At 33.8% G+C, this 54,140-nt stretch overlaps 1 protein-coding gene and 1 long non-coding RNA gene across 2 annotated transcripts; one reads left to right on the forward strand and one right to left on the reverse strand.

Annotated features, from left to right (window-relative positions):
• Positions 1-2,805: 2,805 nt before the first annotated feature.
• LOC143238962 (developmentally-regulated GTP-binding protein 2-like) lies at positions 2,806-41,176 on the reverse strand. The gene is given in 11 exon segments (XM_076479641.1): positions 2,806-2,945; positions 7,383-7,557; positions 17,933-18,023; positions 18,274-18,346; positions 26,195-26,285; positions 26,753-26,813; positions 36,658-36,747; positions 38,709-38,780; positions 39,548-39,633; positions 41,026-41,058; positions 41,061-41,176. Coding segments are annotated over 11 exon segments (909 nt in total). The 5' UTR covers positions 41,089-41,176; the 3' UTR covers positions 2,806-2,836.
• Positions 41,177-44,084: 2,908 nt separating this feature from the next.
• Positions 44,085-46,106, forward strand: LOC143239500 (uncharacterized). The gene is made up of 3 exons (XR_013021215.1): positions 44,085-44,241; positions 45,151-45,323; positions 46,087-46,106. It is a non-coding gene; the product is annotated as an uncharacterized LOC143239500 (long non-coding RNA).
• The last annotated feature ends 8,034 nt before the right edge of the window (positions 46,107-54,140 follow it).

The raw sequence follows: 54,140 nt of genomic DNA on the forward strand, positions 1-54,140 counted from the left end.
TTACATTGCACAACAGATAAATAAAACTTCTGTCTCATTACATATGATACAAAACACAACAAGAGGTCGTGTCAACTTATATACGATACAAAACACCCACTAAAACTTGTGTCACATTACACATGATACAAAACAGACAACTAAAACTTGTGTCACATTATACATGATACAAAACAGACAACTAAAACTTGTGTCACATTATACATGATACAAAACAGACAACTAAAACTTGTGTCACATTACACATGATACAACACAGACAATTAAAACTTATGTCACATTACATATGATACAAAACATACAAAAAACTCGTGTCACATTACATATGATACAGAACAGACAACCAAAACTAGTGTCATTTGACACATGATACAAGACACAACTAACTCTCTGCGTCATATTACATATGGCACACAACAGAGAACGAAAATGTGTCACATTAAATATGATACATAAGAGATAATTAAAACTTGTGTCACTTTAGAAATGATACAAAACAGACAAGTAAAACCTGTGTCACTTTAGGAATGATATAAAACAGACAAGTAAAACATGCATCACTTTAGAAATGATACAAAACAGACAAGTAAAACCTGTGTCACTTTAGGAATGATATAAAACAGACAAAGTAAAACATGTGTCATTTTAGGAATGATACAAAACAGACAAGTAAAACCTGTGTCACTTTAGGAATGATATAAAACAGACAAGTAAAACATGCATCACTTTAGAAATGATACAAAACAGACAAGTAAAACCTGTGTCACTTTAGGAATGATATAAAACAGACAAGTAAAACCTGTGTCACTTTAGAAATGATACAAAACAGACAAGTAAAACCTGTGTCACTTTAGGAATGATATAAAACAGACAAGTAAAACTTGTGTCATTTTAGGAATGATACAAAACAGACAAGTAAAACCTGTGTCACTTTAGGAATGATATAAAACAGACAAGTAAAACATGCATCACTTTAGAAATGATACAAAACAGACAAGTAAAACCTGTGTCACTTTAGGAATGATATAAAACAGACAAGTAAAACCTGTGTCACTTTAGGAATGATACAAAACAGACAAGTAAAACTTGTGTCATTTTAGGAATGATACAAAACAGACAAGTAAAAATTGTGTCACATTACATATGATAAAAACAAATAAAACTTCTATCATATGGCATATCATGCATAACAGATCAATAAAACTTCTGTCACATTACATATGATACCAAACACAACAAAAGGTCATGTCAAATTACATATGATACACAACAAGCAATAGAACTTGTTTCATATTACACGATACAAAAGAGACAACTAAAGCTCGTGTCAGATTACATATGATACCAAACAAACTAAATTAGTGTCACATTAGATATGATACACAGCAGACAACTAAAACCTCAGTCACATTATATGATATAAAACAGACAAAACTTGTGTCAACTTACATACGATACAAACAAACAAAACTTGTGTTACATAACATATGATACAAAACTAAAACTTCTGTCACATTATGCATGATTGAAAACAGAAAAATAAAACTTGTCATGTGCGACACAAAACATACAAATAAAACTTGTCACATTGCACATGATACACAACAGACAAGTAAAACTTGTGACACATTACATATGATACCAAACACAATTAAACCTTGTGTCACATTACATATGATACACAACAGACAACTAAAACTTCTGTTATTAATGTATGATAAAAAAATAGACAAATAAAACAACAGATAAATAAAACTTCTGTCACATTACATATGATAAAACAAATAAACCTTCTCACATTACATATGATACAAAACCACGAAAAAAAAGTCGTTGTCACATTACACACGAATCCCAACAAGCAATAACACTTGTTTCAAAACATGCAACTAAAACTTATGTCACATTACATATGATACTAAACTAAACTTGTGTCACATTAGATATAATACACAGGAGACAACTAAAACCTGAGTCACATTACATATGATATAAAGACACAAAACTCGTGTCAACTTACATAAGATACAAAACACAACTAAAACTTGTGTGGCATTATAGATGATACAAAGAAACAATTAAAACTTGTGTCACATTACACATCATACACAACAGACAACTAAAACCTGTGAGATGACAAATGATACAAAACAAACAAAACTTTTATCACATTATATATGATACAAAACTGACAAATAAAACTTGTCAAATGATTTGATGCAAAACTCAACAAAAACTGGTGTCACATTACATATGATACAAAACATACAAAAAACTCATGCCACATTACATATGATACAGAATAAACAACAAAAACTACTGTCATATGAAATATGATACACAACAGAGACAAAAATTGGTGTCACAGTACATATGATACAAAACAGACAAATAAAACTTCTGTCGTATGACATATGATACAAAACAGACAAAACTTCTGTCACATTACATATGATACAGAACAGCCAAATAAGACTCGTGTCACATTACATATGATACACAACAGCCAAATAAAACTTGCTTCATGTCACGTGATGATACAAAACAAAGAACTACAACTTGCGCCACATCACGTGATGATGCAAAACACGCAACTAAAACTTGTGTCACATTACATACGGTACAAAACAGACAAATAAAACACGTGTCTCATTACGTATGATACAAAACAGAGAAATAAAACTTATATCACATTACATATAATACATATCAGATATTTAAAACTTGTGTCACATAACACAGTACACAACAGACAACTAAACATTGTCACATTACACATGATACACCACAGACAACTAAAACTTGTGTCACATTACACAAGATCATGGTGTCTCTGTTAGTTTTCTATATACTTACGTCCTCTTTTCTTGGTATAGATTCTAATTAGAGCAAGATTTTCCCAAAGATGTTCAAGTAAGCAGTCTAAGTTGAGCTTCATGTTACAGCTAAAACAGAAAAAACATTTTAAGTTTCTCTCCAAAAAGAAAGCTAATCCTTCAAAATGTCATTGTACACTGTCTGCTGTCTAATCCTACATGTTTTCATATCGTTGTACACTGTCTGCTGTCTAATCATACATGTTTTCATGTCATTCTACAGTGTCTGCTGTCTAATCCTACATGTTTTCATGTCATTCTACAGTGTCTGCTGTCTAATCCTACATGTTTTCATGTCATTGTACACTGTCTGCTCTCTAATCCTACATGTTTTCATATCATTGTACACTGTCTGCTGTCTAATCCTACATGTTTTCATGTCATTCTACAGTGTCTGCTGTCTAATCCTACATGTTTTCATGTCATTCTACAGTGTCTGCTGTCTAATCCTACATGTTTTCATGTCATTCTACAGTGTCTGCTGTCTAATTTTACATGTTTTCATGTCATTCTACAGTGTCTGCTGTCTAATTTTACATATTATCATGTCATAGTACACTACTATCCAGTGTGTTGTACAGTGATAGTACACAACTATCCAGTGTTGTGTAGTAACAGTACACTACTATCCAGTGTGTTGTACAGTGCTCATACACTACCATCCAGTGTGTTGTACAGTGATCGTACACTACCATCCAGTGTGTTGTACAGTGATCGTACACTACCATCCAGTGTGTTGTACAGTACCATCCAGAGTGTTGTACAGTGATCGTACACTACCATCCAGTGTGTTGTACAGTGATAGTACACTACTATCCAGTGTGTTGTACAGTGATCGTACAGTACCATCCAGTGTGTTGTACAGTGATAGTACACTACCATCCAGTGTTGTGTAGTAACAGTACACTACCATCCAGAGTGTTGTACAGTGATCGTAAACCACCATCCAGTGTGTTGTACAGTGCTCATACACTACTATCCAGTGTTGTTTAGTAACAGTACACTACTATCAAGTGTGTTGTGGAGTGCTCATACACTACTATCCAGTGTGTTGTACAGTGCTCATACACTACTATCCAGTGTGTTGTACAGTGCTCATACACTACTATCCAGTGTTGTGTAGTAACAGTACACTACTATCCAGTGTGTTGTACAGTGGTTGTACACTACCATCCAGTGTGTTGTACAGTGATCGTACAGTACCATCCAGAGTGTTGTACAGTGATAGTACACTACTATCCAGTGTGTCGTACAGTGATCGTACAGTACCATCCAGTGTGTTGTACAGTGATAGTACACTACTATCCAGTGTGTCGTACAGTGATCGTACAGTACCATCCAGTGTGTTGTACAGTGATAGTACACTACCATCCAGTGTTGTGTAGTAACAGTACACTACCATCCAGTGTTGTTTAGTAACAGTACACTACTATCAAGTGTGTTGTGGAGTGCTCATACACTACTATCCAGTGTGTTGTACAGTGCTCATACACTACTATCCAGTGTTGTGTAGTAACAGTACACTACTATCCAGTGTGTTGTACAGTGGTTGTACACTACCATCCAGTGTGTTGTACAGTGATCGTACAGTACCATCCAGAGTGTTGTACAGTGATCGTACACTACCATCCAGTGTGTTGTAGAGTGATCGTACAGTACCATCCAGAGTGTTGTACAGTGATCGTACAGTACCATCCAGAGTGTTGTACAGTGATCGTACACTACCATCCAGTGTGTTGTACAATGATCGTACAGTACCATCCAGAGTGTTGTACAGTGATCGTACACTACCATCCAGTGTGTTGTACAGTGATCGTACACTACTATCCAGTGTGTTGTACAGTGATCGTACACTACCATCCAGAGTGTTGTACAGTGATCGTACACTACCATCCAGTGTGTTGTACAGTGATAGTACACTACTATCCAGTGTGTTGTACAGTGATCGTACACTACAATCCAGTGTGTTGTACAGTGATCGTACACTACCATCCAGTGTGTTGTACAGTGATCGTACACTACCATCCAGAGTGTTGTACAGTGATGCATTACACCACCATCCAGTGTGTTGTACAGTGCTCATACACTACTATCCAGTGTGTTGTACAGTGCTCATACACTACTATCCAGTGTTGTGTAGTAACAGTACACTACTATCAAGTGTGTTGTACAGTGCTCATACACTACTATCCAGTGTTGTGTAGTAACAGTACACTACTATCAAGTGTTGTACAGTGCTCATACACTACTATCCAGTGTGTTGTAGAGTGCTCATACACTACTATCCAGTGTGTTGTACAGTGCTCATACACTACCATCCAGTGTGTTGTACAGTGATCGTACACTACCATCCAGTGTGTTGTACAGTGATCGTACACTACCATCCAGAGTGTTGTACAGTGATCGTACACTACCATCCAGAGTGTTGTACAGTGATCGTACACTACCATCCAGAGTGTTGTACAGTGATCGTACACTACCATCCAGAGTGTTGTACAGTGATCGTACACTACCATCCAGTGTGTTGTACAGTGATAGTGCACTACTATCCAGTGTGTTGTACAGTGATCGTACACTACAATCCAGTGTGTTGTACAGTGATCGTACACTACCATCCAGTGTGTTGTACAGTGATCGTACACTACCATCCAGAGTGTTGTACAGTGATCGTACACCACCATCCAGTGTGTTGTACAGTGCTCATACACTACTATCCAGTGTGTTGTACAGTGCTCATACACTACTATCCAGTGTTGTGTAGTAACAGTACACTACTATCAAGTGTGTTGTACAGTGCTCATACACTACTATCCAGTGTTGTGTAGTAACAGTACACTACTATCAAGTGTTGTACAGTGCTCATACACTACTATCCAGTGTGTTGTAGAGTGCTCATACACTACTATCCAGTGTGTTGTACAGTGCTCATACACTACCATCCAGTGTGTTGTACAGTGATCGTACACTACCATCCAGTGTGTTGTACAGTACCATCCAGAGTGTTGTACAGTGATCGTACACTACCATCCAGTGTGTTGTACAGTGATAGTACACTACTATCCAGTGTGTTGTACAGTGATCGTAAACCACCATCCAGTGTGTTGTACAGTGCTCATACACTACTATCCAGTGTTGTTTAGTAACAGTACACTACTATCAAGTGTGTTGTGGAGTGCTCATACACTACTATCCAGTGTGTTGTACAGTGCTCCTACACTACTATCCAGTGTGTTGTACAGTGCTCATACACTACTATCCAGTGTTGTGTAGTAACAGTACACTACTATCCAGTGTGTTGTACAGTGGTTGTACACTACCATCCAGTGTGTTGTACAGTGATCGTACAGTACCATCCAGAGTGTTGTACAGTGATAGTACACTACTATCCAGTGTGTCGTACAGTGATCGTACAGTACCATCCAGTGTGTTGTACAGTGATAGTACACTACCATCCAGTGTTGTGTAGTAACAGTACACTACCATCCAGAGTGTTGTACAGTGATCGTAAACCACCATCCAGTGTGTTGTACAGTGCTCATACACTACTATCCAGTGTTGTTTAGTAACAGTACACTACTATCAAGTGTGTTGTGGAGTGCTCATACACTACTATCCAGTGTGTTGTACAGTGCTCATACACTACTATCCAGTGTTATGTAGTAACAGTACACTACTATCCAGTGTGTTGTACAGTGATCGTACACTACAATCCAGTGTGTTGTACAGTGATCGTACACTACAATCCAGTGTGTTGTACAGTGATCGTACACTACCATCCAGTGTGTTGTACAGTGATCGTACACTACCATCCAGAGTGTTGTACAGTGATCGTACACCACCATCCAGTGTGTTGTACAGTGCTCATACACTACTATCCAGTGTGTTGTACAGTGCTCATACACTACTATCCAGTGTTGTGTAGTAACAGTACACTACTATCAAGTGTGTTGTACAGTGCTCATACACTACTATCCAGTGTTGTGTAGTAACAGTACACTACTATCAAGTGTTGTAGAGTGCTCATACACTACTATCCAGTGTGTTGTAGAGTGCTCATACACTACTATCCAGTGTGTTGTACAGTGCTCATACACTACCATCCAGTGTGTTGTACAGTGATCGTACACTACCATCCAGTGTGTTGTACAGTGATCGTACACTACCATCCAGAGTGTTGTACAGTGATCGTACACTACCATCCAGAGTGTTGTACAGTGATCGTACACTACCATCCAGAGTGTTGTACAGTGATCGTACACTACCATCCAGAGTGTTGTACAGTGATAGTACACTACCATCCAGTGTGTTGTACAGTGATAGTACACTATATCCAGTGTGTTGTACAACGCTTAACTGTTGTAGTTCACAGTGATGTAGTAAACCATGTCAACCAATAGTTTATAGATACACACCTTTTTTCTTTTCCCTCCTATATCTTTGGTTTTAAGGTTTAGAATCCCCCTTTAGACTTGGATTTAGTCTTGAGAATGATAAATACACACTTACCTCACTACAACAGTGTGAGGTTGTCTAGCAAGCCTGTCCACTTCTTCAATTGACACCTGATCAATCTTGTTCAAGACATACAAGCAGGGTAAGTACACACGATTTCGAGCAATTACGTCAATGAATTCATCTGGACTGCAGTCTTCTCTGAACAGGACTTCTGCATTAAATATCTCTGATAACACATTTGTGGTAAGGAAATAATTTACTTACAGGAAAAATACACTATTACCCCATTATATGGTAATATATTATTTAACATTGTAATTACATATACAAATTATTAATAACTATATTATTTAACACAATACAAACATATAAAAATTATTAATAACTATACTATTTAATGCTATAACCAGATATGATAATTATTAATATCTATACTATTTAACACTATAACCAGAAATGATAATTATTAATAACTATATTATTTAACACTATAACCAGATATGATAATTATTAATAACTATATTATTTAACACTATACCTAGTTATGACAATTACTAATAACTATATTATTTAACATTATACCTAGATATGATAATTATTAATAACTATAATATTTAACACTGTACCATCATATGAAAATTAATAACTATATTATTTAACACTATAACCCGATATGATAATTGTTAATAACTATATTATTTAACACTATACCTAGATATGATAATTGTTAATAACTATATTATTTAACACTATACCTAGATATGATAATTGTTAATAACTATATTATTTAACACTATACCTAGATATGATAATTGTTAATAACTATATTATTTAACACTATAACCAGATATGATAATTATTAATAACTATATTATTTAACACTATACTATCATATGAAAATTAATAACTATATTATTTAACACTGTAACCAGATATGATAATTGTTAATAACTATATTATTTAACACTATAACCAGATATGATAATTGTTAATAACTATATTATTTAACACTATAACCAGATAGGATAATTATTAATAACTATATTATTTAACACTATACCTAGATATGATAATTGTTAATAACTATATTATTTAATACTATAAAGGTTTAGTATTAACTAATACTGTAATGGTTTATGTTTAGTGTTAACTAATAGTGTAATGTTTTATATTCAGGTTTAGTATTAACTAATATTGTAATGGTTTTTGTTTAGTGTTAACTAATAGTGTAATGTTTTATATTCAGGTTTAGTATTAACTAATACTGTAATGGTTTATGTTTAGTGTTAACTAATAGTGTATTGTTTTATATTGATGTTTAGTATTAACTAATACTGTAATGGTTTATGTTTAGTGTTAACTAATACAACATTACAGTATTAGTCAACACTAAATCTGAACATTACAGTATTTGTTAATACTAAACCTGAATATAAAACATTACAGTATTAGTTAACACAAAACCTGAATATAAAACATTACAGTATTAGTTAACACTAAACCTGAACATAAAACACTACAGTATTAGTTAACACTAAACCTGAATATAAAACATTACAGTATTAGTTAACACTAAACCTGAATATAAAACATTACAGTATTAGTTAACACTAAACCTGAATATAAAACATTACAGTATTAGTTAACACTAAACCTGAATATAAAACATTACAGTATTAGTTAACACTAAACCTGAATATAAAACATTACAGTATTAGTTAACACTAAACCTGAATATAAAACATTACAGTATTAGTTGACACTAAACCTGAATATAAAACATTACAGTATTAGTTAACACTAAACCTGAATATAAAACATTACAGTATTAGTTAATCCCAATGACGTTTTGTTACACTTTGTTTTTTTTTCTGAGCTTCAATGAAGGAAGCACAACAACAATATATTGGAGCAAGTAATGTAGGACAAACACCACCAATAACAAGATACTGTACTAAAGTAGGACAAACACCACCAATAACAAGATACTATGCTAATGTAGTACAAACAACAAGATACTATACAAATGCAGTACAAACAACAAGATACTTACTAAAGTAGGACAAACAACAAGATACTGCACTAATGTAGGACAAACAATATCAAGATACTGAAATAAGGTAGTGTAAACAATATCAAGATACTGTACTAAGGTAGTGTAAACAATATCAAGATACTGTACTAAGGTAGTGTAAACAATATCAAGATACTGTACTAATGTAGTTTAAACAACATCAAGATAGTGTACTAAGGTAGTGTAAACAATATCAAGATACTGTACTAATGTAGTGTAAAATATATCAAGATACTGTACTAAGGTAGTGTAAACAATATCAAGATACTGTACTAAGGTAGTGTAAAATATATCAAGATACTGTACTAATGTAGTGTAAACAGTATCAAGATACTGTGCTAAGGTAGTGTAAACAATATCAAGATACTGTACTAATGTAGTGTAAAATATATCAAAATGCTGTACTAAGGTAGTGTAAACAATATCAAGATACTGTACCAAGGTAGTGTAAACAATATCAAGACACTGTGCTAAGGTAGTGTAAAATATATCAAGATACTGTACTAAGGTAGTGTAAACAATATCAAGATACTGTACTAATGTAGTGTAAAATATATTAAGATACTGTACTAAGGTAGTGTAAACAATATCAAGATACTGTACTAAGGTAGTGTAAAATATATCAAGATACTGTACTAATGTAGTGTAAACAGTATCAAGATACTGTGCTAAGGTAGTGTAAACAATATCAAGATACTGTACTAATGTAGTGTAAAATATATCAAAATGCTGTACTAAGGTAGTGTAAACAATATCAAGATACTGTACCAAGGTAGTGTAAACAATATCAAGACACTGTGCTAAGGTAGTGTAAAATATATCAAGATACTGTACTAAGGTAGTGTAAACAATATCAAGATACTGTACTACTGTAGGACAAACAACAAGATACTGTACTACTGTAGGACAAACCACAACAACAAAAATACTGTAATAATGTCAGACAAACAACAAAAAAATACTATACTCGTGTACAACAAACCACAACAACAAATACTATAATCATGTATGATAAACCACAACAACAAATACTATACTCATGTGTGATAAACCACAACAACAAATACTATACTCATGTGTGATAAACCACAACAACAAATACTATACTCATGTACGATAAACCACAACAACATATACTATACTCATGTATGATAAACCACAACAACAAATACTATACTCATGTATGATAAACTACAACAACAAATACTATACTCATGTATGATAAACCACAACAACAAATACTATACTCATGTATGATAAACCACAACAACAAATACTATACTCATGTATGATAAACCACAACAACAAATACCATACTTATGTATGACAAACCACAACAACAAAAAATAATGTTTTCATTTACGACAAACCACAACAACAAAAAATACTGTTTTCATTTACGACAAACCACAACAACAAAAAATACTGTTTTCATTTAATTTACAACAAACCACAACAAGAAAAAATACTATACTCATGTACAACAAAACACAACAAGAAACAATACTATACTCGTTTATGACAAACCACAACAACAAAAAATACTATACTAATGTAGGACAAACCATAACAAAAAAATACTCATGTATGACAAACCACAACAAGAAAAAATACTCATGTATGACAAACCACAACAAGAAAAAATAATCATGTATGGCAAACCACAACAAGAAAAAATACTCATGTATGGCAAACCACAACAAGAAAAAATACTAATGCATGACAATCCACAACAAAAAAACATACTTAACTAATGTAGTACAAATAACAACAAGAAAATATAATATATTCATGTATGACAAACCACAACAAGATACTGCAGTAACGTAGAATAAACCACAACATCAAGATACTGCACTAATGTAGGTTGGTTGGTTGGTTGATTTAGTGTTTTACGACACAAAGTAGCTAGGCTGTCTGCACCAAACGTCCAGTAAAAAGTTAAAAGTAAATTCAGTAAAATTCATAAAAGGAAATTAACGTAAAACAAAACAAAGTTTAAAAAAACATAAATAGCATAAAACCAATGTTTACATCTAGTCTACAATGTTAAGAGAAAAACGACAGTAATACAAGTTTGTAAAGGACTTTCTGTAGCATGACTGTACAAAAACCACTGTCAGTCACCTGAGGTTGGCCTTTCCAGTCTTGGTGTCAAGTTACTTAATGTTACGGTCAGTTTCTAATTTCAAATTGAACTAGATGAATTGTGATTTTTAAAAGGGAGCCACATTAAAAAGGCGTAATGTATAAATTATAAACTTAAATGGTATTATAAAGATTAATGGCCTTTAAAAAACTAAAAACATTTTCAAGGTGGACAGTGTTACCATCACCAATAACACTGTCTAACATCATGGACAAACCTTGGAACAGAACATGTTTAAAATGGGGCCGTTGTTGTGAATTATAACGATGACAAGAAAGTAAAATGTGGCTTATTGTGATCTGAGTGTTGCACAATCTGCACACTGGTGCATCAGTTCCAGGTAAAAGAAAACGATGAGTTAAAAAACTGTGACCAATGCGTAGCCTAGTTAGAACAACTTCCTCTTTCCAATCCTTACGGTAACAAGACGGCCAAAGTCCAATATAAAGTTTTATTTAGAAAAGCTTGTTTTCGCGTTGCTCACTCCAAGTCGACTGTCAGCTGGCACTGATCCAAGCCTTAAATACAGGACCATACTCTATATATGGGACAGGCACAGCGATGATAGTGACAGAACAGATAGACTTAGCTGCAGTGCAGGCAAGCTCATTCCTGCAAATACCAACATGACTCAGTATCCAGAAAAACTGGATAGAAGTAGGTGTTAAAGAGAAATGGGCCAGTTGGTTTTGAATATCAGCAAGAACAGAGTGTGAACCAATGTGAAGCGATTCCAGGGCCAGTAGAGAACTAAGCGAGTCAGAATAAATCGTGCAGTTTGAGTACTGTTTAGCTTCTATGTGATCCAGGACAAGAGAAATAGCATACACTTCAGCAGTGAACACAGAAGCTGAAGAGGGGATTCTGCGAGCAACCACCGAACCACAACAAACCATGGCAAAGCCCACACAGTCACCTGATTTCAAGCCATCTGTATAAATAGTAATGGAAGGATGGTTTGAAAGATGTTCAGCAAATAGCAGACAGTATTTCCAATCAGGAGTGTTTACTTTTCTCAGATGACTTAAAGATAGGTCACATTTGGGGACTGTATGAAGCCATGGTGGGATGAGCTGACCAGTGGATACAGCAATGTTATCCAAGGACAGACCCAATTCTTCTAACTGTGCCTGGATACGAAGGCCAAAAGGAGCAATGGCAGACCATCTTGTCTGAAAGAGCACGGCCCATCAAGAAAGAAAAATACAACCACAGGTGGGATGATTTGGTAAGGAATGAAGTTTCAAAGCATATAGTAAAGACAGTTGCAAATGGGGTAGGTGCAAAGAAGCTTCATGAGACTCTATGTATAAGCTCTAAACTGGGGAAGTGCAGAAAGCCCCAGTGCAGAGCCGGAGTCCTCGATAACGAATAGGGTCTAGCATCTTTAAGGCCGATGGTCTGGCAGAGCCTTAGACCAGTGATCCATAGTTACGTTTCGATCGAATAAGAGCACAATATATCCTTAATATAGGACGTCAATCCGCTCCCCAAGTGGTGGAAGAGAGGACATGGAAGATGTTCAGTGCTTTTGTACATTTGACCCACAGCTGCTTGATGTGTGGTATAAAGGTTAGCTTACAGTCAAATATAAGCCCCAAGAATTCAGAGACCACAGGCAGCACAATTTCACCAATACAGAGTTCAGGATCAGGGTGAATACCCATTGGTGGCAAAAGTGCATGCAAATAGTTTTAGAGAGAGAGAAAGTAAAGCCATTTTCTGTGATCCACTTCAGTAAACAATTGAGGGCAGTTGTAGCTGCTAATCAATATACCTCATGTTCGACAACTGACATGAGATGTAAAAGTGGTTGACAGAGCGCATTTGCAACAGTGAGAGAGAGTTGTTCAGTGATGGCATAAATTTTTATACTGAAAAGTGTGACACTCAGAACACAGCCCTGAGGGACTCCAAGTTCCTGTAGAAAAGAACAGGAGAGTGTCGAGCCCACATGAACTCTAAATCTCCTGTCCATTAAAAAAATTTTTAATAAAAATGGTCAAATGGCCATGTAACCCATGTTGTATCATAAGCCTTCTCAATGTCAAAGAATATTGATACAAGATGTTCTCATTTGAGAAAGGCTTCTCTGATTGATGTTTTAATTTGAATCAGGTGGTACATGGTAGAGCGTTGTCATTGGAACCCACATTGAGTGGGCGAGAGGAGGTTGTTCGATTCAAGGAACCAAACAAGATGAGCATTAACCATCCTCTCTAAGGTCTTACAGAGACAACTCGTCAAAGCAATTGGATGGTAGTTTGAAGGAATCTTGGGATCCTTCTCAGGCTAAGAGAAAGGTATGACAATAGCCCAGTGCCAGGTATCAGGAAAAACATTTTCCTGCCAGATCCAGTTAAAAATAATCAGAAAAATAGCAATAGAAACAGGAGATAGATGGTGCAGCATCTCATAGTGTATATCATCAGGTCTGACTTATGTACTGCCAGACTGATGAAGGGCCACTTTGAGTTCAACCAGTGTGAGGGGACAATTATAGTCATAGAGACAATCAGCTCAAAAGGAAAGAGGTGATCGCTCTACCCGAGTCTTGATGGCGAAGAATGCAGAGGATGAAGCAGAAGTGCTAGATATCTGGGAAAAGCTTTCACCCAGAGTGTCTGCAATACTTCAGGTATCAGCTACTTCCTGGCCATCAGAGAGCAAGATTGAGAGAACAGAATTATATTGTCCACTGACCTTTCTTGTCCCAAATGACTTTGGAACTGGTAGTAGAAGATATGCTGGTTGTGAACTTAATTCAAGATTCCTTCTGGATTTGACATCTTACCCATCGAGCATGTGCACAGGCCCGCTGGAAAGTGGTGAGGTTCGAAGTGTGGAATATCTATGGAGAGTATCTCAGACTCATTTTTTATCCTTCCGTGCCATGTGGCAGGCAGGATTCCACTATGGACGAGGATATAGTGGAAAAGGTGTTGAGGTTTTAGAAATACATTAAGCAGTTGCTTGTATAATACTGTGAGTTACTGCTGCCACACACACAGACATCTACTGATGGCTTACAGACAATGGCAGGATCCAATTCTGCAAGAGCAGTGAAAGAGGGCCAGTTTGCCTGATCCAGCTTCCACCAGGGCACATGGGTCAGGTGGCTTCGACCACAGCCAGTCTCTCTCAAGATTATAGGAAAATGATCACTGCCTTGTGGATTATTGTGAACCCTCCATGAAAAATGGGAAAATAATGAAGGGGAGCAAATTGAGAGATCAGTAGCAGTAAAGAACTGACTAGGCAAATAGAAATGAGTACAAGAACGAGTATTGAAAAGAGAAAGATTATGATCAGAGAGTATATGCTCTAGAGAGCAAACCCTCCTGTCAATATCAGCACTTACTCAGAGGGAATGATGTCCATTAAAGTCCCCCAGAATTAAAAATGGAGACAGCAACTGTTCAATGAGAGAATCAAGGTCTGATTTATCATATGTCTCTCCAAGTGACAGGTAGAGAGAAAAAACAGTGATGGTATAACCCAAGGAAATATGGATGGCTACGGCCTCCAAGGGTGTGTCAAGTGGCAAAGACAGTGATCATATGCTGATCAACCAACAGTGCCACCCCTCCATGCACTCGTCCATCACACAGCATGTTATCTCTGTAGAAAGAAAACTGCCGAAAGAAGACTGTATCGACAGGTTTCAGAAATGTTTCCTGTAAAGACAAACAGGATGGTATTAAACAATCAGTGTTTTGATGCCATCCAGATTAGAACGTAAACCTTGACAGTTCCATTGTATCACGGTGGCCATTTTTATTTACGTGTAGGCAAATTGGACAGAGATCCCTTCTGTTTATGACCATGTCTTTTTACCTTACTTTCCTTATTCGAGGGAGATCTATCAACCTCCATGTATCCTGCCCTGGTTTGATTGGGCAGGACTTTGTTGTTGATAGGGGATTCCAGAGACTGAGGATGAGCGCAAATGATTGTTTTGCATCTTGGGGTGAGAGAGGAAGATGGATCTGAAGAAATACCTGTACCTGGAACTAAAGCATGTGGATCTTGGGGTTTGGTGGAATGGGTATATGGGACAGAGATAGGTGTCGAAATTGACTCATCAACATTTGTAACCATGAAGGTCAAAAGACTTTTCATTTGTTTGGAGAATGATTCTTTAGGAGACACAGAGAGATCTGTCTGCACTCCCATAATAGCAGTGGAATGAAGTGCAGCAGCATATCTCCGAGATGAAGTGGTAGACAGCAACATTCGAGCCTCAGGATAAGTAATGTTATGAATCGTTTTCAAATGCTGCACCTCTTTTCCTTCCAACCATTTAGGGCAAGAACGAAAGTAGGACTGGTGAAAGCCATTGCAATTGATGCAATGAGGGTCCGTTTCACACTCGTAGACATCATGGTTCTTGCCACTGCAACAAGCACACACCAGGGAAACACAGCATGATGTCTTCAAGTGACCGAACCGTTGACACTGGAAACATTGGAGAGGGTTTGGAATGTATGGCTGTACTCTGCAATTAAGATAACCTGCCTTGATGGTGGCAGGAGGACGTGGTGATGTAAATGTCAAAATGAGGACATTGGTCGGCACCATAATTCCATCTTTGTGAGTGAATATATACTTCACTGCAGAAACTCCTAGGGTGTAGAAACCAGTAAGAATCTCTGACTCTGGGATATCCTTGAAATCCCTCTCACCAATAACTCCTTGTGATGAATTCAAAGTAGCATGAGGTATAACCTCAATAGCTATATCCCCAATTGCCTTTGAAACCAACAGGAGATCACTGTGTTGAAATGTGGATGTTTCAACCAATACGTCACCATAATGAAGCTTCTTTACTGACTTTGAAGAGCCAGCAAGTCCCTCTAGTCTCTTCTGAATAAAAAAGGGAGACATTTGCCCTAAAGGTTTATCCGAAAGAGAATGAAAAAAAGAAAATGAGGTACGTGTGTTACAGATGTTGAAGATTGCTGTTCAGTCTTCAAGACGTGGTCGCTTACCCATTGACTGTTTTTTCACTATTTTATTTAAATTTTCTGAAAGAGGATCCATAGGAAAAAAGAAAAATTTCGGTACCCACTGACCCCACCCACCATGGAGCCCTACGAGGGGATGCACTACAATGTCAAACAAGGACACTGCAGCAACGCCAGGGTTTCATGAGCACTATACAAAACATCAGCATCAAATACAATGTCCACAACACCTGGAGAACATCCAACACTGGTACTTGGTTCTTGTGGTCAATTGGACCAGCCGATTGACCCAAGGGGGGCTACTCCAAGACTGCCTGTCTGCAGAAATTCAAGGCCAAAGTGGTGTGTTAGGATTGGACCCTTCAACCACCAGGATCCTCTCCTCCCCTTCACGGGTTGCTACGCACAGCAAACACGTGGGTGGATGTTTAGGTCCCAGAGGAGGTAAACTGACCACATACAGGAATCCACACTGAGGGGCACTAACGTAGGACAAACTACAACTACAAGGTACTGTACTAACGTAGGACAAACTACAACAACAACGTTCTGTACTAATGTAGGGCAAGCCACAAAAAGAACAAATACTCATGTACGGCAAACCACAAAAAGAAAATACCATATTCATGTATGATAAACCACAACAACAAATGATATCGTGGGACAAATCACAACAAGAAAAATACTATATTCGTATACAACCGTAAACGACCAACCAAAACAAGAAAAACTACTATACTCCTGTATGACAAACTACAACAACAAATGACACTGTACTCATCTCATACAAGCCACAACAACAAAATATACCATACTAATGTGGGACAAACCAAAACAAGAAAAAATACTGTACTCATGTACAACAAAGTACAACAACAAAAGATAATGTACTCCTGTAAGACAAACCACAATAACAAAAGATATTGTACTCATGCAGGACAAACCACAACAACAAAAGATAATGTACTCCTATAGGACAAACCACAACAACAAAAGATAATGTATTCATGCAGGACAAACCACAACAACAAAAGATATTGTACTCATGCAGGACAAACCACAACAACAAAAGATATTGTACTCATGCAGGACAAACCACAACAACAAAAGATATTGTACTCATGCAGGACAAACCACAATAACAAAAGATATTGTACTCATGCAGGACAAACCACAACAACAAAAGATATTGTACTCATGCAGGACAAACCACAACAACAAAAGATAATGTACTCCTGTAGGACAAACCACAACAACAAAAGATAATGTATTCATGCAGGACAAACCACAACAACAAAAGATAATGTACTCATGTATTATCAACTACATCAAAAGATAGTCTTATAGTATCAAACTACAATATCATAGGATAATGTACTAACATGGTATCAATTACAATATCAAAGGATACTGTACTCATGTAGTATCATTTGAACAAGTTTCTCATCACACATGGTCAGAGCACATGTTGAATTAAATGCAATACCTCCAGCTTTTTTCTCCTATACATATACATAGAAAAATGGATAGATTTTATATACAAATTATTCTAAATTTATATGGAAATGTTTACTATCTTTCAAATCTCTATGAGAAATAAAAAAACCTTGAACAATACAATTTATTCTACTTTAGTACCTAACAGCAAAACATAATATGGTTGATATAACAATGAAATTCAATCTTTAAAAACAAAAACAATAAAATAGTAATGCACGAAAGCTCTATAATATTCACTGTAATGGCACAAACCTTAAAATAGATATTAGGCTTACTTTTGTTAAGCCTAATTCCTACACTCTCCAACTCTTTCTCAAGCAGTTTCCTGAAACAAAATATTTAACAGTATTAAACAAAGCCTCTTCCCATAACAATTTAGAAAACTATAACAAAAAAAACTTGTTTAAGAAAAAGATATGTGAATTTTAATAACTTGCCCATTCATTTTCTACAGAATGTTGGTCAGTGCAATAGAGCAGTCATTTTTAAACTGCTAGAATAGAGAGAAGGCAGTTAGTCAACACTACTCACTGCTAACTGGGCTATCCTTTTCTCACAAAAAACAAGGATTTGACTGTCACTCTTATACTGCACCCATGACTCCAAAAATCAGAGCTCAATTTTGTGTTAACAGACTTTACAGTCCAAGCATCCTAACAACAACAACACTGTGCTTTGATCAACACATTTAATAACAATAAAAGAAGATTAAAACACATTTTAATAAGCAATACATATGTACATGTGTGTGTACTGCAGTAAGATATAATGACCAATGATGCTACTTTACAACCAATATACATTTTGTACACAACAGCAAGGTTTTGTGGGTGTGTTAAAGAATCATTACCATAACAAGCTAAAATTTTAATAAAATGGATGCACACAAGTTCATATTATCTAACGGAATACATACAAGAACAGAACAAGAACTTTATCAAAAATGAAAACATACAAATTCATATTAACAAAGAAAATACATACAACAACAGGCTAAAAACTTTATGAAAAATAAAAACATACAAATTGATATTATCTAACTAAATACATACAATAACATACTAAGAACTTTATGAAAAATGAAAACATACAAATTCACATTAACTAACAAAATACATCCAAGAACATGCTAAGAGCTACAGGAAAATTGAAAACAGGCAAATTGATATTATGTTACTAAATACACACAAGAACATGCTAAAAAATTTATAAAAATAAAAACATACAAACCGATATCATCTAACAAAATACAAGAACAGGTTAAGAACTACATGAAAGTTTACATTCTCCTATATGAACAATGTATGTCCAGTAATATTTACCTCTTCTCACAGTTTAGCTTTATCCCAATAAAGGTTTCTCCTCTCTTCCCATCAAAACATTGGTATGAATTATGGCTCACTTTTTGTAGAATTTATGCACCACTATATTACCAAAAGCAAGATTAATTTTGCGATTCCTTCCACCTGTATCAACAAGTCCTCTAAACCACATCTGTATATAAGCTCATCAACAAGTCCTTTATAACACATTTGTATATAAGTACATCGACAAGTCCTCATAGCACATTTGTATATAAGTACATAAACAAGTCCTCATAACACATTTGTATATAAGTACATCGACAAGTCCTCATAGCACATTTGTATATAAGTACATCGACAAGCCCTCTATAACACATCTCTATAAGTACATCGACAAGCCCTCGATGATACATCTCTATAATAAGTACATCGACAAGCCCTCAATGACACATCTCTATAATAAGTACATCGGCAAGCCCTCGATGACACATCTCTATAATAAGCACATCGACAAGCCCTCAATGACACATCTCTATAATAAGTACATCAAGCCCTCGATGACACATCTCTATAATAAGTACATCGACAAGCCCTCAATGACACATCTCTATAATAAGTACATCGACAAGCCCTCGATGACACATCTCTATAATAAGTACATCGACAAGCCCTCGATGACACATCTCTATAATGAGTACATCGACAAGCCCTCGATGACACATCTCTATAATGAGTACATCGACAAGCCCTCGATGACACATCTCTATAATAAGTACATCGACAAGCCCTCGATGACACATCTCTATAACAAGTACATCGACAAGCCCTCCATGACACATCTCTATAACAAGTACATCGACAAGCCCTCGATGACACATCTCTATAATAAGTACATCGACAAGCCCTCGATGACACATCTCTATAATAAGTACATCGACAAGCCCTCATGACACATCTCTATAATAAGTACATCGACAAGCCCTCATGACACATCTCTATAAGTACATCGAAAAGCCTCATGACACATCTCTATAATAAGTACATCGACAAGCCCTCGATGACACATCTCTATAATGAGTACATCGACAAGCCCTCGATGACACATCTCTATAATAAGTACATCGACAAGCCCTCGATGACACATCTCTATAAGTACATCGACAAGCCCTCGATGACACATCTCTATAATAAGTACATCGACAAGCCCTCGATGACACATCTCTATAATAAGTACATCGACAAGCCCTCGATGACACATCTCTATAATAAGTACATCGACAAGCCCTGATGACACATCTCTATAATAAGTACATCGACAAGCCCTCGATGACACATCTCTATAATGAGTACATCGACAAGCCCTCGATGACACATCTCTATAATAAGTACATCGACAAGCCCTCGATGACACATCTCTATACTAGGTACATCGACAAGCCCTCGATGACACATCTCTATAATAAGTACATCGACAAGCCCTCAATGACACATCTCTATAATAAGTACATCGACAAGCCCTCAATGACACATCTCTATAATAAGTACATCGACAAGCCCTCATGACACATCTCTATATAAGCACATCGACAAGCCCTCAATGACACATCTCTATAATAAGTACATCAAGCCCTCGATGACACATCTCTATAATAAGTACATCGACAAGCCCTCAATGACACATCTCTATAATAAGTACATCGGCAAGCCCTCGATGACACATCTCTATAATGAGTACATCGACAAGCCCTCAATGACACATCTCTATAATAAGTACATCGACAAGCCCTCGATGACACATCTCTATAATGAGTACATCGACAAGCCCTCGATGACACATCTCTATAATGAGTACATCGACAAGCCCTCGATGACACATCTCTATAATAAGTACATCGACAAGCCCTCGATGACACATCTCTATAATAAGTACATCAAGCTCTCTATAACACATCTGTATGTAACCTCATCAGAAAGTCCTCTATAACACATATATATAAGTTCATAAACAAGTCCTCTATAACACATCTGAATGTAAGGTTGTCAACAAATTTTCTATAACACATCTGTATGTAATCTCAACAAGTCCTCATAACACATCACTATATAAGCACATCACAAGCTCTCTATAACACATCTGTATATAAGCACATCAAAAAGTCCTCTATAAAACATAAGTATATAAGCACACCAACAAGCCCTCTCTAACTCATCTGTATTTCAGCACATCAACCAGCCCTCTATAACACATCTGTATGTGTAAGCACACCAACAAGTCCAATATAACACATCTGTACGTGTAAGCACACCAACAAGTCCTCTATAACACCTCTCTATATAACAACATAAAAAAGCCCACTATAACACATCTCTATATAAGTACATGAACAAATCCTCTATAACACATCTGTATATAAGCATATCACCAAGCCCTCTATGACACATCTGAACATGAGCACATCACGTCCTCTGACACATCAAGTCCTCTATGACACATCTGTACATGAGCACATCAACAAGTCCTATGTAACACATCTCTATATAAGCACATCAAGTTCTACCTACCATATCTATATATAACCAGATCAACAAGCCCTCTAACACATCTGTATATAAGCACATCTGCATATAAGCACATCAACAAGCCCTCTATAAAACTTCTGTATCTAAGCACATCAAGTCTTTTATAACACATCTATATGTAAGCATACCAAGTTCTCTATACCACATCTGTATATTAGGACATCAACAAGTCCTCTATAACACATCTGTATATAAGCACATTAACAAGTCCTCTATAACACGTCTCTATATAAGCACATTAACAAGTCCTCTATAACACGTCTGTATATAAGCACATCAACAAGTCCTCTATAACACCTCTGTATCTAAGCACACCAAGTTCTCTATACCACATCTGTATATAAGCACATCAATGAGTCCTCTATAACACATCTGTATATAAGCACATCAATGAGTCTTCTATAACACATCTGTATATAAGCACATCAATGAGTCCTCTAACACATCTGTATATTAGGACATCAACAAGTCCTCTATAACACATCTGTATATAAGCACATTAACAAGTCCTCTATAACACGTCTGTATATAAGCACATTAACAAGTCCTCTATAACACGTCTGTATATAAGCACATCAACAAGTCCTCTATAACACCTCTGTATCTAAGCACATCAAATCTTTTATGACACATCTATATGGAAGCACACCAAGTTCTCTATACCACATCTGTATATAAGCACATCAATGAGTCCTCTATAACACATCTGTATATAAGCACATCAATGAGTCCTCTAACACATCTGTATATTAGGACATCAACAAGTCCTCTATAACACGTCTGTATATAAGCACATTAACAAGTCCTCTATAACACGTCTGTATATAAGCACATTAACAAGTCCTCTATAACACGTCTGTATATAAGCACATCAACAAGTCCTCTATAACACGTCTGTATATAAGCACATCAACAAGTCCTCTATAACACGTCTGTATATTAGCTCAACTTTACCAATTTTGATTCACTTTTTAAACACTGGTAAAATTACCACACCTCAACACAAGCCATCATGAGGAGGAAGAGTGGGATACATCCTCTCACTCTTTACCTTGTATCCTATAATGACAAGATGGAGGGGACAATATGGGTGTAATACAGGCAGAAAGTGACTATATCGAAAAACAGATGTGATGTAGTATAGCACATCAATGGGGTCTGCACTAGTACTTGAACATATATGCCCTTTGCCTGGATAATACAAATTCACTGGCTTCAGTGTCTAAACTAAAAAAATGGGTGATAACGGCCAACTGGCTCTAATGTCTGAACTAAAAACATGGGTGGTAATGGCCAACTGGCTTAATGTCTGAACTAAAAACTTGGGTGGTAATGGCCAACTGGCTTCAATGTCTAAACTGAAAAACATGGGTGGTAATGGCCAAATGGCCTCAATGTCTGAACTAAAAACTTGGGTGGTAATGGCCAACTGGCTTCAATGTCTAAACTGAAAACTTGGGTGGTAATAGCTAAACGGCCTCAATGTCTTTAAATTAAAAACTTGGGTGGTAATAGCTAAACGGCCTCAATGTCTTTAAACTAAAAACAGATGTTTATGGCCAACTGGCTTCAATGTCTAAATTGAAGAAACATGAGTAGTAATGGCCAATTGGCTTCAATGTGTCTGACCTAAAAAACTTGGGTAGTAATGGCTAGACTAACACTGTAAGAAGGGACATATAATGATGGACATCTATTCCACAACTGGTTCTCCCTGCCATAGGAGATACATCTGGTCTGGAAATATTGTATGTGCACACAAGAGTCATCCAAGCCCCTATGATGCAGACAAACTCACAAGTCTCATCGCTGAAATCCTAGGGCTTTTGACCCAAAGCTAAATCCAAATTATAGTGGCAAAGGCATGTGGACTGTAGTAAGATATCACTATGTTCTAGTAACACAATATTAAGGGAACTAAATCAGAAAGATACAGAATGTTGCATGTTGAGCCATTAGAACTGTAAGCAATAAGCAACACAAAAGAAGACAAGTCCTCACCCCAACTTGAAGAAGCACAAAATACAACAAATCGAACTCATAATTATGGACAAAGGCACTCAACCTGAAGTTACAAAATATTGCTTGTAAGCCACCAGAATTAAAAAGAAAAGGCAAGCAACACCCAAGTGAACAAATCCTACAGAAGTGCATAAGCTATGAAAACAAACTTGAAATTATGGAGCCATTCATACTTTACTCAACCTGTATAAAACAGCCTGGGATTACAAACCCAAATCCTAACTTTTCAACCTGAGAGGGAACGCAAAATCCCTTCTGCTCCAGAATTACGAGGAGGAAGTAGAACAAACAAAGTTCAACCTATGGCACAAGAAGTGACACTCCACGTTCGATATTACAAGGAGTCTAGGACCCTCTTCCATGATCACTGAAATAAAGAAAATGATTATCAAGAAGGACCATGCACAATCTAATTGGAGAGCAGAGACACCTCTGAACTGAAATTAAAAGGAGACTCCCGTATAGGGTTGTCTTGTTCCTACCATACATTCAGGGTTATTGGTAGGTGAGTGCACAGCTTCACCCATTTCTCCTTGAGTAGAATAAAGCATCACTGAGAAGAAATAACCTCTATCCACAACTCCAGCAAATGGAAACTCGAAGTGGTAGTGGCTCCCATGCTCCACCAGAAGAAATGGGGAGGAGAATATTGAGGAGCCCCGAGGAGCAATGCTTCAGAAATAGTGCAATATGTGAACCATGTTCTTTAGTTTGAAAAACACATTTGACCCTGATTTATTTAATGAAGGGATCGAGGAATGTGCAAAATCCTATTTAGTCCATTACTGGTGATCCAGTGGTGCAACTATAGCTCTGTACCACATGGAAAGAACATGATGTGATCTTATGGTACACTCCCATCTCCGCAGGGCTTATTGCTACCAGGAAGATTAATGACTGGTCAACTGGTAGCTAGAGCACAATTTAAAAATATCTAATGCAAATGAGGAAAGGATTCCTGAAAAGGAAGACACAAAAGATATTAAGTCACTCAATGTTGTTGTAGTAAAATAAACAATAAACAGAAGAAAAACAGGTCTCAAAGAATAAAACCATAGTAGCGACACTGAAGAGAAATCAACAATAATCACATTGGACTGTCATTGTAATTTCTGCTATTTACCAAAAGTGAATAAGAAATGATAACAAGAAGCTTATATATATGGATCTGATGTAGAGGTAGCATTAAGATAGGTAAAGAGAGTAAGAAGATCAAAATCTCTATAGGTTACGCGGACGGGGATATAAAGTCAGGAGCAAGCTAAGAATTCACATCAACACTTAGATTACGTGACGGGGAAATATAAAGTCAGGAGAAAGCATAGTATAATTCACATCAATACTTAGATTACGTGACGGGGGGATATAAAGTCAGGAGCAAGCATAAAATTCACATCAACACTTAGATTACGTGAACGGGGATATAAAGTCAGGAGCAAGCATAGTATAATTCACATCAACACTTAGATTACGTGGACGGGGATATAAAATCAGGAGCAAGCATAGAATTCACATCAACACTTAGATTACGTGGACATGGGGGATATAAAGTCATGAGCAAGCATAGTATAATTCACATCAATACTTAGATTACGTGACGGGGGATATAAAGTCAGGAGCAAGCATAGAATTCACATCAACACTTAGATTACGTGACAGGGGGATATAAAGTCAAGAGCAAGCATAGAATTCACATCAACACTTAGATGGGCAGACAAAGTGTTAGCAAAGGTGTGTTTTGGAATCATAATCTAACAAAATCCACACCAGAACAAACTGAGATTTCCAGTTCAGAGCAATGTCAATTCTTATTACCCAAGAGAGATAATGTTACCAATAATCACAAAAATGAGAAAAGTTTGAGCATCTAAACACAAAAATTTTAATGGGTCACTTTAATCACTTGTGTATCCATATAGTTTGTTTTCTTTTATTTACACTACATATAAAATGCATGTCTTAATTATACAGGTTTAAAAACAAGTTTTTGATTAATTTAATCTCTGCTGAATTTTATTATAAACAAAAAACACAATTATACTCTTTCTGTATACCTTTCATATACATTCCACTACTTTCAGCTGTTTCACATATTGGTACTAAGATCTGTCTCGCTACACATTAAGATTTCTGTGCTATAAGACTTATAGGTCACTACAGTGAACATTCAGCAATGTTAACACTTCAAAGTTGTTTTATTTTTTTTATAATATGTCATTGTCACAACAATCTTCAGTACAAATATTAAATAAAAACATGAATCAAACCTTTGGATTTCACCTTTAGTAGCATCCAACATCATTAGCACCAAATCAGCTGTGCGTGCTACTGCAATTACTTGACGTCCCCTACCCTTTCCTACACAGAAAGTGTTTAAATACCATCAAGTATGAAGTAGTTTACTTAAAATATTGAGAAACTAACTACATGAACTCAAACTGTTTACTTACAGCTATAACACCTAAACAGTGTTTACTTGTCTTACAAACTGAAAGTTCATATGGTACCTGCACCTTGCAGTTTTCTTAATAATTAAATCTGTAAACATATTATATTTCTCCCACTCAAACTGAACAATCAGTAAAGTTATAAACATCTTAAACTGGTTCCATTCAAACCAAGAGAAGTGGTGTAAGATATTTACTAATGCTGTAAACACCTTACACAACCAATAGTAATGCTGTAAACACTTAAACATTCAGTAAAGCTACATGCAGGCTACAATATACAACAATTACACCCTTCATTAACAGAATACAATAGTTTCCAGAATAACAATAACTCATCATATAACACTTCTGAAATTATCTTTATGAATGGCTTACCTTGAGAAGCACCTTCTATGATTCCAGGCAAATCTAGAAGTTGTATATTGGCACCTTCATACTGTGTTGAATAGGAAAAAAAATCATAAAATCTACAGAAATGTGTAGCACTCTTTCAATTATTTTAGGATCATGCACCAAAACAAAAAATAAAATTTAAGGAGGATACAGAACCCAGTATTTTACTATTCCAGTAGAGAACTATAACTGATGTACTGGCCACTGGAAATGGATAATATTAATGATCTTGTAAAGCTAGAGAACACATGTTGTTATAAAGTGACATCTCACTCTCCAGTTGTTTAGATAAAACAAGAGTTGGAACATTTCAAATATAGTTATATTTCAAAATATTAGAAATCTGTACTTCTAATGATATTAAACAGAAGAAATGACAAGCAACTCACTTTAAACAGAATATCATTTCTATGGCAACAGATTAAAACCAAAATTAATGAAAAACTAAATGTGGTCAATTTTACTACAAATAAATGACTGGCCCATGTTTATGTTTGATAGTGTAAAGTCATACTAACAAAAAACAGATTTATCTATTAGAAATTACGGGAAATTTTCATAAAATTTCATATATATTAAATCAAACCTTTTATGTCCATTTAAGATAAAATAAATATGAAACAGGAATCTTTTGGATACCTGTTTAAGCTTTGATGGAGATTTTCATTGAAGGATGAAAACTTCTGAAGTGCTTTACCTGATGATGCACTGTAGGCACTTTTCTTTAATTCTGTTTAAGCTTATGTTGGGCACATATACTGTGCTTTTTAATGGGCAGGTGGCTTTCAATTATTTCCCACTTTTACTTCTCTTTTTAAATATGGATTTTCTGTGCTACACTCAATCAGAGCTGTCTACATATCTAAGTGTATGTTTTTCTGTGCTACACTCAATCAGAGCTGTCTACATATCTAAGTGTATGTTTTTCTGTGCTACACTCAATCAGAGCTGTCTACATATCTAAGTATATGTTTTTCTGTGCTACACTCAATCAGAGCTGTCTACATATCTAAGTGTATGTTTTTCTGTGCTACACTCAATCAGAGCTGTCTACATATCTAAGTGTATGTTTTTCTGTGCTACACTCAATCAGAGCTGTCTACATATCTAAGTGTATGTTTTTCTGTGCTACACTCAATCAGAGCTGTCTACATATCTAAGTGTATGTTTTTCTGTGCTACACTCAATCAGAGCTGTCTACATATCTAAGACAAAGATTCTCATTCACATACTCCAGACTTAATAAATTTAACATTTTCCTAACCTGAAAATGTTATTTCCTTCTTACCTCTAGCATTCAGTTATTTTTTACATAAATTCATGGTATGTGATGATGTCACCTTGCAACAAAAGCCCTCCACCACAATGAGGGTGTCACAATCTTCTGTGAAGTAACTTCTGCCCTCCACCACAATGAGGGTGTCACAATCTTCTGTGAAGTAACTTCTCTATACACTTGCACTTGTGATAACTTTATTCTTGAACAAGGCAAGATAAAAAAGTGCACAAGAGTTGGGGAAAATAGGCTGGAATGTATGAAGAAGCCAGTATTTATTGAAAATATAATTTCAGATTAGGAAAGTTTTAATCTCCAATACAACAAATCACCTCTCACAAAGAAATGCTAGAATCCCACTTTGAAGTGAGTAGAGAAGCCAGTGCAAAAAGTAAACCTATATGAGCCCAATTCAAAAACTGCCTGAAGGCAAAAGCCCATGAAATGTGACATCTGATAACAAGAGCATCAAAGGGATATACACCTGTGGCAGACTGCATCTCAACTTCACCAAGGTGTTTTCTTCTCTACACAAAATGAAAGGGAGGGAAGCATCGTGAAGTAGGTGGAACATGATCAAGAACACATGCACAAAACAGTCAGTAAATCAAGAAGTGTAGTGAGATTAGGGCTCACTTAGACAGTATCGTGTGTGCTACTGGACATACTATGGCTGCAGAAGAAGGACAAATCAGTTGTGTAAGGGATGACCCGTATTACACTGACAGCGTTACAACCAACCAAATGAACACATGCACAAAACAGTCAGTAAATCAAGAAGTGTAGTGAGATTAGGGCTCACTTAGACAGTATCGTGTATGCTACTGGACATACTATGGCTGCAGAAGAACAAATCAGTTGTGTAAGGGATGACCCATATTACCATCAACCTACTTCTTATCTTATTTTGCTAAATCCAACTAATAAGGATTTTCCATGGTACACCATTACAGTGGTTAGGAACTGGTATATAACAAGGATCTCCCATTCTTCATTCAAAGAGGGGCTGGTAATGTTGTTAGGAGATCTAAAAAAAGTGTGCAAATTCCCATTGGACTGCCAGCCAGAAATGGCTGGGGACAGTGTAATAAGTGACCATGAAACCCTATCTTTTAAAAGCTATCAAGCATAAATCAACCTCACTTTCAAGGTGCTAGCTTTTTCTAAGGTAATCCATGGAATTGGTATGGTGTGTACCAAACTGAGTAAATTCACCATGAATATACTTCTAGTGATCTAACGAAATACTCCATCTTATGGTGGAAACTGGTAGAGCCAGAGTCTGAATACTATCTATTATCCTGATGATGATTAAATTATGATTTGGGGATATAAACACAACTTTAAGGAAATACCAGACAACTGGAAGAATCCTGTTTTGTAGAATGACAACTGGGTGAAGCTAAAATCCTGCAGCATATTAAAAAGCCAGTTTATGAAGATAATGAATAACAAACATCCAGTTAGGGTAAAAGAGAGAAATGACAGTTGTCTTCCCAAACAGCAGAAGCCTTAGGAAAGAAAAACTAGTCCAGGCAGAGGAAGACATAGGTGCAGTGGAAGAGAATGTGAGAGGGCATTAACCACAAAGACTTTCAAATGACAGTGACTGGAAGAGAGGAGGAAGGATGAAAAAAGTTTTGAGAAAAAGATAATCAAATAAAATAAGCTTCAATGAGGCACATTAGAATGTGTTCAAAACCATATTGAGATCCTACTCGGGCATGGCAGTTAGGCAAGGAGGTTAGTAAAAAATAAAGTGGAATACAGTAGAGACAACAGGCAAAGAAAATGCTTTGGTACCTGAAAAGGTGAAATATACTGGACAAAGGCTGCCTGATAACCAATTACAGTGTAAACTGGCAAACCATGGTCAGACAGACAAGTAAAAAAGGCATACAGTAGCCAACAACAAGATAGCCATGAGAAAAGGAGTAACATATGGACCAATAACAAAAAATCTGCCAATTTCATTGACAGACAAACATAGTGGAAGAGAAAGAAGAATGCTGCACAATCACAGAACCCAGATGGATGATATTCCTTGTTAAGAAATGTAGATATAAAGTTGAAGCAACAGAAAGAGAAGATTAGGTAGAAAATGTGAAGATTTGGATGCCAAGCAAGTAACCACAGAAAACTAAGACTCGGATATCCAAAGAGGTACCCTCAGTAGGACTTTAAAACAAGTGTTGTTTATCAACACAAAGAACTGAGGAAAGAAGATAGGCACACAGAAAAGGGTTAGAACAACTCAACCTGAGAACACTGATAGTCAAAGCTGAAGAATGAGGAACAGAGAACATGGAGTAGAAAGTAACAGCAAAGGTATCTACAAGAGGTATGCCCAACTGAGAATCTTCTGCCAAGTTCATAATTCCCAGCATACAACAAGTACCAAGAAAACCCATGTAAATGAATCTAGAATAGTATGTCCAATGTCAAAAAACAAAAGGTACTGGGTTGTGTTCATAAGAAACAGCCATGAAATTGTAGGAATGAATCACATGTGTGGGTGGTAATGGAATACCCAAAATAGTATTGACACAGTTCAGTAACCTTGACAATTATTCAAGTACAGGAAAGGGCAGGTTCACAATTAAGGAAAGTGAAACTTAAGAAAGAATCCATTGATCTTACAAGGTCCACTACAGGAGGCACGTGTGCGTGTCCCCCCAAAGAAATAAATGGTTCCATGAAAGCTATAGTCCCCATGAGCAAAAGAACCTCTTGTGCAGAATAAGAAGTAAAAATCTTGGTGACCAAACATTCCATAGCTCACAATCAAATGGGAGAAGGCTGAGTTCAACCAAGACTAGAACTGAAGATGATGTCAAGATATACCAAATATTGAATGGACATGAAAAATAACTTGGATATCTTGACAAACAGCCTCCTGTATACAAAGAGAAATGTCAGAAGAGAATACTGCCTGGAAACAAGCTAAGAGTAGCCAGCTGACCATTTAGGAGTGGAATCTCAGTCCCAGGCCATGAAAGTGCCAAGAGAAAGTCTTCATCACTCAACTGAATTCACAAGAATCCAGTGTTATGACAAAGGGAAATGGAGGGAATTGAAAGACACAATTCCACTGGACTTATCATAGAATACATCAGGAAAATGGTGTGATCAGAACGTGGAGGAAGGTGTTCAATTGTATTAACCTTAGTTATCCACAGCAAAGGTGAAAAGAACCAGTAGACAAAAAAAGAATCTTCATCTGAAATCATGAAATGACCAAATATTAGTTGAGAGAAGAAAGGTCAATTACCAGATGCCAATCCCCAATCTTCTTGGGATACACAAAGAGACACAAGTAAAACAAAGAAAAGTGTCATATACATTCTCAAAAGATCTGATACTACAACCTCAAGATTCCAAAAATGGGCCAAGTTGGAGGAAAGAAGGAAGGAAATGGAAAGAGGATAGAGGGGAGAGACCAAAGAGCAGAGCAGAGTGACCAAAAGTCAGTGAAAATAGACAACAGGATAATCACCAATAAGACATGCAATGAATCTGATGAAAGGTAGGGGGAAGATGAGAAGAAGAAGAATGTCTGGAAGGTAAAAATGGGAAGATCAGGGGCAGACTAAACTGGATAAGTAGCATCAGTAGAATTGCAAGGTTATGAAAGGTAAGAAATGAGTTAAAAGAGGGCTGATGTCAGGCTTTTGGCTCTGGACTGCAATGCATCAAGAACACTACCAAAGACATCAAGTTGAAGAAATAAACCCTGATGGATGTCATGCAGGTAAGAAATATATTCTAACCCAGCAGCAAAAGAACTAAGTAAATAATATTTTTGGGCCACCTTGGGAATGAGATAAACCTCCCCTGAAAACCCTTCTCAAACAAAATGAAGTATCTCAGATGCAAGGTGTATGAAGAACAAGCACTACAGGACAGGGGTGAATAAAATATGAAGATGCAAGAAATGAGCATCAGATAACAAGACAGAACACAAGAGGTCTGCTTCCCAAGCAGAAAATACAGATCCAATGAATGAAAATCTAAAATGGAAAGATAGCTACAAGCATGAGAACAAAGAAGAATGAGACATGTTGGTCCATGTGTGAAACTGTTCTAGAAAGGAATAAGCATTACATCATTAAGGTTTAGGATCATGAAACAAAGAATAAAAGAAAAACAGCCAGTAGAGAGGTGCAGAGAGGAACTTCGGATGGAGAGAACACGTGATCTGATTCATCACCCTCCTGTTCAATATCGCACTTAAAAGAAGGCACATTGCTCAACAGTCAACAATATTTCCAACACCACAGTAGAAATATGGCTTGTTTGTGTAACATTATCACCTATACAGGAAGAAGTAAAAGTCAGTGCCACTTGAGAATTCATCAGAAGAATTAAAGCTTTTGAAACAAAAGCTAAAGCAAATGAACATCAAAGTTTTGTTAACAAATGAAAACCTCAAACTGAACTCAGATGAGAAATTTTAACTTGATTCGTTTAATATAATTTTGAAGAAAATAATAATGTTCTCACAAGTGCAAGTCCACAGAGTCACATGAAGATTGTACTGCCCTCCTATTGGTGAAGAACTTTTGTTGAATCTGCCCTCCTATTGGTGAATGATATCATCCACAAGTGCAGTTCACATTAAAAATCACTTTGAGTGAAGTTAGCTCAAACCCAGTGGAATGCATATGGGTGAAAAGATAGGTGTTATTGTCTTGGGAACATAGGGTCATTCCATATCAAATCATCCAGATTTTGGAAAATTTTCCAGGTGACCCCCTCAGAATGCCTTGAAGAAATTCACATGTGTTCATCCACTCATATAATGAAAATTTGCCAAAGATTAGATCAATATCTCTAAGAGTTTCTGATTTACAGCCCTGTAAAATTTAATTAATTTATTTTGTAATTTTGGTGAATTCATTTTCTGGCAACTTTGGCTGCTTAAAGCTGCAAGAGTAATGGTGGTAGAAGGCTGAAATTTGTTACACTGGATGAATTAATCTCACAGAATTCAAAAACGGTCTCAAACCAAGTTTATCTCTCTTAGGATTTTCATAGTGAGGCTGAAAAAATCAGCTGGAAACCCAAAATTGTAAAAAACATTTGTTTATTTAACAAGCCTTAGCTCTAAGACTTAATATGATACAAAGCTGAATTTTGTTTTTAAATTTCCTATAACATCTCAGTTGATAAATCAGCAATTGTTGTAATTAAAAGTCTATTAGATCTCCTGTAAAAAAAATGTAGTTGCATGCAACTTTTTATGATTTAGCTAAAAATAGCCCTACTTCAGGCCACAGTTTGACCATGTCACCAGTTATTCAGCCTTTTCAGATTTTACCATATATTCTTACATCTCTAAATATGATCGACAATAAAAATCAGGATGGTGTTCAACCTAATTTTTGAGTTATAATATTTTAAAGTATCCTCTGACCATACATTGTTTACTTGACAAAAAATTCAGGTGTGTTACTGTGTACAAACATATCCATTCAATTTTAAAATAATTTATGAATCCCATTGAAATATTCTAATCAGACTTTACCATATATTCTTACATCTCTGAACATGATCTTCAAAAAAATCAAGGTTGTGTAAAATAATAAATTATCAAATTTTAAGTGTCTGTGATATGTAACATTGGGCAAAGGACCACATTCAGGGCATTCAGTTTTTTCTTATCAATCAGGAATCAGTGCTGCAGAATTGTGTAAAGTTTGATCTACTTGAGCACTATGAAAAATACAAAACTGTGGCAGGTATTAGGTCACATCATAACTTTATTCTACCAACAAATTGTACATGAGAAGGTGATGATCTGTACACAGTTGTAACTGTTGGTAGTAGCAGTGAAAATGATGCTGCAGCAGCTCAAATAGGGTCTAATGAGAGCAATGACAATTATCAGTCAGGGAAATATGTGGCATGCATATACGATCATGAATAGTATGTGGGAAACATAAAAGATAGATCAGATGAACATTCCGATGTGTTATTTATGAAGAAATCAAGAAATGAACTGTTCCCATGGCCTGCAAGGTCACGTAAAGATGAAAGTTGGATTCCTTTCCAACATATTCTTTGTCTGATAAGTGCACCTACCGTGCAAGGCAGTAGTGCTCGCCTCTATGTTCTAAGTCAAAGTGATCTCAATATAACCAAACTCAAATTTTAGAAATTTATTAAAGCTGTCTGAACAAATCAGTGTTTATTTGATGTTGTTAAGGCTAATTTATTGCCAAAGTAGTTTTTGAAACATTTCATTGTTACGATTATTGCAGTTTGGTATGACTATAATTTTTCTCAGTTATCCTCTGTTGTAGCACTATGCTTTTTGTGTCTGATTTATCTTTGTATGTATTATATTATGAATCTTAAACTCAGCCATATATGCGTAACTGTAATGCATACACAATATATTTGCATTGCCATGTGATCTAACTAGTTATGTCAATAAACTTGTTCAGAAATGAATTAATTCTTTCTTGTTTCTTACAACTTCATTATATAACATTGTAAAGGCTGGTTAGAATATTTCAGTGGAATTCATAAAATTCTGACAGGTATTTTTCAAAATTATATGGATATATTTGCACACAGTAACACACCTGAACTGAATTGTTTTAAATAAAAATGTATGGACAGAGGATACTTTTAAAATTATAACTCAAAAGTAGGTTGAACACCACCCTGATTTTTATTGTGGATCATATTCAGAGATGTAAGAATATATGGGAAAAATCTGAAAAGGCTGAATAACTGGTGACATGATTAAACTGTAGCCTGAAGTAGGGCTATTTTTAGCTAAATCATAAAAAGTTGCATGCAACTACATTATTTTACAGGAGATCTAATAGACTTTTAATTACAACAATTGCTGATTTATCAACTGAGATGTTATAGGAAATTTAAAAACAAAATTCAGCTTTGTATCATATTAAGTCTTAGAGCTAAGGCTTGTTAAATAAACAAATGTTTTTTACAATTTTGGGTTTCCAGCTGATTTTTTCAGCCTCACTATGAAAATCCTAAGAGAGATAAACTTGGTTTGAGACCGTTTTTGAATTTTCTGAGATTAATTCAGTCAGTGTAGCAAATTTCAGCCTTCTACCACCATTACTCTTGCAGCTTTAAGCAGCCAAAGTTGCCAGAAAATGAATTCGCCAAAAATAACAAAAAATTAACTAAATTTTACAGGGCTGTAAATCAGAAACTATTAGAGATATTAATCTAACCTTTGGCAATTTTTCATTATATGGGTAGATGAGCACATGTAGATTTTTTCAAGGAATTCTGTGGGGGTCACCTGCAGCCCCCCTAGATGATTTGACATGGAATGACCCCATAGCTTCTCTGTGACAGACTTCAAACTCCGAGTTTTCTACATCTAAAACGTGAATTCTAAGTAGTAACTTCACAAACAATTAGTTTTATACATACCTAAAACATGGCTACTCTGTAGTGACTTCAACTGTTATTCAGAGCCTTATACATATCTAAAACATAGCTACCCTGTTGTAATTTCAACTATTAATCAGACCTTTATACATATCTAAAACATGGTTACTCTGTAGTAATTGCAACTGTTAATCAGAGTTTCAAACATACTAAAAACATGGCTACTCTGTAGTAACTTTAACTATTAATCAGAGCTTTATAACATATCTAAAAAGGCTGATCTGTTGTAACTTCAACAATTAATCAAAGCTTTATACATATCTAAAACATTGCTACTCTGTAGTAACTTCAACTATTAATCAGAATTTTATACGTCTAAAACAAGGCTTATCTGTAATAACTTCAACAATTAATCAAAGCTTTATGCATATCTAAAACATTGCTACTCTGTAGTACCTTCAACTATTAATCAGAGTTTTATACATGTCTAAAACATGGCTTATCTGAAGTAACTACAACTATTAATCAGAGCTTTATACATATCTAAAACATGGCTTATCTGTAGTAAGTTCAACTATTAATCAGACCTTTATACATATTTAAAACATGGTTACTCTGTATTAATTGCAACACATCTAAAACATTGCTACTATGTAGTAACTTCAACTATTAATCAGAGCTTTATACATATCTAAAGCATGGTTATTCTGTAGTAAGTTCAACTGTTAATCAGAGCTTTATACATGTCTAAAACATGGCTTATCTGTAGTAATTTCAACTGTTAATCAGAGCTTTATGCATGTCTAAAACATGGAATATCTGTAGTAACTTCAACTATTAATCAGAGCTTTATACATATCTAAAGCATGGTTATTCTGTAGTAAGTTCAACTGTTAATCAGAGCTTTATACATGTCTAAAACATGGCTTATCTGTAGTAATTTCAACTGTTAATCAGAGCTTTATACATGTCTAACACATGACTTATCTGCAGTAATTTCAACTGTTAATCAGAGCTTTATACACGTCTAAAACATGGAATATCTGAAGTAACTTCAACTATTAATCAAAGCTTTATACATGTTTAAAACATGGCTCATCTGTAGTAACTTCACATCTACTTAGATGTCGACATATCTGACACAGTTTTTCTACAACAGACTTTACATATTTATTTAGTGTTAACAATAAGAAAGTACAGTTCTATAAATTGATTTCTTCATGTTACTAACCTGAATAACTCCAGGAATACAGGTCAGTGTTGTAAACTCATATGCTGCTGATTCACTGTGGGTATCTGTCAGTGTGTTAAGCAGAGTAGACTATGCAGAGAGAAGAATGCATGATAACAGACGTTTCCCACACTCACACTTTCACACATCACTAACATACAACTAACATAAAGCAACATGACTGACATATGAATCAGAAGTCATGCAATATGACTAACGCACAAATTATAAACAATGAAACATGACTAAGAAACATATAAGCAAAGCAACTTGACTAATAAATCTTAAATAATGCTATATTACTAACAAACAAATTATAAGTAAATAAAACATAATTAATAATAAATTGTAAGTACTAAAACATTGGTTAACAAACAACTTAAGTAATAATACATGACTAACAAACAAATTATAAGTAATAAAACATGACTAACAAACAAAGTATAAGTAATGAAACATGACTAACAAACAAATTATAAGAAAATAAAACATAATTAATAATAAATTGTAAGTACTAAAACATTGGTTAACAAATAACTTAAGTAATAATACATGACTAACAAACAAATTATAAGTAATAATACATGACTAACAAAAACAAATTATAAGTAATAAAACATGACTAACAAACAAATTATAAGTAATGAAACATGACTAACAAACAAATTATAAGTAAATAAAACATAATTAATAATAAATTGTAAGTACTAAAACATTGGTTAACAAACAACTTAAGTAATAATACATGACTAACAAACAAATTATAAGTAATAAAACATGACTAACAAACAAAGTATAAGTAATGAAACATGACTAACAAACAAATTATAAGAAAATAAAACATAATTAATAATAAATTGTAAGTACTAAAACATTGGTTAACAAATAACTTAAGTAATAATACATGACTAACAAACAAATTATAAGTAATAATACATGACTAACAAAAACAAATTATAAGTAATAAAACATGACTAACAAACAAATTATAAGTAATGAAACATGAGTAACAAACAAATTATAAGTAAATAAAACATAATTAATAATAAATTGTAAGTACTAAAACATTGGTTAACAAACAACTTAAGTAATAATACATGACTAACAAACAAATTATAAGTAATAAAACATGACTAACAAACAAATTATAAGTAAATAAAACATAATTAATAATAAATTGTAAGTACTAAAACATTGGTTAACAAACAACTTAAGTAATAAAACATGACTAACAAACAAATTATAAGTAATAAAACATGACTAACAAACAAATTCCAAGTAATAAAAACATGATTAATAAAATTATAAAAAAGAAACATAACTAACAAACCAATTATAAGTAAATAAAACATGATTAACAAACAAATTATAAGAAAATAAAACATAATTAACAATAAATTTCAAGTAACAAAAACATCATTAACAAACAAATTTCAAGTAACAAAACATCATAAACAATCTACAAGTAAAGAAACATGATCAACAAACAACTAAGTAAACAAACATGACTAACAAACAAATTATAAATAATGAAATATGAGTAACAAACAAATTACAAGTAAATAAAACATAATTAACAATAAATTTCAAGTAACAAAAACATCATTAACAAACAAATTATAAGTAATGAAACATGAGTAACAAACAAGTTATAAGTAATGAAACATGAGTAACAAACAAATTATAAGAAAATAAAACATAATGAACAATAAAATTTAAGTAACAAAAACATCATTAACAAACAAATTATAAGTAACGAAACATGACTAAAATATCATTTACTGGTATTGCAACACAACTAACACACACATTATAAGTAATGCTAACTTTTATGATGCATATTTTCTGTTAAAAATGATTTCAATTATGAAATCATCTGTTTAAAATTATTTCAAAACTGTCACTACAATATCATTTTAAAGACCAAATTAACTACATTGAAAATTTAGTTTTATTTTACTAAATGCAAGCTACAGCTATTTTAATATTAATTCTTTCTTTAAACACAAGTCTTCTTTAATTTCTTTGATGTTAAACATGAATTTTCTTACCTTCCCAACAGATGGAAACCCAATAAGTGCTACACGAGCATCACCTGATTTCATAACATCAAAACCTTCCCCCTAAATGAAGCACACAGAAACAGATTTTGATTTCTTCCATACACAGCAGACTTCTTGTTCATAAATGTCAATAACCAGAAAAATGGAAAAAAATGATATGTACATACACACAGAGATATCTGATATAAAATTTTTGAAAAACACTGTCTTTTTAATTGAAGCAAATTAAGCCATTTCTTGTCATCATAAACATTATAATCAATTATTATTATACAATAACAAATATTTATATTTTTTTACATTAAGTAACACAAACATAAATCAACACAATTCTCTCCAGTCCATGGTGATTGTAAATTATCCCCTAGTAACAATTCACAACTAAAGGCCTGAAGAAGAACTCAGTCAAAGCTGTCTATTTGGTCTATGTTGATCATAAAGTACCAGCTAGTACTGATTCACAACTAAAGGCTTGAGAGACTTAGCCAAATATAACTGTTTAGTTTGTGATGATCATGTCAGTACAGTTTCACAATTAAAGGCTTGAGGGACTTAGATATATCTGTGTAGTCTATAATGATTCACAACTAAGTGCTAGAAAAAAATACCAAGCAGCACAAATATCATCCTAACACAAAGAAAATTGGCTGGAAATGTCCACAAAGTTTCATCAAAACACAGAAAATACAGATTAAGATAAGATCAACTATTCTAAAAGAACTGGAATCAGAATATATTTATTGTGAATATAAGGCACAAGTTGAACAGTATAAATCTATATCAGTATTATCAATGTGATATAACTAATCATATAGATGTATCCTCACCTTTTCTTTTTTTCCAGAAGGTTCAATCAACTGAGCACGATATTTTGCTAGTTTAGCTTTCAGAACCCCCAGATGGTACTCGGTTGCTATGAGAACAAAAATATAATTTTATTGATGAACCCTCCAAAGGTTTTTATTTATACTGTGACAATCCTACCACCCATATTAGCTACAAATAGCTTGTATTATTTCAAGGAAAATAAAAGATTTCATGCACTGTTTTCAAAGTCATGCTATTTCAATGGTTAATAATAATCATTGCTCTGTTTAATCACAAAACAAATACCTTTTTCTAGCACAAGAACTGCTATTCACATGGCAATGATAATAGTCTAAGTAGTCAACAGGCACAGTATGTCACTAACGTATCAAATTCTTTATTTTTTAATTTATTAACATCAGTTGTGTTATCACAGGGTTGATATATCTAATCTATCATAATGTTAATTCAACACTGTTTTATAAAACTAAACATTAAAAAACAAGTAAAACACTCTTGTAAACATATTCTCAGAACTAAAACATGCACTTAAAGAGGAGATAAAAGTGAAAGTAGTATGAGATTTTATATAAATTGAGTGAATGCTGAAAGTCAGCATTTATCTGTTAAAATATAATTATGCTTAAATTTTGACAAAAGTATATCGGTCCTAGTTCATCCAAAGTAAGATCTGCTAGAACAGTAGATGTTGCAATCATATATTGCACAGTATGTGCATTCATAACCCAAACTGTATTGTGCTATTTCACACAACTTTCATGTGTCAGAATTTGCTTAATTTCTTCAAGTTTTGCATTACTGGTTGATACTAAAAGATGTTGATTCTGCACAATGAACTAATTATACATAACAGATCAATTTTTCATAAGAAGTTAAAATGTAGATGTACTCTGCATAAACTGACCAGGTTTTACAGTCCAAAGCAGAACACCTAAATCAGTTTGAATGTTAATATATGAAGATAAAAGATATTATACAAGGGCAGAACAAATCTTACATAATCATAGTATAGCAGTGCCTACCTTTATTAATTTTGATAATATGGGACATTTAAGTTCATTATATTCCAAAGCATGATATTTTCACATCCTCTAAAGCTTCTGGAGGATAGCAGATGGACCGTATGTTAATTTGTATCGAAACTATAACTGTATTTTTAATTTATTAAAGAAAAATGACACATTCTTAGTACTAACCAGTTTCGCAAAAGTATTCGGAACCTTCAAACAGTAAATTATGATTCTCCACTTGTTTATTTGCTTTTGCAGTGTGATTGTGAAATATTACGTATAAATTTACAGTGTATTTTAGAACAACTACTACTAATATTAGTAATAATATAGTTAATAGTTGTATTACTATTAATTACTAATACTAGTAGTATTAATAGAACTTAGAAGTGTTAATATTACTATTAGCATCGTAAATCGTATATTAACTACATCGTAAATGTCCTTTACATTTACATTCGACGTACCTTTATTCTTTTGGGTACGTGTGATTTCTTTTCAATTTCACTTATTTTATCAAGAATCCCCATTTTTACCTTAAATGTATCAAACTACTATCACCCTCTAATAATTAATCTCAAAAACAACTTATCGCCAATTATAGTACACTACCACACAGAAATAATAACGCGGCCTCTGGTGTTCACAAAAATAATCACAACTTCAAATACTAAAATACATTATTTATGGTTGTTGTTTTTTCTTCACGTAATTTTTATTACAAAAAAATGCATTTAGTATACACTGCATCTTGTAAAAACAATTACAAAACTTTAAACAGTTAATGAAGAGAAATGTTGCTTCAGCTAGTAATAGCTTACCGTATAGTATGTAGAACACAATATCTCAGATACATCTTTACACCACGCTACATTCTGTAGAAATACTAAATAACAAAACCTAATAATTAAAACTAATTGTCCGTAGAGAGCTTTGAAACATACAATAATTAAAGTAACGCTACTTAGGTGTGTGTATCTATAAATATGTATACTTGAATAAATGCCAATATTAAAAGGTAAAAACTGTCTTTTATCAAAGGAAATTCTCTATAAAACATTAAATGTTACTAATTAAATTATTAAACAAACTCAAACATTACGTTTCACAAAATTTTTTCCAAGATTGGATAAATGTTTGCTATTCAAGAATATCTTTACGACGTGATATGTCTTTAGTTTGTTAAAAATAAAAGATAATCTGAAAGACAGGAAGAAATAACTCATTGAATATTTTACAATAGTAGACAATAATTAGTTTTACGGTTTAGTAATATTACTTTGACTTGCATTTCTTGTATTAATAAACAAAAGTAAAAACATACATAATACCTAATATCTAAGATAAAATTAAATTTATTAATAAGAATCAATTTTAGACCGCAGTCAAACCGGGAATACTTACAACTGATGCTATTGTGATGTACAGGAATATATTATGTTTTCTACATGCTTTAGCAATATTGAGATTATTGCAATTTTCGGTTTTTAGTTTCCCTGCTGTAATCATAACAGTAGAGTAACATTTTAACTCATCTATCCCGCCTTATTCATAATGTTAAAATGAACACTAAAAATATCAAATCCTTCCTTTATCAATCAAATATATATGAAGCTTTCCCTTAAACTCCAGTGAATTAACTGCATCAGCCATATTTGATCCAATGGGCAACCATGTTGTGAGAAAAAAAAAACTGTATTAGCTGAAGATGTAACCTGCCCTGCTAAAATTTATACTTGTGTCCCCTAGTCTTACCACTCTCACCATTTAATATGAGAAAAAGATGAGGCGTCAACTCTATTCCCTAAACAATCTTAAACAGCTCAAACAAATCCCCTTTAGTTATTCTTTTTTTGCCTCGGTGGTTAAAACACTCGACTCGTAATTCGAGGGTGGGGGTTCGAATCCCCGTCACACCAAACATTCGCGCCCTTTCAGCCGTGGGGGAGATATTATGTGACGGTCAATTCCACTATTTGATGGTGAAAGATTGATCAAAGCAGGCCTCTTTTCTTTCAGTGCAACATTCAAGCCCTCTAACTTTTGATAATAGAATTCTGATATAATCGTTACATTGAGTGGCAGCAACACAAAGTGAACCACACCAATAATATCACACCAAACGCTTAACAAGACTTTCTTAGGGTGGAAGTCCATTTTTAGCTGTACATTAGCCAGTGTACCTGCACTGAACCATTGTCTGTGGCACTTAACAATTTCATAAGATATCCATTTTTCATTTCTAGTCACTAACCTGCCGAAAAAAAGTGAGTTACATTAACGAGAATGCAGAGAAGTGCAAATTTCCATTATTGCTCTGAGGTTGGCTTCTATAAAATCATGGGTGACCCATTTTCCACGTTTTGACACCTTTCCAAGTTGTTTCAGATGACGGTGAACTGTTATGGGTTGAATTAAGCTTCTGTGCTAATTTTTCAACTGTTACAGCACGATATACACCAATTGCAGCCAGCAGCAAGTTATCATTAAACTCAACAGGACGACCTGAACGTAACGCATCACTTAAGCTGTAATCACCTGATCTTAACTTTTGAAACCACCTTTGAATGTTTCGCGTAGTTTATACTGCACTATTGCCTTTTTTAAACTCATAAAGCCTAATGTGCTCCTCAAACACATCCATGTTCATGAGAGTTATTTGGATAAATGATTTGAAAAAGTGGACTTGGGTTAATTTCTTTTATTTGTCTGAATATTTTTATACACGTCTATTACACATTTCGCCATTAAACCTTCTATAGAATCTACAAAGACAGAAATGATTATCCACTTTCTGTATTAAATTTTCGGACATTATTGATGGGATGACCTGATATATGTATAATGAAACAAAGAGGTTACTCGACTAGAGATTGCTTAACAGCTTAATAAAGGTATTTTGACACTGCTTGGTGTTAATTTTGTCCAGTTATGATGACTTCGTTTTGTTTTGCGTTTATTGATGTTCGGTTCTTGTTTAAAATTACGGTGAGTTGATATACCCAATTAACAAACAAACGAACTATAGAGAAAAAAGTTACAATAGATTCATACCATTTTAAATGACCGGTTTTAACAACATTAAGTAACATTCCATCTGAAATAGTGTTAAGACGATCAAGCATTAATAGCTGCCTTAATGACACGCCAGAATGAAATATCCAAAGTAAGTTCTAGAGCAGGATATGAAGAAAATAGGTGATCTTAGTCAAGTATGCAAAATATTTGGAGAAGTTTGCCAGTATCTTATACAGATATTTCGTGTAAAATGACGGATTCATGGCACATGACAAATTAATAAAAGCCGTAGCAGCATAGACATGAGAACTGGACAAAAGTAAAGTAGATGTACCTCTTTAAAATAACATATTAATATTTTACCATTTAATGATATTTCTTGAAATTAAATAATCTCACTAAAACGTATAATTTTAATTAAATATGAAATATTTTCGTTTTATTTTCTCTTTCTGGAAACAATGAAAGAATGAAACACTTCTACAAAAAGTGAAAGTTAGAGACAACCATAAAGCCAAATTAAAATCTAGTTGTCGGTAATTCTAGCACTAGGAGATAATGATAGCGTCAATCTAACCATAAGGGAATAAAAAGATTAAACTGAGGAGTTGTTTTAGAATGATGCTCGAATATGATGATGATTGTCAACTCGAAGAAGATAAATTGTAAGAATGAAAAATATGTTATAACAATTTTCTACTCGTAAAATTAAATTGTGAATTTTGGTCTAAGACACACTGGAGTATGTAGTGTAGATGTTGAGCTTGCGTTCAAAAGTAAGGCTAAGACTAATTCTGCTGGTATTTCCGTGCCGGTGACGTGTAATAGTTTAGACTTGGTGATAATACTGTAATTGTACAACTTGTTGAAAATAGTAGCAATTAGTAGGAAAAGACTAATTACACATTAATAAATGTTTATATATACCAACAAAAGTAAACATTAGGCTATTTCAAGTCTTAAAACTAATCAAACACGTTAAAGTTCTGTTACTAGTCTATAGAGTTTATTATAATTTTGCTTGGTATTACTTTGATTTAAAGTTTAAATGTTTTTTTCTGGTATTGGTTCTGTGTTTTGTAATTTTAGTTAGACTAACTAAGACATGCATCTCAAATAAACAATTTGTAGGTATTCATATATTTTCATAACAAGTAACTTAAAATAACCTATCAGTAATGTCGAGAAAAGCCACTTGTAGAGAAATATATATGCAAAAAATATTCTACGTAAAATATTTTCACAACCCAAACGAGCCGTAAAATTTTTGCATAAAAAAAATAACAAACTATAAAGGAGCATTCTTTTATATTTGTAGTATGTTTATCTTTGCAGTTTTTCAGAAATGTTTACTTTTAACACAACAAATAGAAAAGGACCAAATGGTAGACCAGCATGTAATTTATGTTTATATTAATGTTTTGTGCATGATTGAGCCGTTTTGTTCATTACTTTTGTGTTTGTGTGAAACTTGTTGTGACATTCAATAATAAATATTTGCAGAGATCAAGTTTTATTCAGTTGTAGGAAATAATATTATCTGCTTGTTTTTTTTTCTCATTAATTTTATTTAGCTACATGTAAGGAAAGCTGCTCGCACAGTGTTTTCTCTTATGATCTACTCTGTGTAGTAATAAATCATGTAGAATATGTCTGAAGAAAAACACTACAAATACCAACTGTTGTCTACTGTGGACCCTGAAGAGCATTATTCATTTGAATTTTTCACTATGATGGAAGATCGCATGTATGTTTCAAGTTTTTTTTGTCATTCTGCTTTAATTTATTTACTCAGTTTCTTTTGTATGCTTTGTTTGTTATGTATCTGTATTTACTGTTTTTCGATCTTTAGCATTCAAACTGTTTTTTGTGTTTGTATATTTTTGTCTAATTTCTCAGTATGGTATAATTAAATGATCATATGGCATGATTTATATTTTGTAAATATTTTCTATTTTAATCTTTATCTTTGTGACTGTTTCCTTCATGGTGTAACTAAATCATGTGAAGATTGGATTTGAGCTCATAATGTTGAGTAATTATTAAGAAGTACAATCTCAATGTGTTTATGTGTAATGAGGTGAAATGACTATTATGTCAACCACGATTACTTATTTCATAACCAGTGTTAAATTTTTAGGCACAGTAAATATCAACAGAAATAAAGGATACAAGTGCAACAATAATAGCCAAAATCACTATCTAAGTAAGTTTGGTTTGCACAATAACATGTCTATTGTTAGAAGGTTCATACAACAGTAAATTTGGTTTACACAATAACATGTCTATTGTTAGAAGGTTCATACAACAGTAAATTTGGTTTACACAATAACATGTCTATTGTTAGAAGGTTCATACAACAGTAAATTTGGTTTACACAATAACATGTCTGTTGTTAGAATGTTCATTCAACATTTCCTAATGACTGACCAGGTTTTAAATATCTTAAATATTTTTTTAACCAAGTAATCTTTGACTTCGATGACAGATGAAAATGTCTATTTTGGTAGATGGTGGATATCCATTGGATCCAGAAACCTATAAACAAGGTAAATGACCATGTAGGACATGATTCAGTTATCATTTTGCCATGCTCTTTACTTTGATCTAAATGATCATTGATGTGTTTATGTCATTATTGAAGTGAACACTCATCAAGCATGTTATTTTGCTATTATTATAGTACCTCTATTCAACTTATCCTTGTAAAACTCTTATCCTTCACTTAGAAAGCATCTTTGTGTTCTCCATTTCCTATCTGATGTTGAATGTTTCCATTTTTGTTACTCTCATCCAAGTTTGTTGGATAAATGCCCAAGTTTACTGCTAGTTTTCTTCAAACATTTGACGTTATCTCTAGCCAAAGATTCACTGACATCTGCTAATTTTTTGAGCAACTGGTGTGTCATCAAAGTTGCACATACGTGTTATACTTGTAATATGTTGGGCATTTTGCTGCTTTTACATTTACAGGTTAAATTTAAAACTTATCTTGTTTACATTTTATCAAAATAGACACTCAGAGATTCTGGCTTGTTTTCTCAGCATTTATTTACAGGTTTCATAATATCTTTAGGAAATGGTGTGTTTTCCACAGGTAATATCCTAAAAGAATGACATGACAGTTATCTGAATCAGGGTGAAAAAAAACACTCAACACTAGTGACAAAAGAAAGAGTCATAACCTATTTGGATGTTATCTCATTATACATTGGTGTATGCTTCTAGATTACTTATAAAATAATGCTAAATGTGTAGATTTTTCAAAAACAAAAATAAATTCCAGATATAATTCCTATTCTTTCTGTTGTTGTTGAGTTAGAGATTTATTTTTAACATGTTCTGTGCATGAACTTCACTGCTTTGTGAAGCACAGTCTCATACTTTATCCAGTATACTGATGAAGGATGAAGTTCCCTGAAATCAGTATAACTTTGTCACAAGTGGTGAATTGAGAAGTAGATTAGGCTTAACAACTTTTATGAAAAACTTATGATGATGAAAACATTGGTTTATTGAAAATAGGAAGCTAATTTTTAGATTTTTAAACATCTATGCATGTTGTCTGGGTATTGGTATTGAAGATTTTCAAACAATGCATGTTGTCTTGGTATTGGTATTGAAGATTTTCAAACAATGCATGTTGTCTGGGTTTTGGTATTGAAGATTTTCAAACATCTATGCAAGTTGTCTGGATATGGGAATTGAAGATTTTCAAACATCTATGCAAGTTGTCTGGATATGGGTATTGAAGATTTTCAAACAATACATGTTGTCTGGATATGGGTATTGAAGATTTTCAAACAATGCATGTTGTCTGGATATGGGTATTGAAGATTTTCAAACAATGCATGTTGTCTGGATATTAGTATTGAAGATTTTCAAACATTGCATGTTGTCTGGATATTGGTATTGAAGATTTTCAAACATTGCATGTTGTCTGGATATTGGTATTGAAGATTTTCAAACATTGCATGTTGTCTGGATATTGGTATTGAAGATTTCCAAACATCTATGCAAGTTGTCTGGATATGGGTATTGAAGATTTTCAAACATCTATGCATGTTGTCTGGATATGGGTATTGAAGATTTCCAAACATCTATGCAAGTTGTCTGGATATGGGTATTGAAGATTTTCAAACATCTATGCAAGTTGTCTGGATATGGGTATTGAAGATTTTCAAACATCTATGCAAGTTGTCTGGATATGGGTATTGAAGATTTTCAAACAATGCAAGTTGTCTGGATATTGGTATTGAAGATTTTCAAACATCTATGCAAGTTGTCTGGATATGGGTATTGAAGATTTTCAAACATCTATGCAAGTTGTCTGGATATGGGTATTGAAGATTTTCAAACAATGCATGTTGTCTGGATATTGGTATTGAAGATTTTTAAACAATGCATGTTGTCTGGGTATTGGTATTGAAGATTTTCAAACAATGCATGTTGTCTGGGTATTGGTATTGAAGATTTTCAAACAATGCATGTTGTGTGGGTGTTGGTATTGAAGATTTTCAAACAATGCATGTTGTGTGGGTATTGGTATTGAAGATTTTCAAACAATGCATGTTGTCTGGGTGTTGGTATTGAAGATTTTCAAACAATGCATGTTGTCTGGGTGTTGGTATTGAAGATTTTCAAACAATGCATGTTGTCTGGATATGGGTATTGAAGATTTTCAAACAATGCATGTTGTCTGGATATTGGTATTGAAGATTTCCAAACATCTATGCAAGTTGTCTGGATATGGGTATTGAAGATTTTCAAACATCTATGCATGTTGTCTGGATATGGGTATTGAAGATTTCCAAACATCTATGCATGTTGTCTGGGTTTTGGTATTGAAGATTTTCAAACATCTATGCAAGTTGTCTGGATATGGGTATTGAAGATTTCCAAACATCTATGCAAGTTGTCTGGATATGGGTATTGAAGATTTTCAAACATCTATGCAAGTTGTCTGGATATGGGTATTGAAGATTTTCAAACAATGCATGTTGTCTGGATATGGGTATTGAAGATTTTCAAACAATGCATGTTGTCTGGATATTGGTATTGAAGATTTTCAAACATTGCATGTTGTCTGGATATTAGTATTGAAGATTTTCAAACATTGCATGTTGTCTGGATATGGGTATTGAAGATTTTCAAACAATGCATGTTGTCTGGATATGGGTATTGAAGATTTTCAAACAATGCATGTTGTCTGGATATTGGTATTGAAGATTTTCAAACATTGCATGTTGTCTGGATATTAGTATTGAAGATTTTCAAACATTGCATGTTGTCTGGATATTGGTATTGAAGATTTTCAAACAATGCATGTTGTCTGGGTATTGGTATTGAAGATTTTCAAACAATGCATGTTGTCTGGGTATTGGTATTGAAGATTTTCAAACAATGCATGTTGTCTGGGTATTGGTATTGAAGATTTTCAAACAATGCATGTTGTCTGGGTATTGGTATTGAAGATTTTCAAACAATGCATGTTGTCTGGGTATTGGTATTGAAGATTTTCAAACAATGCATGTTGTCTGGATATGGGTATTGAAGATTTTCAAACAATGCATGTTGTCTGGATATTGGTATTGAAGATTTTCAAACATTGCATGTTGTCTGGATATTGGTATTGAAGATTTTCAAACATTGCATGTTGTCTGGATATTAGTATTGAAGATTTTCAAACATTGCATGTTGTCTGGATATGGGTATTGAAGATTTTCAAACAATGCATGTTGTCTGGATATGGGTATTGAATATTTTCAAACAATGCATGTTGTCTGGATATTGGTATTGAAGATTTTCAAACATTGCATGTTGTCTGGATATTGGTATTGAAGATTTTCAAACATTGCATGTTGTCTGGATATTGGTATTGAAGATTTTCAAACATTGCATGTTGTCTGGATATTGGTATTGAAGATTTTCAAACATTGCATGTTGTCTGATATTGGTATTGAAGATTTTCAAACAATGCATGTTGTCTGGATATTAGTATTGAAGATTTTCAAACATTGCATGTTGTCTGGATATTGGTATTGAAGATTTTCAAACAATGCATGTTGTCTGGGTATTGGTATTGAAGATTTTCAAACAATGCATGTTGTCTGGGTATTGGTATTGAAGATTTTCAAACAATGCATGTTGTCTGGGTATTGGTATTGAAGATTTTCAAACAATGCATGTTGTCTGGATATTGGTATTGAAGATTTTCAAACAATGCATGTTGTCTGGGTATTGGTATTGAAGATTTTCAAACATTGCATGTTGTCTGGATATTGGTATTGAAGATTTTCAAACATTGCATGTTGTCTGGGTATTGGTATTGAAGATTTTCAAACATCTATGCATGTTGTCTGGGTATTGGTATTGAAGATTTTCAAACATCTATGCATGTTGTCTGGGTATTGGTATTGAAGATTTTCAAATTATAAAAGTATTGTCTTCAGATTATACAAATTATTGATTTCATTCTTTACAGTTGATTCTTAATAATGGTATGAGTAAATAAATATTTTAAATGTTCCACTGAATTCTTGTTTTGTTAATAGTTAAGTCTTTTCTGAAATGAGTGTCTTTCAGTACAGTTTTTAATAATAGATGATTGTATAATTTTACTATACCTTGTAATAATAGTTGAAAGTTTTACCTGTTTGTACAGTTTTATTTATAGATGATTGTGTAATTTTACTCTACTTTGTAATGATAGTTGAAAGTTTTACCTGTTTGTCCAGTTTTATTAATAGATGATTGTGTAATTTTACTCTACTTTGTAATAATAGTTGAAAATTTTACCTGTTTGTACAGTTTTTAATAATAGATGACTGTGTAGTTTTACTCTACTTTGTAATGATAGATGAATGTTTTACCTGTTTGTACAGTTTTATTAATAGATGACTGTGTAGTTTTACTCTACTTTGTAATAATAGTTGAAAGTTTTGCCTGTCTGTATAGTTTTTATCAATAGATGACTCTGTAGTTTTACTCTACTTTGTAATAATAGTTGAAAATTTTACCTGTTTGTACAGTTTTTAATAATAGATGACTGTGTAGTTTTACTCTACTTTGTAATAATAGATGACTGTGTAGTTTTACTCTACTTTGTAATGATAGATGAATGTTTTGCCTGTCTGTATAGTTTTTAATAATAGATGACTGTGTAGTTTTATTCTACTTTGTAATGATAGATGAATGTTTTGCCTGTCTGTATAGTTTTTAATAATAGATGACTGTGTAGTTTTACTCTACTTTGTAATGATAGATGAATGTTTTGCCTGTCTGTATAGTTTTTAATAATAGATGACTGTGTAGTTTTACTCTACTTTGTAATGATAGATGAATGTTTTGCCTGTCTGTATAGTTTTAATAATAGATGACTGTGTAGTTTTACTCTACTTTGTAATGATAGATGAATGTTTTGCCTGTCTGTATAGTTTTTAATAATGGATGACTGTGTAGTTTTACTCTACTTTGTAATGATAGATGAATGTTTTGCCTGTCTTTATAGTTTTTAATAATAGATGACTGTGTAGTTTTACTGTCCCTTGTAACACTGCACAACAAAGTTTTTGCTTCTTGAACACTGTTGAGTGTTCCTTAAAGATTTTTGGCTGCTGATCACGAAAATCACATCCAGATTTGCCCATCACGTACAGTTTCATTGAAATCTTCAGTTTTGCTACAATGGAAAACGATATCAGGTCAACTGAAATCCATCAATGCTTACTGACTACTGTTGGACACTGCAACGTGATGCACCGGACATTGAATACAAATGAAAATCAGGAGGAAAACACTTTTAATTATGTTGAACTTAATAGCGTATTAGAAACATAAACACAATTAAATACATTATTGCCGGTAAACAGTTAACTGTTTATTTCTCAAGAGGTCCCATGTGATGAAGCAAAACCAGAACTCTATTTGTGCATACCCACCATGTACCTGTCACAATCAGCAAAAACTTTTTAAAAAAATGTTGTGCAGTTGTAATAACACCTGTTTGTATAGTTTTATTGATAGATGATTGTGTAATTTTAGTGTACCTTGTAATAATAATTTAAAATTTTACCTATTTGTGCAGTTTTATTAATAGATGATTGTGTAATGTTACTCTACCTTTTAATGATAGTTTAAAATTTTACCTATTTGTGCAGTTTTATTAATAGATGATTATACAATTTTAATGTATTGTGTAATGATAGATGAAAGTTTTATGTGTTTGTGCAGTTTTAATAATAGATTATAGTGTAATTTTAATGTATTGTGTAATGATAGATGAAAGTTTTATGTGAGTGCAGTTTTTTAATAATAGATGATAGTGTAATTTAATGCATCATGTAGTGATAGATGAAAGTTTTACGTGTTTGTGCAGTTTTTAATAATAGATGATAGTGTAATTTTAATGTGTTGTGTAATGATAGATGAAAGTTTAATGTGTTTGTGCAGTTTTTTAATAATAGATGATAGTGTAATTTAACGCATCATGTAGTGATAGATGAAAGTTTTAATGTGTTTGTGCAGTTTTTTAATAATAGATGATAGTGTAATTTTAATGTGTTGTGTAATGATAGATGAAAGTTTTCACGGTTTGTGCAGTTTTTAATAATAGATTATAGTGTAATTTTAATGTATTGTGTAATGATAGATGAAAGTTTACGTGTTTGTGCAGCCTTTAACAATAGATGATAGTGTAATTTTAATGTATTGTGTAGTGATAGATGAAAGCCTTTATGCGGTTTGTGCAGCCTTTAATAATAGATGATAGTGTAATTTTAATGTACTGTGTAGTGATAGATGAAAGTTTTAATGCGGTTTGTGCAGTTTTTAATAATAGATGATAGTGCATTTTAATGTTGTGTAATGATAGATGAAAGTTTTACGTGTTTGTGCAGTTTTTTAATAATAGATGATAGTGTAATTTAATGCATCATGTAGTGATAGATGAAAGTTTTACGTGTTTGTGCAGTTTTTAATAATAGATGATAGTGTAATTTTAATGTGTTGTGTAATGATAGACGAAAGTTTTAACGTGTTTGTGCAGTTTTTTAATAACAGATTATAGTGTAATTTTAATGTATTGTGTAATGATAGATGAAAGTTTTAATGTTTGTGCAGTTTTTAATAATAGATGATAGTGTAATTTTAATGTATTGTGTAGTGATAGATGAAAGCCTTAACGTGTTTGTGCAGTTTTTAATAATAGATGATAGTGTAATTTTAATGTATTGTGTAGTGATAGATGAAAGCCTTTACGTGTTTGTGCAGTTTTTTTAATAATAGATGATAGTGTAATTTTAATGTATTGTGTAGTGATAGATGAAAGTTTTACGTGTTTGTGCAGTTTTTTTAATAATAGATGATAGTGTAATTTTAATGTATTGTGTAGTGATAGATGAAAGTTTTACGTGTTTGTGCAGTTTTTTTAATAATAGATGGTGTAATTTTACTGAATCTTGAAATGTTTTCATTGTTCGTTAAATCATAGGTAGTAGTTTGTCAGTGTGTGTTAAAAAATAGAAAAAAGGTTTATTTGTGGAAAGTAGTTTTCAAAATAGAAAATGGTTTGTTAGTTGAAAGTAATGTGTCAGTAGGTATTAAAAATAGAAAATGCTTGTTAGTGAAAAGCAGTTTTTCAGTATTTGTCAAAAGAGGAAAGTGGTTTGTCACTGTATGTTGAGAAAAAGGAATAAATTTTGTCTATTTGTGAAAAATGGAACAAAGTTGTTTCATAGTTTATGTTCATTTATCTTTATTCAGGGATCAAATTTTCTATTTAAAGCCAGACATGTCCGTTAAAAATCAAGTTTGACTAGCACTTTCCCATCTATCGCCTGACATTGTGACCAGTGGTCATATTCCTAACATATTGGACACAAATACATCATCCCATCAAAATAAGCGAGGCAAAGCTGTGTATGCACAGCCCAAAGATTTTGCTTAAAAGTATATTCTATAATGAGTGGAAAATAACTTCCAAAATTTAAGATTTAATTTAAGACAAAAAATAAAGCAAATTTAAAAAAATAACGGTCGTGAATGCTCCCAAAATGCTCTTTTAGGTTGCTTTATTAGTGTCGTCCGATATGTCATGTAACTGCCAAATTTTCATGACGATCTGATCATGGCGCCTGATAGTAAATAAACGGAAAGTCTCATGATCTGTTTCAGTTTGGCTTCACAAGCAAGACTAATAAATCAGAAGACAATACTACGGAACCCCGTGAAAAACCCAAGCTTGTTGACCCAAGCCCAAGTGTTAAAGCAAAAACTGTTACCGCTAGTACTGGTGCTAAGCCTACTCGCTTCCAGGATGAATGGAATAGAGGCCACCATTGCTGGAGTATAATAATGCTACTGGACTGATGTTTTGCTCAATTTGTCAGGAATATGACCAAAGTAGTGGAAGGCAGAAGAACACCTTCATAACAGGATCTTCCAACCTGAGAGCAAGTACTGTTAAGGAGCATGAAAACAGTCGGGCCACAGTCTAAGTTGTCAAGCTAAGACAGCAAAAGAAACACCTGATTTAACTCCCATGATGAAAGAATTGAGCAAACTT

Source organism: Tachypleus tridentatus, chromosome 13, assembly GCF_004210375.1.
Source record: "Tachypleus tridentatus isolate NWPU-2018 chromosome 13, ASM421037v1, whole genome shotgun sequence".
Taxonomy (NCBI): domain Eukaryota; kingdom Metazoa; phylum Arthropoda; class Merostomata; order Xiphosura; family Limulidae; genus Tachypleus; species Tachypleus tridentatus.